General features: G+C 43.5%; 2 protein-coding genes and 1 long non-coding RNA gene across 3 annotated transcripts; all 3 read left to right on the plus strand.

The window, feature by feature from the left end:
• Positions 1–25,458: 25,458 nt before the first annotated feature.
• LOC123166341 (uncharacterized) lies at positions 25,459–30,271 on the plus strand. Its single transcript, XR_006483443.1, has 4 exons — positions 25,459–26,393; positions 26,480–26,533; positions 26,620–26,674; positions 29,820–30,271. It is a non-coding gene; the product is annotated as an uncharacterized lncRNA (long non-coding RNA).
• On the plus strand, positions 26,782–28,125 carry LOC123166340 (uncharacterized). Its single transcript, XM_044584127.1, has 2 exons — positions 26,782–27,204; positions 27,364–28,125. Exon 2 carries the CDS (start codon positions 27,372–27,374, stop codon positions 27,828–27,830), a length of 459 nt encoding a protein of 152 aa, XP_044440062.1. The 5' UTR covers positions 26,782–27,204; positions 27,364–27,371; the 3' UTR covers positions 27,831–28,125.
• Positions 30,272–54,224: 23,953 nt separating the features above from the next.
• Positions 54,225–58,457, plus strand: LOC123166287 (probable galacturonosyltransferase 4). Its single transcript, XM_044584061.1, has 8 exons — positions 54,225–54,608; positions 54,700–54,737; positions 54,831–54,875; positions 54,978–55,331; positions 56,114–56,379; positions 56,512–56,869; positions 57,007–57,582; positions 57,847–58,457. Exons 1-8 carry the CDS (start codon positions 54,476–54,478, stop codon positions 58,120–58,122), a joined length of 2,046 nt encoding a protein of 681 aa, XP_044439996.1. The 5' UTR covers positions 54,225–54,475; the 3' UTR covers positions 58,123–58,457.
• The last annotated feature ends 13,632 nt before the right edge of the window (positions 58,458–72,089 follow it).

A 72,089-nucleotide genomic window follows, 5' to 3' on the forward strand; every position in this document is an offset into this window, starting at 1 on the left:
GACCGTAAGAAAGACACGAAGTTGAGAGCACCCGCTAACGGGTCGTAGTGGAGAAAAATTGAGAGAAAGTATTTGGAGGAGTTTGCAGGTGACGCAAGGAATGTATGGTTTGGTTTAAGCGCGGATGGCATTAATCCTTTTGGAGAGCAGAGCAGCAATCATAGCACTTGGCCCGTGACTCTATGTATCTATAACCTTCCTCCTTGGCTGTGCATGAAGCGGAAGTTCATTATGATGCCAGTTCTCATCCAAGGCCCTAAGCAACCCGGCAACGACATTGATGTGTACCTAAGGCCATTAGTTGAAGAACTTTTACAGCTGTGGAATGGAAACGGTGTACGTGTGTGGGATGAGCACAAACATGAGGAATTTGACCTGCATGCGTTGCTGTTTGTAACCATCAATGATTGGCCTGCTCTCAGTAACCTTTCAGGACAGACAAACAAGGGATACCATGCATGCACGCACTGTTTAGATGACACCGAAAGTATACACCTGGACAAATATAGGAAGAATGTGTACCCGGGGCATCGTCGATTTCTTCCGACCAACCATCAATGTCGAAAGAAAGGCAAGCATTTCAAAGGCGAGGCAGATCACCGGAAGAATCCCACCATCCGTACCGGTGATCACGTACTTGCTATGGTCAATGATTTAGAAGTAATCTTTGGAAAGGTTCCCGACACACTATCTGTTCCGAATGACGCTGAGGGATGCGCACCCATGTGGAAGAAGAAATCTATATTTTGGGATCTACCCTACTGGAAAGACCTAGAGGTCCGCTCTTCAATCGACGTGATGCACGTGACGAAGAACCTTTGCGTGAACCTGCTAGGCTTCTTGGGCGTGTATTGGAAGACAAAAGATACACCGGAGGGACGGGAGGACCTGCAACGTTTGCATGAAAAATACGGCATGCCTCCAAAGCAGGATGAAGGTCCTGCCAGCTACGCTCTTACCAAAGAAGAGAAGGAAATCTTTTTTGAATGCCTGCTTAGTATGAAGGCCCCGTCTGGCTTCTCCTAGAATATAAAGGGAATAATAACTATGGCAGAGAAAAAGTTCCAGAACCTAAAGTCTCATGACTGCCACGTGATTATGACGCAACTGCTTCCGGTTGCATTGAGGGGGCTTCTACTGGAAAACATTTGATTTGCCATTGTGAAGCTATGTGCATTCTGATACGTCTCCAACGTATCTATAATTTTTGATTGCTTCATGCTATATTATATTCTGTTTTGGATGATTAATGGGTTTTTTATACACTTTTATATTATTTTTGGGACTAGCCTATTAACCGGAGGCCCAGCCGAAATTGTTGTTTTTTTGCCTATTTCAGAGTTTCGCAGAAAAAGAATATCAAACAGAGTCCAAACGGAATGAAACCTTTGGGAACGTGATTTCGGAACAAAAGTGATCCAGAGGACTTGGACCCTACGTCAAGAAAGCAACCAGTAGGGCACGAGGTAGGGGGGCGCGCCTACCCCCTGGGCACGCCCTCCACCCTCGTGGGGCCCATGTTGCTCCACCGACGTACTTCTTCCTCCTATATATACCTACGTACCCCCAAACCAACAGAGGCATCCACGAAAACCTAATTCCACCGCCGCAACCTTCTGTACCAGTGAGATCCCATCTTGGGGCCTTTTTCGGCGTCCTGCCGGAGGGGGCATTGATCACGGAGGGCTTCTACATCAACACCATAGCCTCTCCGATGATGTGTGAGTAGTTTACCTCAGACCTTCGGGTCCATAGTTATTAGCTAGATGGCTCTTCTCTCTCTTTGGATCTCAATACAAAGTTCTCCACGATTCTCGTGGAGATCTATTCGATGTAATCTTCTTTTGCGGTGTGTTTGTTGAGACCGATGAATTGTGGGTTTATGATCAAGTTTATCTATGAACAATATTTGAATCTCCTCTGAATTCTTTTATGTATGATTGGTTATCTTTGCAAGTCTCTTCGAATTATCTGTTTGGTTTGGCCTACTGGATTGATCTTTCTTGCAATGGGAGAAGTGCTTAGCTTTGGTTCAATCTTGCGGTGTCCTTTTCCAGTGACAGTAGGGGCAGCAAGGCACGTATTGTATTGTTGCCATCGAGGATAACAAGATGGGGTTTATATCATATTGCATGAGTTTATCCCTCTACATCATGTCATCTTACTTAAAGCGTTACTCTGTTCTTTTGAACTTAATACTCTAGATGCATGCTGGATAGCGGTCGATGTGTGGAGTAATAGTAGTAGATGCAGGCAGGAGTCGGTCTACTTGTCGCGGACGTGATGCCTATATACATGATCATACCTAGATATTCTCATAACTATGCTCAATTCTATCAATTGCTCAACAGTAATTTGTTCACCCACCATAATACTTATGCTCTTGGGAGAAGCCGCTAGTGAAACCTATGGACCCCGGGTCTATTTTCCATCATATTAATCTCCCGACAACAAGCTATTTATGGCACCATTTATTTTGCAATCTTTACTTTTAATCTTTATCATAAAAATACCAAAAATATTATCTTATCATATCTATCAAATCTCACTTTCGTAAGTGACCGTGAAGGGATTGATAACCCCTTTATTGCGTTGGTTGCGAGGTTTTTATTTGTTTGTGTAGGTGCGAGGGACTTGAGCATGGCCTCCTACTGGATTGATACCTTGGTTCTCAAAAACTGACGGAAATACTTACGCTACTTTACCGCACCACCCTTTCCTCTTCAAGGGAAAACAAACGCAGTGCTCAAGAGGTAGCAAGAAGGATTTCTGGCACCGTTGCCGGGGAGTCTACGCAAAAGTCAACATACCAAGTACCCATCACAAACTCTTATCTCCCACATTACATTATTTGCCATTTGCCTCTCATTTTCCTGTCCCCCACTTCACCCTTGCCGTTTTATTCGCCCTCTCTTTTCCGTTCGCCTCTTTTTCGCTTGCTTCTTGTTTGTTCGTGTGTTGGATTGCTTGCTTGTCACGATGGCTCAAGATAATACTAAATTGTGTGACTTTACCAATACCAACAACAATGATTTTCTTAGCACTCCGATTGCTCCTCTTACCGATACTGAATCTTGTGAAATTAATACTGCTTTGTTGAATCTTGTCATGGAAGATCAATTCGCCGGCCTTCCTAGTGAAGATGCCGCTACCCATCTAAATAGCTTCGTTGATTTGTGTGATATGCAAAAGAAGAAAGATGTGGACAATGATATTGTTAAATTGAAGCTATTTCCTTTTTCGCTTAGAGATCGTGCTAAAGCTTGGTTTTCATCTTTGCCTAAAAATAGTATTGATTCTTGGAATAAGTGCAAAGATGCTTTTATCTCTAAGTATTTTCCTCCCGCTAAGATCATCTCTCTTAGAAACGATATGATGAATTTTAAGCAACTTGATCATGAACATGTTGCACAAGCTTGGGAGAGGATGAAATTAATGATACGCAATTGCCCTACACATGGTTTAAATCTTTGGATGATTATAGAAATTTTTTATGCCGGATTGAATTTTGCTTCTAGAAATCTTTTAGATTCGGCCGCGGGAGGTACTTTTATGGAAATCACTTTAGGAGAAGCTACTAAACTCCTAGATAATATTATGGTTAATTATTCTCAATGGCACACTGAAAGATCTACTAATAAAAAGGTGCATGCGATAGAAGAAATTAATGTTTTGAGTGGAAAGATGGATGAGCTTATGAAATATTTGCTACTAGAAGTGTTTCTTCTGATCCTAATGATATGCCTTTGTCTACTTTGATTGAGAATAATAATGAATCTATGGATGTGAATTTTGTTGGTAGGAATAATTTTGGTAACAACGCGTATAGAGGAAACTTTAATCCTAGGCCGTATCCTAGTAATTCCTCTAATAATTATGGTAATTCCTACAACAATTCTTATGGAAATTTTAATAAGATGCCCTATGAATTTGAGACTAGTGTTAAGGAGTTTATGAATTCACAAAAGAATTTCAATGCTTTGCTTGAAGAAAAATTGCTTAAAGTTGATGAATTGGCTAGGAATGTTGATAGAATTTCTCTTGATGTTGATGCTTTGAAACTTAGATCTATTCCTCCTAAGCATGATATCAATGAGTCTCTCAAGGCCATGAGAATTTCCGTTGATGAGTGCAAAGAAAGAACCGCTAGGATGCGTGCTAAGAAAGATTGCTTTGTGAAAGCGTGTTCTTCTAGTTTCTATGAAAATAAAGATGAAGATCTAAAAGTTATTGATGTATCCCCTATTAAATCTTTGTTTTCTAATATGAATCTTGATAATGATGGGACTGAATATGAGCCACCTTTATCTAGAAGGCGTTCCAAAAATTCGGAGTTGTTAGATCTTGATGCAAAAATTGGTAAAAGTAAGATTGAAGAGATCAAAACCCTAGATATTAATGAACCCACTATTTTGGATTTCAAGGAATTTAATTATGATAATTGCTCTTTGATAGATTGTATTTCCTTGTTGCAATCCGTGCTAAATTCTCCTCATGCTTATAGCCAAAATAAAGCTTTTACTAAACATATTGTTGATGCTTTGATGCAATCTTATGAAGAAAAACTTGAGTTGGAAGTTTCTATCCCTAGAAAACTTTATGATGAGTTGGAACCTACTATTAAAATTAAAATAAAGATCATGAATGCTATGCTTTGTGTGATTTGGGTGCTAGTGTTTCCACGATTCCAAAAACTTTATGTGATTTGCTAGGTTTGCGTGATTTTGGTGATTGTTCTTTAAACTTGCACCTTGCGGATTCCACCATTAGGAAACCTATGGGAAGAATTAGCGATGTTCTTATTATTTCAAATAGGAACTATGTGCCCGTAGATTTTATTGTTCTTGACATATATGGCAATCCTTCATGCCCTATTATTCTTGGTAGACCTTTTCTTAGAACGATTCTTGCAATTATTGATATGAAGGAAGGGAATATTAGATTCCAATTTCCCTTAAAGAAAGGCATGGAACACTTTCCTAGAAAGAAAATAAAATTACCTTATGAATCTATTATGAGAGCCACTTATGGATTGCCTACCAAAGATGGCAATACCTAGATCTATCCTTGCTTTTATGCCTAGCTAGGGGCGTTAAACGATGGCGCTTGTTGGGAGGCAACCCAATTTTATTTTTAGTTTTTTGCTTTCTGCTTCTGTTTAGGAATAAATCTTTGATCTAGCCTCTAGTTAGACTTGTTTTTATGTTTTAATTAGTGTTTGTGCCAAGTTAAACCTATAGGATCTTCTTGGATGATAGTTATTTGATCTTGCTGAAAATTCCAGAAACTTTCTGTTCACGAAAATAATTGTTAAAAATCACCAGAACGTGATAAAATATTGATTCCAATTGCTGCTGATCAATAAACAAATTTTCTAGGTCGTCCTATTTTGGCTGAATTTTTGAGTTCCAGAAGTTTGCGTTAGTTACAGATTACTACAGACTGTTCTGTTTTTGACAGATTCTGTTTTTCGTGTGTTGTTTGCTTATTTTGATGAATCTATGGCTAGTAAAATAGTTTATAAACCATAGAGAAGTTGGAATACAGTAGGTTTAACACCAATATAAATAAAGAATGAGTTCATTACAGTACCTTGAAGTGGTGTTTTGTTTTCTTTCGCTAACGGAGCTCACGAGATTTTCTATTAAGTTTTGTGTTGTGAAGTTTTCAAGTTTTGGGTAAAAGATTTGATGGATTATGGAACAAGGAGTGGCAAGAGCCTAAGCTTGGGGATGCCCATGGCACCCCAAGATGATCTAAGGACACCAAAAAGCCAAAGCTTGGGGATGCCCCGGAAGGCATCCCCTCTTTCGTCTACTTCCATCGGTAACTTTACTTGGAGCTATATTTTTATTCACCACATGATAAGTGTTTTTCTTGGAGCATCTTGTATGATTTGAGTTTTTGCTTTTTAGTTTACCACAATCATCTTTGTTGTACGCACCTTTTGAGAGAGACACACATGATTCGGAATTTATTAGAATACTCTATGTGCTTCACTTATATCTTTTGAGCTATATTGTTTTTGCGCTAGTGCTTCACTTATATCTTTTAGAGCATGGCGATGGTTTTGTTTTATAGAAACTATTATTCTCTCATGCTTCACTTATATTATTTTGAGAGTCTTAAACATCATGGTAATTTGCTTAAATTGGAAAATTAATCCTAATATGCTAGGTATTCAAGACTAGTAAAAACTTTCTTATGAGTGTGCTGAATAATAAGAGAAGTTTGATGCTTGATGATTGTTTTGAGATATGGAGGTAGTGATATTAAAGTTGTGCTAGTTGAGTAGTTGTGAAATTGAGAAATACTTGTGTTGGAGTTTGCAAGTCCCGTAGCATGCACGTATGGTAAACGTTATGTAACAAATTTGAAACATGAGGTGTTCTTTGATTGTCTTCCTTATGAGTGGCTGTCGGGGACGAGCGATGGTCTTTTCCTACCAATCTATCCCCCTAGGAGCATGCGTGTAGTGCTTGGTTTTTGATGACTTGTAGATTTTTGCAATAAGTATGTGAGTTCTTTATGACTAATGTTGAGTCCATGGATTATACGCACTCTTACCCTTCCATCATTGCTAGCCTCTTCGCTACCGTGCATTGCCCTTTCTCACATTGAGAGTTGGTGCAAACTTAGCCAGTGCATCCAAACCCCGTGATATGATACACTTTTTCACACATAAACCTCCTTATATCTTCCTCAAAACAGCCACCATACCTACCTACTATGGCATTTCCATAGCCATTCCGAGATATATTGCCATGCAACTTTCCACCGTTCCGTTTATCATGACACATTTATCATTGTCATATTGCTTTGCATGATCATGTAGTTGACATCCTATTTGTGGCAAAGCCACCGTTCATAATTTTTCATACATGTCACTCTTGATTCATTGTTATCCCGGTATACCGCCGGAGGCACTCATATAGAGTCATACTTTGTTCTAGTATCGAGTTGTAATCATTGAGTTGTAAATAAATATAAGTGTGATAATCATCATTCATAGAGCATTGTCCCAAAAAAAAAGAAAGGCCAAATAAAAAAAAGGGGCCCAAAAAAAGAAAATAAAAAGGGACAATGCTACTATCCTTTTTTCCACACTTGTGCTTCAGAGTAGCACCATGATTTTCATGATAGAGTCTCTTGTTTCGTCACTTTCATATACTAGTGGGAATTTTTCATTATAGAACTTGGCTTGTATATTCCAACAATGGGCTTCCTCAAATGCCCTAGGTCTTCGTGAGCAAGCAAGTTGGATGCACACCCACTTAGTTTCTTTTGTTGAGCTTTCATGCATTTATAGCTCTAGTGCATCCGTTGCATGGCAATCCCTACTCCTTGCATTAACATCAATCGATGGGCATCTCCATAGCCCGTTGATTAGCCGCGTTGATGTGAGACTTTCTCCTTTTTTGTCTTCTCCACACAACCCCCATCATTATATGCTATTCCACCCATAGTGCTATATCCATGGCTCACGCTCATGTATTGCGTGAAGGTTGAAAAAGTTTGAGATTACTAAAGTATGAAACAATTGCTTGGCTTGTCATCGGGGTTGTGCATGATGAGTCATTCTTGTGTGACGAAAATGGAGCATGACTAAACTATATGATTTTGTAGGAATGAACTTTCTTTGGCCATGCTATTTTGAGAAGACATAATTGCTTAGTTAGTATGCTTGAAGTATTATTGCTTTTATGTCAACATTAAACTTTTATCTTGAATCTTTTGGATGTGAATATTCATACCACAATTAAGAGGGTTACATTAAAAAATTATGCCAAATCGCATTCCGCATCAAAAATTCAGTTTTATCATTTACCTACTCGAGGACAAGCAGGAATTAAGCTTGGGGATGCTTGATACGTCTCCAACGTATCTATAATTTTTGATTGCTTCATGCTATATTATGTTCTGTTTTGGATGATTAATGGGCTTTGTTGTACACTTTTATATTATTTTTGGGACTAACCTATTAACCGGAGGCCCAGCCCAAATTGCTGCTTTTTTGCCTATTTCAGAGTTTCGCAAAAAAAGAATATCAAACGGAGTCCAAACGGAATGAAACCTTCGGGAACGTGATTTTCGGAACAAACGTGATCCAAAGGACTTGGACCCTACGTCAAGAAAGCAACCAGGAGGGCACGAGGTAGGGGGCGCGCCTACCCCCTGGGCGCGCCCTCCACCCTCGTGGGGCCCACGTTGCTCCACCGACGTACTTCTTCCTCCTATATATACCTACGTACCCCCAAACCAACAAAGGCATCCACGAAAACCTAACTCCACCGCCGCAACCTTCTGTACCCGTGAGATCCCATCTTGGGGCCTTTTCCGGCGTCCTGTCGGAGGGGGCATTGATCACGGAGGGCTTCTACATCAACACCATAGCCTCTCCGATGATGTGTGAGTAGTTTACCTCAGACCTTCGGGTCCATAGTTATTAGCTAGATGGCTTCTTCTCTCTCTTTGGATCTCAATACAAAGTTCTCCACGATTCTCGTGGAGATCTATTTGATGTAATCTTCTTTTGCGGTGTGTTTGTTGAGACCGATGAATTGTGGGTTTATGATCAAGTTTATCTATGAACAATATTTGAGTCTCCTCTGAATTCTTTTATGTATGATTGGTTATCTTTGCAAGTCTCTTCGAATTATCAGTTTGGTTTGGCCTACTAGATTGATCTTTCTTGCAATGGGAGAAGTGCCTAGCTTTGGGTTCAATCTTGCGGTGTCCTTTCCCAGTGACAGTAGGGGCAGCAAGGCACGTATTGTATTGTTGCCATCGAGGATAACAAGATGGGGTTTATATCATATTGCATGAGTTTATCCCTATACATCATGTCATCTTACTTAAAGCGTTACTCTGTTCTTTTGAACTTAATACTCTAGATGCATGCTGGATAGCGGTCGATGTGTGGAGTAATAGTAGTAGATGCAGGCAGGAGTCGGTCTACTTGTCGCGGACGTGATGCCTATATACATGATCATACCTAGATATTCTCATAACTATGCTCAATTCTATCAATTGCTCAACAGTAATTTGTTCACCCACCGTAATACTTATGCTCTTGAGAGAAGCCACTAGTGAAACCTATGGCCCTCGGGTCTATTTTCCATCATATTAATCTCCCGACAAGATATTTATGGCACCGTTTATTTTGCAATCTTTACTTTTAATCTTTATCATAAAAATACCAAAAATATTATCTTATCATATCTATCAGATCTCACTTTCGTAAGTGACCGTGAAGGGATTGACAACCCCTTTATTGCGTTGGTTGCGAGGTTTTTTATTTGTTTGTGTAGGTGCGAGGGACTTGAGCGTGGCCTCCTACTGGATTGATACCTTGGTTCTCAAAAAATGAGGGAAATACTTACGCTACTTTACTGCATCACCATTTCCTCTTCAAGGGAAAACCAACGCAGTGCTCAAGAGGTAGCACATTCTTAATGCAATCTCTCAGAAGGTGATCGATCCAGAAATCCTACCTAGGTTAAGGAGTGATGTGGCGCAATGTCTTGTCAGTTTTGAGTTGGTGTTCCCACCATCCTTCTTCAATATCATGACGCACGTCTTAGTTCATCTAGTCGACGAGATTGTCATTCTAGGCCCTGTATTTCTACACAATATGTTCCCCTTTCATAGGTTCATGGGAGTTCTAAAGAAATATGACCGTAATCGCGCTAGGCCAGAAGGAAGCATCTCCATGGGCCATCAAACAGAGGATGTCATTGGGTTTTTTGTTGACTTCATTCTTGACCTTAAGAAGATTGGTCTCCCTCAGTCGCGGTATGAGGGGAGACTGACTGGAAAAGGCACGCTAGGAGGGGACTCAATAATATGTAGGGACGGGCATTCTTGGTCTCAAGCACACTACAGAGTTCTACAGAACTGTACCTTGGTGACCGTGTATGTCGATGAACACAAGAACATTCTACGCTTCAAACACCCGGAGCAGTGTGACGACTGGATTACATGTGAACACATCAGGACTTTCGGCAGTTAGTTGGAAACACGTCTCAGAGGTGACAACATTGTTTCTGATGAGCTGTACTCGTTGGCCAGGGGACCATCTTTGACTGTATTTACTTACAAAGGATACGAGATAAATGGGAATACATTTTACACGATCTCCCAAGATCAAAAGAGCACCAACCAAAACAGCGGTGTCCGCTTTGATGTAGCAACCAAGAGGGGAAATGACCCATATTATGGTTACATAGTGGACATATGGGAACTTGACTACGGACATGATTTTAAGGTCCCTTTGTTTCAGTGCAAATGGGTCAATCTGTCAGGAGGCGGGGTACAGGTAGACCCACAGTACGGAATGACAACAGTGGGTCTGAACAATCTTGGGTACACAGACGAACCATTCATCCTAGCCAATGATGTGGCGCAGGTTTTCTATGTGAAGGGCATGTCTACCAAACCGAGAAAAAGAAAAGATAAGGAAGCGAATACATCATACGATGAGCCAAAGCGCCACATAGTTCTTTCAGGAAAAGAGACATCGTGGGATTGGAGGGCAAGACAGACATGTCTGAAGATTATGAAAAGTTTCATGAAATTCCTCCCTTCAAAGTCAAGGCTGACCCAAGCACCCTGTTAAGCGATGAAGATTATCCATGGTTACGGCGCAATAAGCAAAGGACACAAGCGAAGAAAAAGTGAAGACTTTCTCTCCACAACTATTATGATGATGCCTTCGATCTAGAATATCACTACAGTTACATGTGAAGAAATGAAATATCTTTTATAACAGATGAGTTTTCGTTCGAAACCCTGATACTTCGACATACATTGTCCATTTTGTACACCAAGTGCATCCAGTTTTTGCCGTAACACTCTCAACTTTTTAGCACATGTATGTGGGTGAAATGATGATACCATGCCAACTTTCAACCTTTTCAAAGTTCATTTGTAGTGCTTTTCAATTTCAGGGTCATTTAGCTAAAAAATCAGTAAATGCATGAAAAATAACAAATCAATTCAGGAAGGGTTGAAAATTGATGATGTGGCTTTGAATGGTGCATTTTGAACACATAAAAAGTCTGGAGTTGAAATAAGTTCAAAAAATAAAATCCCTTTGTAATAGATGAGTTTTCGTCCGAAACCATGATACTTCGAAAGAGATTGTCCATTTTGTACACGAAGTGCATCCAGTTTTTGTCGTAACCCTCTCAACTTTTTAGCACATGCTATGTGGGTGAAATGATGATACCATGCCAACTTTCAACCTTTTCAGAGTTCATTTGTAGTGCTTTTCAATTTCAGGGTCATTTAGCTAAAAAAACAGTAAATGCATGAAAAATAACAAATAAAGTCAGAAAGGGTTCAAAATTGATGATGTGGCTTTGAATGGTGCATTTTGAACACACAAAAATTCTGGAGTTCAAATAAGTTCAAAAAAATAAAATCCCTTTGTAACAGACGAGTTTTCGTCTGAAACCCCGATACTTCGAAAGAGATTGTCCATTTTGTACACGAAGTGCATCCAGTTTTTGCCATAACCCTCTCAAATTTTTAGCACATGCTATGTGGGTGAAATTATGATACCATGCCAACTTTCAACCTTTTCAGAGTTCATTTGTAGTGCTTTTCAATTTCAGGGTCATTTAGCTAAAAAAATCAGTAAATGCATGAAAAATAACAAATAAAGTCAGAAAGGGTTCAAAATTGATGATGTGGCTTTGAATGGTGCAGTTTGAACACACAAAAATTCTGGAGTTCAAATAAGTTCAAAAAAATAAAATCCCTTTGTAACAGACGAGTTTTTGTCTGAAACCCCGATACTTCGAAAGAGATTGTCCATTTTGTACACGAAGTGCATCCAGTTTTTGCCATAACCCTCTCAAATTTTTAGCACATGCTATGTGGGTGAAATTATGATACCATGCCAACTTTCAACCTTTTCAGAGTTCATTTGTAGTGCTTTTCAATTTCAGGGTCATTTAGCTCAAAAAAAATCAGTAAATGCATGAAAAATAACAAATGAAGTCAGAAAGGGTTGAAAATTGATGATGTGGCTTTGAATGGTGCATTTTGAACACACAAAAAGTCTAAAGTTCAAATAAGTTCAAACAAATGAAATCCCTTTGTAACAGATGAGTTTTCGTCTGAAACACTGATACTTCGAAAGAGATTGTCCATTCTGTACACGAAGTGCATCCAGTTTTTGCCGTAACCCTCTCAACTTTTTAGCACATGCTATGTGGGTGAAATGATGATACCATGCCAACTTTCAACCTTTTCATAGTTCATTTGTAGTGCTTTTCAATTTCAGGGCCATTTAGCTCAAAAAATCAGTAGATGCATGAAAGATAACAAATGAAGTCAGAAAGGGTTGAAAATTGATGATGTGCTTTGAATGGTGCATTTTGAACACACAAAAAGTCTGAAGTTCAAAAAATGAAATCCCTTTTTAACAGATGAGTTTTTGTTCGAAACCGTGATACTTCGAAAGAGATTGTCCATTTTGTACACGAAGTGCATCCAGTTTTTGCCGTAACCCTGTCAACTTTTTAGCACATGCTATGTGGGTGAAATGATGATACCATGCCAATTTTCAACCTCTTCAGAGTTCATTTGAAGTGCTTTCCAGTTTCAGGGTCATTTAGCTCAAAGAATGAACTAATATAAAAAAGAATGAACTAGAAAACTTTTATGAAACTCTAATAGCAAAAATAATGAACTAAAAGAATGAACTCGAAAACTTTAATGAAACTCTAATAGCAAAACAATGAACTAGAAAACTTTAATGAAACTGTAATAGCAAAAGGAATCAACTAAAAAGATTTTATAAAACTCTAGTATTTTTGAAACTAAAATTATATAAAATTTATGCAACTAAAATTATCAAAGTATTTTTTGTTCAAAACATTAATAGCAAAAGGAATTTTCATAAATAAATTTTTTGTTTGAAACTTTAATAGCAAACTAAAATAACAAAATCTGCTTTTGTTTAAAACAGACAGTTGAAATAACCTTAAAATTACCAAATTGAATATAATGATAAAAACACAGTAATATTAAATAGCAGGAAAAAGAATCACTCAAAAATCTATTTTTATAGTAAAGTTATTCACAAACTAGTGATTCACACAAATTTCAAAAAATTCAAATTTAAACTATTCAAATTTGAAAACTAATGGCACTAACAGAAAGTTTATAATTTTGGTGACCTAAAAGCAAAAAGAATCACTGAAAAACTGTAAGTAGAAACAAAAGAAAATAAATAAAGCAAAAAACAAAACAAAAAAACTGGAAAAAATGCCACCTACTGGGCCACCACGGCTTGAATACGACTAGAAACTCAACCATGGGCCAGGATTCGGGCCCGCAGAAGGCCCAGTAGGCCCACAGGCATATAAAGTGACTTTAGGCCCGTAAGCCTGCATTTGAGAGGAGCTCGAAGTGGTTAGCGCAACCGCGTTTATAAACCACTATCGAAGCCTCTCGGCTAGCGAGGTGGGGCTAAACATCCCACCGCACCGCGCCAGTTCCAGCACAAGGCCTTCGGTCCCGGTTCATGGCTCGAACCGGGACGAAAGGGAAAAGGAGACCTTTGGTCCCGGTTGGTGCCACCAACCGGGACTAAAGGGCTGGCTATATAAGCCAACACTTAGGAAATTTTCAGCAAGTTCTCATTCTCCCCGACGCCAACGCCCTGCGCCTCGACGTCGATGCCCCGCTCCTCGTCACCGGCCATGCCTCCTCGTCGCCGTCGCCCCACCCTGCCCCGAGCCCATCCTTGTCATCGCCGCCCCGAGCCCACTCCTCGTCTCCGACGCGTCCTCGCTGTGAGCGCCGCCCTGATCCCCTCCTCCTCCTCCTATTCCTCCCTGTACTGGCCGCCGTCGCCGCGCCCTGCCGCCCACCCCGATGCCCTGCCATCGGTGGCGTGCCACTGGCCAAGGGCGACTCCGTGTGGGATAGAGGAAGATGAGGAGTGCATGGCATCGATTTCCCCCTCTCTCCAAATATTCTGAATTTACTAATTTTTTTGAAAGTGCTAAACAATGCACATCAAGTGCATGATGAAATGCCAAAGGGCTCTAGGAATTTTAGGAATTTTTGAGAATTTTTGTGGTGACGTGTTAATGCACAAAAGAGAGTCTCGCAAAGTTTGCGGATTTTTTATCCAATATAAATTGCGCTTTGACCATGGAGTTTGAATCTGGTCCAAATTTGAATTGAATGAAATTTGAAAATTTTGAACTATAGGACCAAATGTTTTTGGCGGAATGGGTTGTGGGTACTGTCAAAGAGATGGAGTAATTTTTGTGGGTGCAAAAGAATTAGGGAGACTATAGCTGAAAGAACATGCGGTGCCCCCATGTTTGGTTTTGGTAATTGATGACAATCTCTATGGACTAATGGTTGCCTTGAGTTATATTTGAAGGATTTGTCCATAGGCGTTTCTTGAAGTCCATGTGTTGGTTTCAAGGACTTTATGTGGTGACCAAGGTGTTATTAAGGAATTATCCAAAGATTGGTCATGTGAGAGTTGAGCTTATTGCAAGCATGTCTTGAAGAAGAAGATTGTGTGATCATTCATGTTTACCTTCAAGACATCATCCAAATGAAGAGAGTTGGAAAGATTCAAGGTTGATCAAGACTAAGTCAAGAGTGAATCAAGTTGATCAACACACAAAGCGCACAAGATGTACCGAGGGATCAAGTGATCCCATGGCATGGTAAGCATTGTCAATCACGCTTTGTGTACTAACCCAAGGTCTTCGTGAGAGTTCTTTGTGGGGTTAGGTTGCGGTGTGCAAGTTCAAGTGAAGCGGGCAAGTTCAAGTAAAGCATCACGAAGAGATCAAATGCTTGAAGCCATTGTGGTGACAATGGACTTGTGAAGATGTGCGGAAGGGTGGCTCACCCATAGTGGAGTATGGGGGAGCAATCAACTAGTCTTCATTGAGCCAACGCAATCAAGAAAGGTGGTCCATCTTGAGGGAGTCAAGATCGTCATCATCTAGCTCAAGTGGACCATGTGCAAGGCAAAGGTTTGCTCTTGATAGGTTTTCTATTTTACCGGTCTCATGATGGTAGTTTGGAGACCGGGTTATAGGATCGATTGCCGTACTATCAAGGGGGCTCTCGATGAGTAGCTTGATCGTATTGTTCATAGAGAGCTCAAACCATTGCATCCTTGCATCATCTTTATTGGTTCTTGTTTGGTTCTTCTCTTTGTGAGTTTTGGAGCTTATGGTCATCTTGATGACAAGCTCAAGTTCATCGAAAACGGAGTTCACTCGCATCTTCTATGATGTTTTCGATATTGGAGGTTATGCCGGTTCTTCTCGGTTGGAGGTTTCACTCCTCTATTTGTTGGCATACCTCCCCTGCCTCTTCTTACTGCCTCCCGCGTGACTATCAAGGGGGCTGTTTTGATGCTACTCGTCGTCTTGTATCCAACAAGCTTGAGTTTGCTCAATTCGGAGCTCATATGAAGAAGTTTTGGCAGTTCTGTTTTTCTCCCTGCGGTAGTACCGCGGTGGCAGCGGTAGTACCGCTTGTAGCGTCAAGCAGTAGTACCGCTCCAGTACCGCTCTACTACCGCCTCGATTTTGGGTCTGCTCTTTTCGTGTCGGGTTCAGCGGTAGTCGCGCGGCAGTAAGGCACGGTAGTTCTGCCTATAAGCGGTAGTACCGCTCCGGTCGAGCGGTAGTACCGCTACTGCACTACTGCCACCGTTCTCTGCTGTGTCCGGCCTCCTTTTGTCCCGTGTTCTGCTCCTCCAGCGGTAGTACCGCTGGGGTGAGCGGTAGTACCGCTTATCGGCGGTACTGCCGCCCCAAGGTTCTTGTTTTGTTGCTCCTTTTCATTGCTTCTTCCGCCCGAGCGGTAGTACCGCTCGTGGAGCGGTAGTACCGCTCGTGTGCGGGCTGAGCACTTAACGGTTGGATTTTCCCCCTCCTATAAAAGGGGGTCTTCTTCCCCAATGAACCTTATCCTTTGAGCTCGTGTTCTTCCCCCATTGTTGACCTTCTTCGAGCTTGCTAACTCTCAATCCCTCCATGGATTCTTGCTAGTTTTTGAGGGAAAAGAGAGAGGAGATCTAGATCCACATTTCCACCAATCACTTTCTCCTCTATGTGAGGGGAACCCCTTGGATCTAGATCTTGGAGTTCTTGGTGTTATCCTTCTTGTTCTTCCTCTCATGTTCCTCCCTAGCATTAGTTGCTTCGGTGGGATTTGAGAGAGAAGTACTTGGGCACTCCGTGTGCCCTTGCCATTGCATTTGGTGCATCGGTTTGAGTTCTCCACGGTGATACGTGGAAGTTACAAGTTGAGAAGCTTATTACTCTTGGGTGCTTGGTACCCTTGAGCTTGTTCCTCTTGGGTTCTTGGGCGCCCTAGACGGTTGGTGGTGTTCGGAGCTCAATCATTGTGGTGTAAAGCTCCGAGCAAGCGTCGGGGTCTCCAATTAGGTTGTGGAGATCGCCCCGAGCAATTTGACGGGTTCCGGTGACCGCCCCAAGGGTTGCCAAAGTGTACGGGTTCGGTGACCGCCCCCAAGGGTTGCCATTTGTACGGGTTCGGTGACCGCCCTCAAGGGTCCCTTAGTGGAATCACCGCATCTTGCATTGTGCGAGGGCGTGAGGAGATTACGGTGGCCCTAGTGGCTTCTTGGGGAGCATTGTGCCTCCACACCGCTCCAAACGGAGATTAGCATCCGCAAGGGTGTGAACTTCGGGATACATCGTCGTCTCCGCGTGCCTCGGTTATCTCTTACCCGAGCCCTTTACTTATGCACTTTACTTTGTGATAGCCATATTGTTTCTTGTCATATATCTTGCTATCACCTAAGTAGTTTTTCTTGCTTAGCATAAGTTGTTGGTGCACATAGGTGAGCCTAGTTGTTGCAGGTTTTGTGCTTGACAAATTAACCGCTAGGTTTATTCCGCATTTGGTCAAGCCTCAACCGTAATTATTTTAAAGCGCCTATTCACCCCCCCTCTAGGCGACATCCTCGATCTTTCAATAGCTCCTTTGCAAATCAAAGGAAATATGAATAATTGAAATTCAATTTATTAAATATAAGAAAAGTGTTACATAGTTAGAGATATTTGCACAGTTAGAGATATTCATGATCAAATTCATTTATGTATATGTTCATATGTATGATCCATGGATATGTATGCATTGATGTATTTTTTTTTGTTCATATAATTTTTTTTGTCAATTTATGTATATGTTCATATATATGTGCATATTTAGGAAAAAATTGTGTATGTATAGGAAAATTGTGTATGATCAAAGTCATTTATGTATATGTTCATATTTAGAAGAAAAAGAAGGAGAGGAAAAAGGAAAATAAGAAGAGGAAGAAGGATAAGTAGAAGGAGAAGAAGAGGAGAGGAAGAATAGGAGAAAAAATAAGAAGAGGAAGAAGAAGAAAAAAATAGGAGGAGAAGAAGAAGGAACAGAGGAGAAGAAGAAAAAATAGATTTTTCTATTTTTTCTTCTTCTCCTCTGTTCCTTCTTCTTCTCCTCTTTTTTTTGTTCTTCTGTTTTTTCTTCTTCTCCTCTATTCCTTCTTCTTCTCCTCCTATTTTTTTTCTTCTTCTTCCTTTTCTTATTTTTTATCGGAAACGAGGGTGTTGAGGATCGTCGAGCGGTCGAGGGTCGGGAACTAGGGTAGAGGGTCGAGGGTCACCGAGGGGTCGAGGGTCGAGGGTTGAGGATCGCCGAGGGGTCGAGAGGGGGACGTCGATCAACCCCCTCTCGCTCGACCAACTCTCGAGGACACCCAAACCCTAGAAAAAAAATGTTGTCGATCTCCTACCCCCTCCCGCCCCTACCTGACAAACTCTCTCGAGGTTTATAAGAGATTTATCAAGAATGCCCCCATTATGGATGTGCATAATTAAGTTGATCCATATTTTTCCTTATCTCATCTACCATTCTATATGTACACGTTATCTTGTGTCAAAGTATTTGAAGAAATCCATGGTTTCATAATTAGATGGAAGTAACAGGCGCACGATGGTATGAAGCTCTCCAAAATTATTTTGGAACGGAGTCCTGGTAGGATAATTCGCTTTTTGGTACGAAGTTCAGCAAAGGCCTTCCAAATAGCGATATTCGAAAGGCTCTTGCTAAACTTCGTACCAAAAAGCGAATTATCCTATCACGACTCTGTTCCAAAATAACTTTGGAGAGCTTCATACCATCATGCGCCTGTTACTTCCGGCTAATGATGAAGCCATGGTTTTCTTGAATCCTTTGACACTAGACAACGTGACATATAGAAGGGTAGATGAGATCGGGAAAAATAGGGACCATTTTTTGCACATCCAGAATGGCGCCATTTTGTTAAATCCCTTGTTGGTCCAGACGTCGGACATTCATGAGAGAGGAGGTCCGGCCCAAACCCAAGAAGCGTTGCCGAGGCCACCCCAAACCCTAGAAGCGTCGAGGCCACCCCAAACCCTAGAAGCGTCGAGGCCACCCCAAACCCTAAAAGTGTTGCCGAGGCCACCCAAATTTACCAAGTTAAAAGAGCGTTGTCGTCGAGGCCACCCCAAACCCTAGAAGCGTTGTCGTCGAGGCCACTAATTAATATTCCTTGTTGTGATTAGCTAGCTAGGTCTATGTTTTCCACTTATATATCCATCTCTCATGTTTGTATATTAATTTCCATGTTGTAATATTTGCAGAAACTATGGAGCACAGAGACTTGGAAACAGAACAGTTGTTGGGGGACATAATCCTCAGCGGAGGTGATATCTTGTCATATCTCAACGACACCAATGGTCTGGAAGGAGAGGGTGAAGCAGGCTCCGGTGATCGAACAATGGAGGAGGAAGTACATGACCACGATGGCTCCGGTGACCGAATGCCGGTGGAAGAAGGAGACCGTGATGATGGCCCGGTGACCGAACGGAGGAGGGAGCTGTTGCAAAGTCCGGCGAGGTATATATATTAATTAAGCCTGTGCTGACTAGCTAATTGATGCATTAATTGTTTTGGTATGTACATATATTAACTCTTCTTCCTTCTTTTATAGCCCTCCGGATCGATCCAAACTTCGGTAACGAGACGAGGCCCGAAGAAAAGGTTGCGCCAGGATGAAAGGTTCACGATCACAGAAATCTCGGGCGATGGCCAACCGATTGAACCCAGGCAGACCAAGGAAGCATTTTCTGCTCATTGCGGGGCTATTGTTAGGGACATGATCCCGATCAGCATCCATCAATGGAATAAGCCTAAGAACGAAGACCCTCAAGTTCCTTATGTCAACGATAGACAGAAAGATGATCTTTGGACCCACTGAAGGCAAATTTCACCCTACCGCGAGAGGAGGATCCGGATAAGCTAGTTATAGATCCATTAGTCAAGGCTCATGCTCTTAAGAAGATGAAGATCTATTCAGGAGGTGGAAGAATGAGTTGAAATCAACGTATGTCGACAAAGGGAAGACTCCAGAATTCACCGGCCGATTTGAGAAGATAAGAGACCACTAGCCCGCATTTGTGGCCTACAAGACATTGGATAGGAGTAAGAAGATGTCAGAGACAAACAAGAACAATGCTGCAAAGAAGCTGTATCACCATCGCACGGGGTCAGGTGGCTACCTCAAAGCCCAGCCGTTGTGGGACAAGGCTGAGAATGACCTGATTGCTAAAGGGGTCGAACCAGAGACATTGAACTGGCTAGACCGTTCAAGGACTTGGTTCTTCGGGGTTGGGGGAACCTTGGACCCTGAAACAGGGAAGTGCGTTTGGACGGACGAGCAACTTGCAACACCCGTCAAGAAGCTTCAGAAGTGTATCGCCGCAACGCAGAAAGGGACGTTCGTTCCCGACAGAGAGAATGACGAGCTCACCGAGGCCCTCGGGAATCCTGAGCACCCTGGAAGAACAGGAGGCACGTCAGGTTCTGTTGCGTGGAAGGTTGGGTTTCCCGGCGCAGGCGGTTACAAAACCCGGGAGAGGAAGAGGAAATTGGAGCAGAGCGAACTGCAGAAGCTGAATGCAAGAGTATGAAAGCTAGAGGAACAAGTTGAGAGCCAGTTAGGTGCCGGAGCTACCCCAGAAGCTACCCTGCCATCTCAGCGGAGAAGCAGCGTGGCTTCCACCGAGCTCGTTCAGCAACTTGACTTCACGGCTCCAAGCTACCCCGTGGATGCTATCACGGAGGCTCAACATTGCCAGCTTATGACGCAATGGCAGAACCTCAAAGTCAAGGCGGCTGTCGGCTCTATTGCACCTCCTCAACCCGACAGAACTTTTCACTGCCGTCCGATTCCACATGGCTATGCTGTTGTGATGGTGGATGAAATAACGGAGGGATTTGAGGAGCTCGAGCTTTACCACCCTACAGGTGAAGGGGAGACTCAGCTGGGTCTGGCTCTGAAGACTACATGTCTATGGCGGAAGGAGCACATCAAGCTTACGAACTGGACGCCTCCACCTCCTCCTCCTCCTTCGGCGAGTCAGGGCACTCCGCCTCCTCCTCCTCCGACGAGTGATCAGGGCACTCCACCTCCTTCTCTGGCTGCTCCGGCGCGTGAGGCCGGCACTCCGCCTCCTCCTTCGCCTGCTCCGACGCATCCGAGCAGTCCGCCTCCTCCTCCGCCTCGTCAGCAATGGCGGAAGACAGACGCCGCCGCTCCGGCTGCTCCGCCGCGTCGGAGCACTCCGCCTCCTTCTACTACTCGTCAGCAGCAACGGAAGAGAGACGCCGCCGCTTCGGCGCCTAGTAGTACAGCCAGAGGCGGGAGGCAATACAGATACGGTCCATCTCTCAAGCCTCTAGAGAGGTTACCATACGAGATGACCGTGGATAAAAACGCGAAGATCTGTGAAGCCCAAGTGAAGGACTTCTTTGAAACGCGAAGATCTATGAAACATCCACCTCCGAAGGAGAAGATAGATCCGGTGAAATTGAAGCACACTATCGATGCCCTGAAGCGGCCACCACCGCCTCCGCCGGATGACAACCATGTCCGCGCTCTTAAAAAGACACTACAAGAAGCGCGCCTGTCGGGAACTATTTCCAGTGACAAAAGGTTAGAAGAACGAAGAAGTGGGAAAAAAATTCCCCAGCTCGGCGAACAGGAGAACCAATCGTGCCCCCCCGCTCAAGGTGTCTAGCGATATCGTCGCAAATCTGCCGGGGATGGCCCGGTACCAATCCTGGTGATTACCTGGGCGACGATGTACAGTTTGATACAATGGAGGTGGACGAATTCAGATACCAGTATGGGAAGCCTCTCATCAAAGATGGAAGTCCTCCTCTAACAACGATGATGCGAAGATTCCATCAATGGTACATGAAAACCTGCAGCGAGTCTGGGAATGATGGTTTGACGATGAGAATTAAAGAGGACCACGACTTCATTGGACAAGAACTGTTAACTGTTGATTTTGACGAGTTTTTCCAGTTCTACAATCAAAAGGCCCTCGACAAATCACTCGTGGCTTGCTACTGTCTGTAAGTACTACTTTCTATAATTAAGTCTCTATAGCTCAGCTCTTTCATTGCATGTATATATAGTTATCCTCACTATATTATGCAGATTGAAGATCGTCCAATGGAGAAAAGCACAAATCTATGACATTGGGTTCATTAACCCAAATGTCATACATGAATGGACGGTTAAACACAATGTCTCAGAAACCGAGGACAACTTGCTACAATCGTTGCTCAAAAATCAAAGCAAAGATAAAATACTCTTTCCTTACAACTTCAAGTGAGTGTTACTGTCTTATGCACATTTGGTTTCCCTTATTACTCGAGGTTATAGTAATGTAACTGATGAGTTATGCATGCGTGCACAGTTTTCACTTTATTCTCCTAGAGATTAAGCTTGAGCGGGGAGAATTAACCGTCTTAGACTCCAGACGAAAATATCCCGAGGAGTATGCGAACGTGACTCGAATGCTCGAGAAGTAAGTTCAATCGATCATTATCGCACCATATCGGCAACTTTGTTCATTTCCTGATATCAAGTAATTATTTTCTTTGTCTGGCAGGATTTGGAAAGAGTTCACCACAATTTCTCCGGAACTGTCGATCAAGCTGCGATTTAAACACCTGAAAGTAAGTACTACTACCTAGTTCCGCGCATCTCCCATTGATCCTGTCTAGTTTCATCAATACCATTTAGCATGTTTACTTATCAGTTTGATTGACCTCTATTTCTCGTAAAGTGCTTGTGGCAGGAAGCAGGGAATGATTTCTGTGGATATTACGTTTGCGAGTTCATCTATAACACGACTGCCTCTAATAAGCGGGGTACTCTGAAAAAGAATATGAAGTGCGTAAACAAAAATATTCATAATTTTATTTTATTACCATCATTTGTGTTGATCAGTTTCATTCATACACATGTATTGACCCTCTTCTTCAATTTAGCTCCGGCAGATGCCGGATGAACTCCTACCATATGATCGCATAAAAGCAATTCAAGAGGAATTAGCGGGATTCTTTCTTGACCACGTCATCAATAAAGCCGGAGAATACCATGTGGCACTTGACTTCAGATGTTAGGGACTGTAAGAGATCTTATATTGTATATATGTAGCTAGTAGCGTCGGATAGATATACGAAAACTTATTGTTCGACCAATCTCTCGGAGAAGGAGGAGGTCGATCATTTCTCTTTGTATATGTTCATGACGATCTTGTATACTTAATGGTTTCCTTCATTTGCTTACTAGCTAGTGTGTAGCGAGTTCTCTCTATACGTATAGTACGCAACGTCGACCAAGCACGGAGATAAGATATGTCACTTCTCTCTATTAGCTAGCTAACACAATATATAAAATCCCTAAATTAACCCTTCAAAACCCTCAAACCCCCCTCCCCTTTAAAAAAAACTCCAGCTCCTGAGCTGCTGACGCGTGGATGCTTTCTGGTCCCGGTTGGTAGACCAAAGGCCCTCCTGTCTGGGCTCGCCGCAGCGGCCACGTGGAGCCCCACGTGCCCCGGTTCGTAAGCGAATCGGGACTAAAGGTCATGGGCTTTAGTCCCGGCCCTTTAGTCCCGGTTTCAGAATCGGGATAAATGGGCCTCTGAAACCGGAACAAATGGGACCTTTTCTACCAGCGATGCATTCCTCCACGACTCCGCCACCACCACCTAGCAACAGCCGGTGGACGGCTCACCTCTCACACTCTACTGCTAACTTCCAACGTAATTACTACGTTGACAGTTTACGCACTAGCGGACGGTGTCATCTTGCAGCACAACAGCACCACCCAACAAAAGCCGGCTCACTTTTCCCTGCCGTTTCCTTGCACTGACAGCTCACTGACTTAACCTCCAGCCGGAGATTACTGCGGGGCCGCGTGCGGCCGTTGCAGCCCGCTGGCCGGCCCCGTATGCCGCATGCCCCGCGCGCGCGCGCCCGGCCGATGCACCGGCGCCAGCTCGTACCGTGCCGTGCCGTTCCCGCGACCCCTCGTTTGTTCTCTTCCTAACCGGTAACCGCAGCCGCGTGCATGCCACGAGCACGAAAGGTGCCACCCGGCCGTGCCATGGGGCGGGTGGAGAGCCAGTGGACCTGCGGGCGCACGCCACGGCCCTGTGGCTGGAGATAGCAGTAGATGGATAGGATGGAGCCAGCGGTGCTCCTGTCATCGCCCCTCCCTGCGTACTCCTACGTGCCAATTTTGCTCCCGGGCTGCCCCGCCGCTTAAGGGAGTCTCTGCATGCATGCATGCACGCACGCACGCTGATCTGTAGGGCTGTGGGCGGGGAACCGACGATCGTACGCCAGAAACGGTTGCCCGCTGGTGTGACATCGTTCGTGTTGTGTGTGAGAGCCCGTCGGTCGTTCGTGTGCCGCCTGTTTTTGCTTCTTCGTCAAGGATCGGTGCTGCTAAGTGCCGAGGAACAATATCTTCAAAATTAGCGCAAAAAAGAAAACAATATCTGCAAAACCATCAATCTATGAACTGATCGGTGCGTGTATCCTTGCAAGTGTCCCTTGATGAATAGATCGTGACCAACACGATTTTTCTGGCGTGGCCAAGAATCCACCCTCGGCGCATGCTTTTTCAGACGTGTGTTGTATTTCTCTTTTTATGCAATGCATATTTTACACGCTATCATGTATTAACGTATGTATTTCGTATATTTATACATACAGCAAACCAGTGAAATATATCGATTTATATATGCAACCGGAATAGTTTTCTAACACCTTTGTTTTTTTTGAAAATTTGTAATTTGTAAAAATGCGCGAATTTTTTGGTTGTGGATCCCAGAACTGCAAATTTTAAATGTACTTAAATCATGATTGAAAGGCTGTCATATGCATTTTAAATGTACTTGAGGCTTTTCTTAAATGCATTGAAATGTTATGGGATCAAGACTTAAATTCATTAAAATGCATTTGAAGCTTACTAAATCTGAACTAAAATTAAGCAAACTGCATTTGAAATTTGACTAGATCATGATTAAAATGCATTTCAAACTTTTGTGAAATGTATACACATATTATCGAATCATGGCTGGCATGCATTTCGAATGCATTCAAAATGATGATATTTTTGGGAACTTTTGTGAAAGTGTCCTAAATATTATTGAATCAAGATCGAAATACAGTGTAATGCATTTCAAATTACTGAACCATTGCTAAAATTAAGTGAGATGCATTTCAAATTTAATGATATCTTTACTTCATGGAAAATTGAAATCAAGCACATAGTATGTGTTCTAACACATTTCAAATATAGAGTTTTTTGAAAATCTGAAACTTCAATGATTTTTCAAAATTGCGGATCCCATATTAAATACAAATCAGTACAATGAGGTATAGAAATGGAGTGTGAATCTGAAAACACCATGGAAGGCTCTAATGTGTGTGCCATGTCGCGTGCGCGTTATGGTAGAGCAGATTAACGCAAACTAAACGCCATATCATTACCATAATCAATGTCCTTTTTTGAACAATAATTGGAATTGACAATAAATAGTTAGTCTGGGTAGCTTTTTTGAACAAACCGATTATTGTCAATTTCAATTTAAGGACAAACTGATCATTTCCTTTATGACAATTTTTTAACAGCCAACAAGTATTTTTCACCAAACACACGCGAAAAAGGTACGATTTATAATAGGCTAAAGTTTTCAAAATGTTCTGTTGTTTATATTCCCGTGGCACCATCCCTCAACTATATAACGAATCATTTCATTCACCCTCCTTTCTTCCACTCCTACATTCCCGTGGCACTATATTCCCCTTCTTCCCCCTCCCCCCCCCCAAGTTCTATAAAGCGTCGTTCAGCTGACCCTCCTTTCTCCCCATTCCTACATTCCCTGTGGGGCTATGTTCCCCCTTCCGTGCAAAGCCCTCCCCCCCCCCCCCAATTTTTTCTATAAAGCGCCGTTCAGCTCACCCTCCTTTCTCCCCATTCCTACATTCCCCATGGGACTATGTTCCCCCTTCCGCGCAGAGCCCCCCCCCCCCCCCCCCCAATTTTTTTTCTATAAAGCATCGTTCCGCTCGCCCTCCTTTCTGCCAATTCCCCGTGGGACTATGTTCCCCCTTTCGCCCAGACTCCCCCCCCCTCATCGCCATGGCCCGTTCTACACCTATTATCACCTACGGACCTTGCTACCACAAAATTCACCATCTTCCCTACCTTTTCCATCCCTCGACCTCCTCCGGCATCTGGCCGGCCGCCGGCATCCCTCGGCTTCCTTAGGTGCTCTCTTGCATCGTCGCCTCCCGTAATAGATCCAGATACGAGCATCCTCATTTTAGGTAGTTGACACCTAAAGGTTCTATCATTCAATGAACCTCATCGCCATGCTCCAGTATCCCCTCCTCGTGCGATTCCACCTTCGCCATCTCCACCCTCAGTTCTAGCACCGAAATTATGAATCCAAGACCAGAATACCGCTCTCGAAGTGAGTCGACCTACATAGATCTTGATGTGAATTTGATGGCGAGAATAGGTAATCGAATTTCCTCTTCATGAATAGTTAAGCATCTACCATCCCTCGATCTCCTTTGGTTCTCTCTTGCATCGCCACCTTCCATCATAGATCCAGGTATAGCAACATACCACACTTAGCGTAGCTGACACCCATAAGTTTCTATTATTCGCTCATAGCACCTGTTGACCGCATGATACTATGTTTCTCACATCCACAACCTCGCTTCTAGCCACCGAGAACCTAGATCCCCTAGTTGCCATAACATTAGGAGTAGGCTGACCTATGCAGATCTGGATGTGGATCCGGTGAGAACTCATATCCGACATTCCCCTTCGGCAACATTTTTTTATCTCCCATTAATTCTTTACCATATCAAAAATTCCCTTGGTCGCTATAGCATTAGGAGTCGGCTGACCTACGCAGATCTGGATGTGGATCCGGTGAGAACTCATATCCGACTCCCCCCTTCGGCAATAGGTATTTTTTTCAATCTTTCGTAATTTTTTACCATATAAAATATTTCCTTGGTCGCCATAACATTAGGAGTCGACTGATCTATGCAGATTAAGATGTGGATCCGGTGAGAACTCATATCCGATTTTCCCCTTCGGTAACAGGTATTCTTTTGATATTTCGTTAATTCTTTACCATATCGAAAATTCCCTTGGTCGCCATAACATTAGTAGTCGGCTGACCTATGCAGATCTGGATGTGGATTCGGTGAGAACTCGTATTCCGACTTTCCCCTTCGGCACCAGGTATTTTTTCGATCTTTAGTTAATTCTTTACCATATCGATAATAATTTTAATTTTTTATTCTACTGCAACTGCCCACAAAAAGGAAAGAGCCCCAAACACATCCATAGCTACCCTTGAAATCAGCACATAAAGCTACTTCTACCTGCATCCAATTCAAGCGGCACCAGTACAAAACTACAATTCATACAAAATCAGTTCACTTTTCATATTTCTTTTATCAAAAAGGAGGACCACCCCCGGCTTTCCAGTGTCACATGGAATCCATGTTGATACAAAAGTAGTAGTCGGATGCCGTGCAAAACACCGTCCATCGCCCTCGGCCTCTCACCCTAACGTAGTTCCCTTTTCACAGCGTGTGTCTTCTATATATAGGCGCACACACCCTAACATAGTTTCCACACCACCGCATCGATCCCCCACTACACCAACCACCGCCGCCACCGCAAAAGAACGAGCACCTGAGGAGAGGGCCGGCGCCTCTCCCCAGTCCCGACATTATCCTTCCTTGCCTAGAAGGCTAGAAGAACAGGTAACTGAATGCACGCGCATGTGTTCTTGCGATGAACAAATGAACATCGATCAAACAATAGCTTCTGTGTTTCTTGTTGCATGCAAAGTGGAGTGAGATATATTTGTTGTCGGAGCTGAGATGTTGGTGTGCATGCGTGTGTGTGTTTGTGTTGTTTAGCGCGGCGCATGGATCAGCGGGAGGGCAGCAGGAAGCGTGCGCGGGGAGAGGAGGAGGAGGGGGACTCGCCGCCAGCGAAGATGTCGGCTCTGGCGGCGGCGGCGGCGGCTGATGCGCTGGCTGAAGCGGCATTCCATGAGGCGGCGCCGGCGGTGGTGGAGGGTGGGGATGGGGATGGGGATGCGTGGAAGCCGCCGCCGGGGGTGTTCGACTTCCCGTGGCTGAGTTGCCATGGCGGCCTGGACGCCCCCGTCACCAGCCCCCTGGTGGAGCTCCGGGAGGTGTTCTTCCGGTCGGCTGTGGACGGGCACGTGGCGGCGGTAGGCGTGCCCGGCGACCGCTTCATCGCGCCGCCGAGCAACATGCTGCTGTTCGTCGTCTTGGAGGAGTGGGTCGTCACCGCCGGCGACGACGAGGTGGACCCCATGTGGCGCGCCGTGCTCGAGGGGGCCAATCCCGCCGCATGACGCAACGTGGCGAGGTCAGCACGGAGCCTGGACCCCACCCGCCCGAGGTTCCGTCTGTGTCAGCGGCGATGCGCTGACGTCGCTGGATAGAGAGGTCGATGATACTAGGAAGGAAATCATGAATGCGTCTGACGAGAGGTCGTCTCTCGTTCTTGTTGCTTTGCTTCTTGCTCCTTGTTTTACTTTTCTGTATGTAAGATAAGATGTTTCAGTTGTCAGTTTTAAGTTCCTGCTTTGTAAGATAAGATGTTGCAGTCGCCGAAAATCAATAAAAACTTGAGCCAAGTTCGTGCTAGCAGTGGTTAACTGAATTGTTCTACTCCCTCTGATCCAAAATAAGCGTCACAGTTTTGAGCTAAGGTTGAAGGTGGTAATTAAGTGAGTTGTTCTATCCTGCTAGGTTAAGAACGAAGGCCTGATGAAAACAGAAACAAAAATCCTTGTATTTCATGCAAGAACATGACAGCTGCTAGAGTAGAAGAATCCGGCCTGGAGTAGAGCTGTCAGCGGTGGCCGTTTGCCGGAGTTTGTGGCTGGACGCGAAACGCTTTCGCGTGGTTGCGCCCAGAAGCATGTACTGTTTCGGCCGGACTAACTGGACGGGTGAGCGAGCATTCATCCAGAAGCTTTAGAAAAGCCGATCGAGTCGAGTAAGCGCCCAAAATTTGGGCTTTGCCCAGTTGCAGTAACTGCCGTTCTAAATTTGGACCGTCTTAACTTAACCCGGTAGTAGCACATTGATTGCAGATTTGTCGAGTTACTAATGACTGCAGTGATTTAATGGGGACGCCACTAGCTTGTTTCGCTAGACTAGATGATGAGGCGCCGGTGAGTAGCCGTTGCATTCAGCATGCCGGACCACGTAATATGTGCACGTCCACCGGCACCCTGAAACGAACTCGGATGGAACTCTGGAGAGCGCAGGCTGCATGCATGGGTGCAGAACGGATCGAGCGATCCGGGCGGTCGGGTGCTCCCGGGGACGGAAGGCCGGGGCCGAGGTGTAGTGGTACGAGGGAGGGAAACGCGAAAGGCATTGGCGTGGAGTGCTGCGCTGGGTCCGCCGCCCATGCACCAGGTGGGTTCCGTGGCCAGGAGGAGCCCGATCGGGACCATCCGTCCGTCCGTCCCCAGGCCAGGTGAACCCGTGGCGCCAGGGGCAGGGGTCCACGCGGTGCACGCCTGCCTCTGCCCGTGCGAGCGCAACCGTCTCCTTCCTTGGCCGAGACTCGAGGGAGATGCCTCCGCGCGCCTTGGCAGTTGCACCTGGATCTCCTGTCGCAGTCGCATCGTAGGGGTGGTTGCGTTGCCTTGCGTGTGGAGATTGCATGCAGCATGCTTCCTTCCCTGCGTATCGGCGGCCCCCGGGGCGCCGGGGGATGGCATAGTCGGTGTTGGGCGATGCCGCGCTCCACTGCGATGACGACTACGTACTACTACTAGTGTACTACAGATGGCAGGTGATCGAGTGGAGCACTGGGTTTTTCTTCGATGCGGCCGTGTCTGTCTGTCATCGTCTAATGGGGCGTGTTTGGTTCCAGGTTGCAACAGTAGCTGCATTGCATGTCCATCTTTAGCCAGACTGATTCTTGAAATACAGCTTCATATGCAGCAGATGCAACCTGTTTGGTTGCCTGCATCGCATGGAGGGGCATTTACTCCCTGCTGTTTGGTTGCCGTTTTTGTGCTTATGATGTGAGCAGATGCAAACTTCACCTGTTTGGTTGCAAACAACGTCTGTGTTCTGATCGCCCCATTCAAATGTGGTGGCCTTACCACCACATGATTAGCACAACAACAAGCACATATGAGATCAAACAAAGCAAGCAACCAAATGAAATCAAACAAAGCAAGCATCTTGGTGCATTTGCTTTTGGGCAAATGTCTCTGATCAGTGCCATTTTGCAAAGAGTTTGTGCACTAATACTTGTCATCTTATCTAACAAAATATTGAAGACTGACTGGAATGTGGTCGGTGGAGGAGCTCAGGTGGTGGCCGGAGCTGAGGGCGCCGAGGATTTCATCCCCATGAACAGGTGGCTCAGGATGGTGGACCTGCCTGGCAGGATCGCCTTCATGAGCCTGCCTCGTTCAAGGGGACGATCTCCGAGGCAGGGCCACGAGGAGGGGGCCCGGGAGCCGCTGCGCTTCTACCAGCAGATCAAAGACAACGAGGACCTCACCATGCTCGTCGTCCCTCACAAGTTCGTGGAGGTGATGAACACCTAGTTGGTCATCAAGCGGCTCCCGCGCGTGGTCAGGCCGTCGGCGAACAAGCGGTGCATGTTCTGGGACAAATCAAACAATTCAGCATCGATGCCTACCTCGCCCCCTATATTGTCTTCCACTGAGGGCGAGTCCATGGCCGTTGTCGTGGCCCCGGTGTTGAAGAGCATGCCTGAACTTAGGGAGCTTTGTATGAGTCTGTTAGTGAAGAATATGAAGATGGACTCGTCGGAGACCTCATGTGAGGAACATGACTTATCTTTGTCATGTGTGCATCTGAAGAATGTGGATGCGTGTGGTGTGTTGGCACCGGCTTTTGAGAGCCGCTTTGTGACTGATCGCTCGACATCTGGCAAGACAGATGGTTGCCTCGTGAAGGTGAAATCAAAGAGAAACAAACGCAAGAAGTGTGACGGCAAAGAGAAGGCATACGTGATTTCATGATGGATAGTGCTCACATTCTCGTGTCGTTGCTACCTCTTGAGCACTGCGTTGGTTTTTTCTTGAAGAGGAAAGGGTGATGCAGTAAAGCAGCGTAAGTATTTCCCTCAGTTTTTTAGAACCAATGTATCAATCCAGTAGGAGGCCACACACGAGTCCCTCGCACCTACACAAACAAATAAGATCCTCGCAACCAACGCAATAAAGGGGTTGTTAATCCCTTCACGATCACTTGCGAAAGTGAGATCTGATAGATATGATAAGATAATATTTTTGGTATTTTTATGATAAAGATGCAAAGTAAATAAAAGGCAATAAAAATAGCTAATTGTTGGAAGATTAATATGATGGAAAATAGACCCGGGGGCCATAGGTTTCACTAGTGGCTTCTCTCGAGAGCATAAGTATTACGGTGGGTGAACAAATTACTGTTGAGCAATTGACAGAATTGAGCATAGTTATGAGAATATCTAGGTATGATCATGTATATAGGCATCACGTCCGCGACAAGTAGACCGAGTCCTGCCTGCATCTACTACTATTACTCCACACATCGACCGCTATCCAGCATGCATCTAGAGTATTAAGTTCAAAAGAATATAGTAACGCTTTAAGTAAGATCACATGATGTAGAGGGATAAACTCATGCAATATGATATAAACCCCATCTTGTTATCCTCGATGGCAACAATACAATACGTGCCTTGCTGCCCGGCCCTGCTGTCACTGGGAAAGGACACCGCAAGATTGAACCCAAAGCTAAGCACTTCTCCCATTGCAAGAAAGATCAATCTAGTAGGCCAAACCAAATTGATAATTCGAAGAGACTAGCAAAGATAACCAATCATACATAAAAGAATTTAGAGGAGATTCAAATATTGTTCATATATAAACTTGATCATAAACCCACAATTCATCGGTCTCAACAAACACACCGCAAAAGAAGATTACATCGAATAGATCTCCACGAGAATCGTGGAGAACTTTGTATTGAGAACCAAAGAGAGAGAAGAAGCCATCTAGCTAATAACTATGGACCCGAAGGTCTGAGGTAAACTACTCACACATCATCGGAGAGGCTATGGTGTTGATGTAGAAGCCCTCCGTGATCAATGCCCCCTCCGGCGGAGCTCCGGAAAAGGCCCGAAGATGGGATCTCACGAGTACAGAAGGTTGCGGCGGTGGAATTAGGTTTTTGGCTCCGTATCTGATACTTTGGGGGTACGTAGGTATATATATAGGAGGAAGAAGTATGTCGGTGGAGCAACATGGGCCCCACGAGGGTGGAGGGTGCACCCAGGGGAGGTAGGCGCGCCCTCCTACCTCGTGCCCTCCTGATTGCTTTCTTGACGTAGGGTCCAAGTCCTCTGGATCACGTTTGTTCCAAAAATCACGTTCCCGAAGGTTTCATTCCGTTTGGACTCTGTTTGATATTCTTTTTCTGCGAAACTCTGAAATAGGCAAAAAACAGCAATTCTGGGCTGGGCCTCCGGTTAATAGGTTAGTCCTAAAAATAATACAAAAGTGTATAATAAAACCCATTAAACATCCAAAACAGAATATAATATAGCATGGAACAAAAAAAATTATAGATACGTTGGAGACGTATCAAGCATCGCCAAGCTTAATTCCTGCTCGTCCTCGAGTAGGAAATGATAAAAACATAATTTTTGATGTGGAATGCTACTTAGCATAATTTCAATGTAATTCTTCTTATTGTGGCACGAATGTTCAGATTTGATATGATTCAAGATAAAAGTTTAATGTTGACATAAAAATAATAATACTTCAAGCATGCTAACCAAGCAATTATGTCTTATCAAAATAACATTGCCAAAGCAAGTTATCCCTACAAAATCATATAGTCTGGCTATGCTCCATCTTCCCCACACAAAATATTCATATCATGTACAACCCCGGTTTTAGCCAAGCAATTGATTCATACTTTTTAACGCGCTTCAGCCTTTTAAACTCTTACGCAATACGAGCGCAAGCCATGGATATAGCACTATGGTGGAATAAGGTATAATGATAGGGGTTATGTGGGAAGACAAAAAAAGGAGAAAGTCTCACATCAACGAGGCTAATCAACAGGCTATGGAGATGCCCATCAATTGATGTCAATGCAAGGAGTAGGGATTGCCATGCAACAGATGCACTTAGAGTTATAAGTGTATGAAAGCTCAAACAAAAGAAACTAAGTGGGTGTGCATCCAACTTGCTTGCTCACGAAGACCTCGGGCATTTGAGGAAGCCCATCATTGGAATATACAAGCCAAGTTCTATAATGAAATTTCCCACTAGTATATGAAAGCGACAAAATGAGAGACTCTCTATCATGAAGATCACGGTGCTACTTTGAAGCACAAGTGTGGTAAAAGGATAGTAACATTGTCCCTTCTCTCTTTTTCTCTTTTTTTTATTTGGGCCTTTTTTTTTATGGCCTCTTTTTTTATTTAGTCCGGAGTCTCATCCCGACTTGTGGGGGAATTATAGTCTCCATCATCCTTTCCTCACTTGGGACAATGCTCTAATAATGATGATCATCACACTTTTATTTACTTACAACTCATGAATTACAACTCATAGAACAAAATATGACTCTATGTGGATGCCTCCGGCGGTGTACCGGGATATGCAATGAATCAAGAGCGACATGTATGAAAGAATTATGAATGGTGGCTTTGCCACAAATACAATGTCAACTACATGATCATGCAAAGTAATATGACAATGATGGAGCGTGTCATGATAAACGAAACGATGGAAAGTTGCATGGCAATATTTTGGAATGGCTATGGAAATGCCATAATAGGTAGGTATGGTGGCTATTTTGAGGAAGATATAAGGAGGTTTATGTGTGATAGAGCGTATCATATCACGGGGTTTGGATGCACCGGCGAAGTTTGCACCAACTCTCAAGGTGAGAAGGGGCAATGCACGGTACCGAAGAGGCTAGAAAATTGCGGAAAGGTAAGTGTGCGTATAATCCATGGACTCACATTAGTCATAAAGAACTCATATACTCATTGCAAAAATTTATTAGCCCTCGAAGCAAAGTACTACTACGCATGCTCCTATGGGAAGAATTGGTAGGAGTTAACCATCGCGCGATCCCGACCACCACACAAAGGATGACAATCAATAAATACCTCATGCTCCGACTTCATTACATAACGGTTCACCATACGTGCATGCTACGGGAATCACAAACTCCAACACAAGTATTTTTCAATTCTACAATTACTCAACTAGCACAACTATGATATTACCACCTTTATATCTCAAAACAATTATCAAGCGTCAAATTTCTCATGATATTATAATTAAAGCAAATTGCCATGCTATTTTAAGACTCTCAAAATAATATAAGTGAAGCATGAGAGATAAATAGTTTCTATAAAACAAATCCACCGCCGTGCTCTAAAAGATATAAGTGAAGCACTAGAGCAAAACTATATAGCTCAAAAAATATAAGTGAAACACATAGAGTATTCTAATAAGTTCCAATTTATGTGTGACTCTCTCAAAAGGTGTGTACAGCAAGGATGATTGTGGTAAACTAAATAAACAAAGATTCAAATAATACAAGACGCTCCAAGCAAAACACATACATGTGGTGAATAAAAATATAGCTCCAAGTAAAGTTACCGGTGGAAGTAGACGAAAGAGGGGATGCCTTCCGGGGCATCCCCAAGCTTTGGCTTTTTGGTGTCCTTAGATTATCTTGGGGTGCCATGGGCATCCCCAAGCTTAGGCTCTTGCCACTCCTTGTTCCATAATCCATCAAATCTTTCACCCAAAACTTGAAAACTTCACAACACAAAACTCAGCAGAAAATCTCGTGAGCTGCGTTAGCGAAAGAAAACAAAACACCACTTCAAGGTACTGTAATGAACTCATTCTTTATTTATATTGGTGTTAAACCTACTGTATTCCAAATTCTCTATGGTTTATAAACTATTTTACTAGTCATAGATTCATCAAAATAAGCAAACAACACACGAAAAACAGAATCTGTCAAAAACAGAACAATCTGTAACTAACGCAAACTTCTGGAACTCCAAAAAATCTACAAAATAGGACGACCTAGACAATTTGTTTATTGATCTTCTGCAATTGGAATCAATATTTATCACGTTCTGGTGATTTTTAACAATTGTTTTCGTGAACAGAAAGTTCTGGAATTTTCAGCAAGATCAAATAACTATCATCCAAGAAGATCCTATAGGTTAAACTTGGCACAAACAGTAATCAAAACATAAAAAAATCTAACCAGAGGCTAGATCAAATATTTATTCCTAAACAGAAGCAAAAAGCAAAAAACTGAAAATAAAATTGGGTTGCCTCCCAACAAGCGCTATCATTTAACGCCCCTAGCTAGGCATTGATAATTTTAATGATGCTCGCATAAAAGACAAGAATTGAAGCGCGAAGAAAGCATCATGAAACACGTGACAAACACATCTAAGTCTAACATATTTCCTATTCATAGGCATCTCATAGAAAAACAAATTATCATAGCAAGCAAAAACTAGCATATGCAAGAAAGCGGAAAGGAACGATAGCAATCTCAACATAACGAGAGGTAATTTAGTAACGTGAAAATTTCTATAACCATATTTTCCTCTCTCATAATAATTACATGTAGGATCATAAGAAAATTCAACAATATAGCTATCACAAAACATATTCTTAACACGATCCACATGTATGCAAAGTTTACACTCTTCCAAAATAGTGGGAATATCATTAACTAAAGTCATGACCTCTCCAAACCCACTTTTATCAAAAATTTCATAAGATTGAACATTCTCCAAATATGTGGGATCTAAAGTTGACACTCTTCCAAACCCACTTTCAATATTATTGCAAAAATTAATATCAATCTCATATTCATCACGGGGCTTAAATAAATTTTGAAGATCAAAAGAAGAATCACCCCCATCATGATCATTGCAACAAATAGTAGTCATAGCAAAACTAGCATCCCCAAGCTTGAGGTTTTGCATATCATTAACACAATTGACATTAAGAGAATTTATAACAACATCATTGCAATCATGCTTTTCATCGAAGGAACTATCAAGTATGGGTGCAATAGCAACGATCTCATGTTTAACATAAGGAACTATAGCAAATTCATCTTCATAAAGATTGGCATCATGGCCACAAGAATAGCAAGCATCATGTTCATCAAGGGATATTTCAATGAAATCATAAGAATCATCATTATCTATAGATTCATGCATATCATTATTTTCTTCCAAAGCAACGGTCATTCTCTCAATAAATTCTTTGACATAGACATTATGAGCATAGTTTTCATATCAATATTTAAGTATGTCAAAATTTTCAGATTCGTAGAGAGTAATATCATACTTTTCAATCAAAGAAGCAACTTCATAAGCACCCTTAAAAGCAAAATTCTTCAATTTGTTCGATATCGTAGTAACTATAAACACCCTTTGCATAAGAAGACAAGATTTCATTATCATTAAACTCACATAGGTAGGGAAGGTGTTTTTTAGGGTTCTTAGAGCAACAAGTAAAATCACAAATTTCACAAAGATTCCAAGCATAACACAGCAATCTGTTTATTTGATTCCATAAGAGTCTCCCTTTTTCAGACAAACGGTGACGCACAAAATGAGCATGCTCATCTAAAGATTTCCTATCAACTAGGCTAGTTGGGGTTTCAGCACGAGCGCATAAGGATCAAAGATGATCCAAGTAGAACACTTTAAGTGGATCCATATCAATAGATTTTTAGCAAGCAAAGATGCAAGCAAATATAAGGCACATGGAAACACAAACAAAAAGACATACAGGAAGAAGGCGAAGAAAAGGCAAATAAAACGGCAAGGGTGAAGTGGGGGAGAAGAAAACGAGAGGCAAATGGCAAATAATGTAATGTGGGAGATAAGGGTTTGTGATGGGTACTTAGTATGTTGACTTTTGCGTAGACTCCCCGGCAACGACGCCAGAAATCCTTCTTGCTACCTCTTGAGCACTGTGTTGGTTTTCCCTTGAAGAGGAAAGGGTGATGCAGTAAAGCAGCGTAAGTATTTCCCTCAGTTTTTGAGAACCAAGGTATCAATCCAGTAGGAGGCCACGCACGAGTCCCTCGCACCTACACAAACAAATAAGATCCTTGCAACCAATGCAATAAAGGGGTTGTCAATCCCTTCACGGTCACTTACGAAAGTGAGATCTGATAGATATGATAAGATAATATTTTTGGTATTTTTATGATAAAGATGCAAAGTAAAATAAAAGGCAATAAAAATAGCTAAGTGTTGGAAGATTAATATGATGGAAAATAGACCCGGGGGCTATAGGTTTCACTAGTGGCTTCTCTCGAGAGCATAAGTATTACGGTGGGTGAACAAATTACTTTTGAGCAATTGACAGAATTGAGCATAGTTATGAGAATATCTAGGTATGATCATGTATATAGGCATCACGTCCGCGACAAGTAGACCGACTCCTGCCTGCATGTACTACTATTACTCCACACATAGACCGCTATCCAGCATGCATCTAGAGTATTAAGTTCAAAAGAACAGAGTAACGCTTTAAGTAAGATGACATGATGTAGAGGGATAAACTCATGCAATATGATATAAACCCCATCTTGTTATCCTCGATGGCAACAATACAATACGTGCCTTGCTGCCCGGCCCTGCTGTCACTGGGAAAGGACACCGCAAGATTGAACCCAAAGCTAAGCACTTCTCCCATTGCAAGAAAGATCAATCTAGTAGGCCAAACCAAACTGATAATTCGAAGAGACTTGCAAAGATAACCAATCGTACATAAAAGAATTCAGAGGAGATTCAAATATTGTTCATAGATAAACTTGATCATAAACCCACAATTCATCGGTCTCAACAAACACACCGCAAAAGAAGATTACATCGAATAGATCTCCACGAGAATCGTGGAGAACTTTGTATTGAGATCCAAAGAGAGAGAAGAAGCCATCTAGCTAATAACTATGGACCCGAAGGTTTGAGGTAAACTACTCACACATCATCGGAGAGGCTATGGTGTTGATGTAGAAGCCCTCCGTGATCAATGCCCCCTCCGGCAGGATGCCGGAAAAGGCCCGAAGATGGGATCTCACGGGTACAGAAGGTTGCGGCGGTGGAATTAGGTTTTCGTGGATGCTTCTGTTGGTTTGGGGGTACGTAGGTATATATAGGAGGAAGAAGTACGTCGGTGGAGCAACGTGGGCCCCACGAGGGTGGAGGGCGCGCCCAGGGGAGGTAGGCGTGCCCCCTACCTCGTGCCCTCCTGATTGCTTTCTTGATGTAGGGTCCAAGTCCTCTGGATCACGTTTGTTCCAAAAATCACGTTCCCGAAGGTTTCATTCCGTTTGGATTCTGTTTGATATTCTTTTTCTGCGAAACTCTGAAATAGGCAAAAAAACAACAATTCTGGGCTGGGCCTCCGGTTAATAGGTTAGTCCCAAAATAATATAAAAGTGTATAATAAAGCCCATTAAACATCCAAAACAGAATATAACATAGCATGGAACAATAAAAAATTATAGATACGTTGGAGACGTATCAGTCGTCGTCGTGGCTTTGATCTTCTGAGTCATTGCATCGATGTTCTCACCAAGTGTTGAGGGTTGTGAGTGTTGTGTGTTAGGAGCATTGGGTGGGCAGTGTATGTGTCCGTGGTGCTTCGTGCTCTGTGAGTAGCCCTCTTCTGGGTTGTTTGTATCGGTTTTCGCCCAGTTTTCCGTAAATTAACTGGACAATTCTCTTCTTCTTAATTAATCGATGAGGCAATTCTTTTGCCTGCGTTTCGAAAAAAACAAATCAAGCAAGGAAATGACAGCAAACTACTTAACTACATAGCATAAGTCTAGATTAACAGCAGGTGCATCCTCCTTCCCTACTCCATGCGAGGTTGCTGCTCCTGGCCAAAATATGAACAAGTTCCGAGCATAAGTACCCATAAGTCTCGCCACACACCATAAAAGTTCAACACTAACACCTTACTTAACTTAAGTACATAGCATGCTCAATGTCACCAACGCAGTTGTGCCTGCTGCAACGAAACCTGAACATGACCGAGGAGACGTGGTTGTAGATCTGAACCTTCAGTCCGAGTCCTGAGATGCGCACAACGACAAAGATCGCCGGGGACGATCCGGTGGCCGCGGCAGAAGTAATTCCAGCCCCGGCCAAGCACCATGTGCCCCTCGAAGTTCTGGACCTGCACCCAGAACACGCACCGCTTGTTCGCCGACAGCCTGACCACACGCGGGAGCCGCTTGATGACCAACCAGGTGTTCATCACCTCCACGAACTTGCGAGGGACGACGAGCATGGCGAGGTCCTCGTTGTCCTTGATCTGCTAGTAGAAGCGCAGCGGCTCCCGGGCTCCCTCCTCGTGGCCCTGCCTCGGAGATCGTCCCCTTGAATGAGGCAGGCTCATGAAGGCGATCCTGCCAGGCAGGTCCACCGTCTTGAGCCACCTGTTCATGGGGATGAAATCCTCGGCGCCCTTAGCTCCGGCCACCACCTGAGCTCCTCCACCCGCCACATCCCAGTCAGTCTTCAATATCTTGCCAGATAAGATGACAAGTATTAGTGCACAAACTCTTTGCAAAATGGCACTGATCAGAGACATTTGCCCAAAGGCAAATGCCACTGATCAGTGCACAAACTCTTTGCCAAATGCCACTTATCAGTGGCACTTGCTTTTGGGAAAATGCCACTGATCAGTGGCACTGATCAGTGGACTTGCCCAACAACAAGTGCCACTGATTAGTGGTAGTCTCCCATGAACAAATGCCACTTATCAATGGCACTTGTTGTTGGGCAAATGCCATTGATCAGTGGACTTGCCCAACAACAAGTGCCACTGATCAGTGGTAGTTGCCATGAGCAAATGCCACTTATCAATGGCACTTGTTGTTGGGCAAATGCCACTGATCAGTGGCATTTGCTCATGGGCAACTACCACTAATCAGTGGCACTTGCTGTTGGGCAAGTCCACTGATCAGTGGCATCTGCTTTTCTGTAACTGCCACTCATCAGTGCACTATCCTAAGCATGGAAATATCTATAAATAGCAACAACAAGTGTTGGGGAACGTAGTAATTTCAAAAAAAATCCTACGCACACGCGGGATCATGGTGATGCATAGCAACGAGAGGGGATAGTTGTTGTCCACGTACCCTCATAGACCGAAAGCGGAAGCGTTAGCACAACGCGGTTGATGTAGTCGTACGTCTTCACGATCCGACCGATCCAAGTACCGAACGTACGGCACCTCCGAGTTCAGCTCGATGACGTCCCGCGAACTCCGATCCAGCAGAGCTTCACGGGAGAGTTCCGTCAGCACGACGGCATGATAACGGTGATGATGTTGCTACCAACGCAGGGCTTCGCCTAAGCACCGCTACGATATGACCGAGGTGCAATATGGTGGAGGGGGGCACCGCACACGGCTGGAATAGATCAACGGATCAACTTGTGTGTTCTAGGGTGCCCCCTGCCCCCGTATATAAAGGAGCAAGGGGGGAGGCGGCCGGCCAGGAGGAGGGCGTGCCAAGGGGGGAGTCCTACTCCCACCGGGAGTAGGACTCCTCCTTTTGCTTGTTGGAGTAGGAGAGGGAAGGAAGGGAGAGAGGAGAAGGAAAAGGGGGGCGGCGCCCCCCTCCTTGTCCAATTCGGACTAGAGGGGGAGGGGGCGCGGCTGCCCTGGCCGCCCCTCCTCTTCTCCCACTAAGGCCCATAAGGCCCAATTAACTCCCCCCGGGGGGGGTCCGGTAACCCCCCGGTACTCCGGTTTTCTCCGAAATCACTCGGAACACTTCCGGTGTCCGAATATAGTCGTCCAATATATCGATCTTTACGTCTCGACCATTTCGAGACTCCTCGTCATGTCTGTGATCATATCCGAGAGTCCGAACTACCTTCGGTACATCAAAACACAAAAACTCATAATACCGATCATCACCAAACTTTAAGCGTGCGGACCCTACGGGTTACAGAACTATGTAGACATGACCGAGACACGTCTCCAGTCAATAACCAATAACCTGGATGCTCATATTGGCTCCTACATATTCTACGAAGATCTTTATCGGTCAAACCGCATAACAACATACGTTGTTCCCTTTGTCATCGGTATGTTACTTGCCCGAGATTCGATCGTCAGTATCTCAATACCTAGTTCAATCTCGTTACTGCCAAGTCTCTTTACTCATTCCGTAATGCATCATCCCGCAACTAACTCATTAGTCACATTGCTTGCAAGGCTTATAGTGACGTGCATTACCGAGAGGGCCCAGAGATACCTCTCCGACAATCGGAGTGACAAATCCTAATCTCGAAATACGCCAACTCAACAAGTACCTTAGGAGACACCTGTAGAGCACCTTTATAATCACCCAGTTACGTTGTGACGTTTCATAGCACACAAAGTGTTCCTTCGGTAAACGGGAGTTGCATAATCTCATAGTCATAGGAACATGTATAAGTCATGAAGAAAGCAATAGCAACATACTAAACGATCAAGTGCTAAGCTAACGGAATGGGTCAAGTCAATCACATCATTCTCCTAATGATGTGATCCTGTTAAACAAATGACAACTCATGTCCATGGCTAGGAAACTCAACCATCTTCGATTAACGAGCTAGTCAAGTAGAGGCATACTAGTGACACTATGTTTGTCTATGTATTCACACATGTATTATGTTTCCGGTTAATACAATTCTAGCATGAATAATAAACATTTATCATGATATAAGGAAATAAATAATAACTTTATTATTGCCTCTAGGGCATATTTCCTTCAGTCTCCCACTTGCACTAGAGTCAATAATCTAGATTACACAGTAATGATTCTAACACCCATGGAGTTTTGGTGCTGATCATGTTTTGCTCGTGGAAGAGGCTTAGTCAACGGGTCTGCAACATTCAGATCCGTATGTATCTTGCAAATCTCTATGTCTCCCACCTGGACTTGGTCCCGGATGGAATTGAAGCGTCTCTTGATGTGCTTGGTCCTCTTGTGAAATCTGGATTCCTTTGCCAAGGCAATTGCACCAGTATTGTCACAAAAGATTTTCATTGGACCCGATGCACTAGGTATGACACCTAGATCGGATATGAACTCCTTCATCCAGACTCCTTCATTTGCTGCTTCTGAAGCAGCTATGTACTCCGCTTCACACGTAGATCCCGCCACGACGCTTTGTTTAGAACTGCACCAACTGACAGCTCCACCGTTCAATGTAAATACGTATCCGGTTTGCGATTTAGAATCGTCCGGATCAGTGTCAAAGCTTGCATCGACGTAACCATTTACGACTAGCTCTTTGTCACCTCCATAAACGAGAAACATATCCTTAGTCCTTTTCAGGTATTTCAGGATGTTCTTGACCGCTGTCCAGTGATCCACTCCTGGATTACTTTGGTACCTCCCTGCTAGGCTAATAGCAAGACACACATCAGGACTGGTACACAACATTGCATACATGACAGAGCCTATGGCTGAAGCATAGGGAACATCTTTCATTTTCTCTCTATCTTCTGAAGTGGTCAGGCATTGAGTCTGACTCAACTTCACACCTTGTAACACAGGCAAGAAACCTTTCTTTGCTTGATCCATTTTGAACTTCTTCAAAACTTTGTCAAGGTATGTGCTTTGTGAAAGTCCTATCAAGCGTCTTGATCTATCTCTATAGATCTTGATGCCTAATATGTAAGCAGCTTCACCGAGGTCTTTCATTGAAAAACTCTTATTCAAGTATCCTTTTATGTTATCCAGAAATTCTATATCATTTCCAATTAGCAATATGTCATCCACATATAATATCAGAAATGCTACAGAGCTCCCACTCACTTTCTTGTAAATACAGGCTTCTCCAAAAGTTTGTATAAAACCATATGCTTTGATCACACTATCAAAACGTTTATTCCAACTCCGAGAGGCTTGCACCAGTCCATAAATGGATCGCTGGAGCTTGCACACTTTGTTAGCTCCCTTTGGATCGACAAAACCTTCTGGTTGCATCATATACAACTCTTCTTCCAGAAATCCATTCAGGAATGCAGTTTTGACATCCATTTGCCAAATTTCATAATCATAAAATGCGGCAATTGCTAACATGATTCGGACAGACTTAAGCATCGCTACGGGTGAGAAAGTCTCATCGTAGTCAATCCCTTGAACTTGTCGAAAACCTTTCGCAACAAGTCGAGCTTTATAGACAGTAACATTACCGTCAGCGTCAGTCTTCTTCTTGAAGATCCATTTATTCTCAATGGCTTGCCGATCATCGGGCAAGTCAACCAAAGTCCACACTTTGTTCTCATACATGGATCCCATCTCAGATTTCATGGCCTCAAGCCATTTTGCGGAATCTGGGCTCACCATCGCTTCTTCATAGTTCGTAGGTTCGCCTTGGTCAAGTAACATGACCTCCAGAATAGGATTACCGTACCACTCTGGTGCGGATCTTACTCTGGTTGACCTACGAGGTTCAGTAGTAACTTGATCTGAAGTTTCATGATCAATATCATTAGCTTCCTCACTAATTGGTGTAGGTGTCACAGGAACCGGTTTCTGTGATGAACTACTTTCCAATAAGGGAGCAGGTACAGTTACCTCATCAAGTTCTACTTTCCTCCCACTCACTTCTTTTGAGAGAAACTCCTTCTCTAGAAAGGATCCATTCTTAGCAACGAATGTCTTGCCTTCGGATCTGTGATAGAAGGTGTACCCAACAGTTTCCTTTGGGTATCCTATGAAGACACATTTCTCCGATTTGGGTTCGAGCTTATCAGGTTGAAGCTTTTTCACATAAGCATCGCAGCCCCAAACTTTAAGAAACGACAACTTTGGTTTCTTGCCAAACCACAGTTCATAAGGCGTCGTCTCAACGGATTTCGATGGTGCCCTATTTAACGTGAATGCAGCCGTCTCTAAAGCATAACCCCAAAACGATAGCGGTAAATCAGTAAGAGACATCATAGATCGCACCATATCTAGTAAAGTACGATTACGACGTTCGGACACACCATTACGCTGTGGTGTTCCGGGTGGCGTGAGTTGCGAGACTATTCCGCATTGTTTCAAATGTAGACCAAACTCGTAACTCAAATATTCTCCTCCACGATCAGTCGTAGAAACTTTATTTTCTTGTTACGATGATTTTCCACTTCACTCTGAAATTCTTTGAACTTTTCAAATGTTTCAGACTTATGTTTCATTAAGTAGATATACCCATATTTGCTCAAATCATCTGTGAAGGTGAGAAAATAACGACACCCGCCGCGAGCCTCAACATTCATCGGACCAGATACATCAGTATGTATGATCTCTAACAAATCTGTTGCTCGCTCCATTGTTCCGGAGAATGGCGTTTTAGTCATCTTGCCCATAAGGCATGGTTCGCAAGTACCAAGTGATTCCAAAAGTCCATTAGTATGGAGTTTCTTCATGCGCTTTACACCAATATGACCCAAACGGCAGTGCCACAAATAAGTTGCACTATCATTATCAACTCTGCATCTTTTGGCTTCAACATTATGAATATGTGTATCACTACTATCGAGATTCAACAAAAATAGACCACTCTTCAAGGGTGCATGACCATAAAAGATATTACTCATATAAATAGAACAACCATTATTCTCAGATTTAAATGAATAACCGTCTCGCATCAAACAAGATCCAGATATAATGTTCATGCTTAACGCTGGCACCAAATAACAATTATTTAGGTCTAAAACTAATCCCGAAGGTAGATGTAGAGGTAGCGTGCCGACGGCGAGCACATCGACTTTGGAACCATATCCCACGCGCATCGTCACCTTGTCCTTAGCCAGTCTTCGCTTAATCCGTAGTCCCTGTTTCGAGTTGCAAATATTAGCAACAGAACCAGTATCAAATACCCAGGTGCTACTGCGAGCTCTAGTAAGGTACACATCAATAACATGTATATCACATATACCTTTGTTCACCTTGCCATCCTTCTTATCCGCCAAATACTTGGGGCAGTTCCGCTTCCAGTGTCCAGTCTGCTTGCAGTAGAAGCACTCAGTCTCAGGCTTAGGTCCAGACTTGGGTTTCTTCTCTTGAGCAGCAACTTGTTTGCTGTTCTTCTTGAAGTTCCCCTTCTTCTTCCCTTTGCCCTTTTTCTTGAAACTGGTGGTCTTGTTGACCATCAACACTTGATGCTCCTTCTTGATTTCTACCTCCGCAGCCTTTAGCATTGCGAAGAGCTCGGGAATTGTCTTATCCATCCCTTGCATATTGTAGTTCATCACGAAGCTCTTGTAGCTTGGTGGCAGTGATTGAAGAATTCTGTCAATGACACTATCATCCGGAAGATTAACTCCCAGTTGAATCAAGTGATTGTTATACCCAGACATTTTGAGTATATGTTCACTGACAGAACTATTCTCCTCCATCTTGCAGCTGTAGAACTTATTGGAGACTTCATATCTCTCAATCCGGGCATTTGCTTGAAATATTAACTTCAACTCCTGGAACATCTCATATGCTCCATGACGTTCAAAACGTCGTTGAAGCCCGGTTCTAAGCCGTAAAGCATGGCACACTGAACTATCGAGTAGTCATCAGCTTTGCTCTGCCAGACGTTCTTAACGTCGTCAGTTGCATCTGCAGCAGGCCTGGCACCCAGCGGTGCTTCCAGGACGTAATTCTTCTGTGCAGCAATGAGGATAATCCTCAAGTTACGGACCCAGTCCGTGTAATTGCTACCATCATCTTTCAACTTTGCTTTCTCAAGGAACGCATTAAAATTCAACGGAACAACAGCACGGGCCATCTATCTACAACAACATAGACAAGCAAAATACTATCAGGTACTAAGTTCATGATAAATTTAAGTTCAATTAATCATATTACTTAAGAACTCCCACTTAGATAGACATCCCTCTAATCATCTAAGTGATCACGTGATCCAAATCAACTAAACCATGTCCGATCATCACGTGAGATGGAGTAGTTTTCAATGGTGAACATCACTATGTTGATCATATCTACTATATGATTCACGCTCGACCTTTCGGTCTCAGTGTTCCGAGGCCATATCTGCATATGCTAGGCTCGTCAAGTTTAACCCGAGTATTCTGCGTGTGCAAAACTGGCTTGCACCCGTTGTAGATGAACGTAGAGCTTATCACACCCGATCATCACGTGGTGTCTCGGCACGACGAACTTTGGCAACGGTGCATACTCAGGGAGAACACTTTTATCTTGAAATTTAGTGAGAGATCATCTTATAATGCTACCGTCAATCAAAGCAAAATAAGATGCATAAAAGATAAACATCACATGCAATCAATATAAGTGATATGATATGGCCATCATCATCTTGTGCTTGTGATCTCCATCTCCGAAGCACCGTCATGATCACCATCGTCACCGGCGCGACACCTTGATCTCCATCATAGCATCGTTGTCGTCTCGCCAACTATTGCTTCTACGACTATCGCTACCGCTTAGTGATAAAGTAAAGCAATTACAGGGCGATTGCATTGCATACAATAAAGCGACAACCATATGGCTCCTGCCAGTTGCCGATAACTCGGTTACAAAACATGATCATCTCATACAATAAAATATAGCATCATGCCTTGACCATATCACATCACAACATGCCCTGCAAAAACAAGTTAGACGTCCTCTACTTTGTTGTTGCAAGTTTTACGTGGCTGCTACGGGCTGAGCAAGAACCGTTCTTACCTACGCATCAAAACCACAACGATAGTTCGTCAAGTTAGTGTTGTTTTAACCTTCTCAAGGACCGGGCGTAGCCACACTCAGTTCAACTAAAGTTGGAGAAACTGACACCCGCCAGCCACCTATGTGCAAAGCACGTCGGTAGAACCAGTCTCGCGTAAGCGTACGCGTAATGTCGGTCCGGGCCGCTTCATCCAACAATACCGCCGAACCAAAGTATGACATGCTGGTAAGCAGTATGACTTGTATCGCCCACAACTCACTTGTGTTCTACTCGTGCATATAACATCTACGCATAAAACCAGGATCGGATGTCACTGTTGGGGAACATAGTAATTTCAACAATTTTCCTACGCACATGCGGGATCATGGTGATGCATAGCAACGAGAGGGGAGAGTTGTTGTCCACGTACCCTCGTAGACCGAAAGTGGAAGCGTTAGCACAACGCAGTTGATGTAGTCGTACGTCTTCACGATCCGACCGATCCAAGTACCGAACGTACGGCACCTCCGAGTTCAGCACACGTTCAGCTCGATGACGTCCCGCGAACTCCGATCCAGCAGAGCTTCACGGGAGAGTTCCATCAGCACGACGGCGTGATGACGGTGATGATGTTGCTACCGATGCAGGGCTTCGCCTAAGCACCGCTACGATATGACCGAGGTGGAATATGGTGGAGGGGGGCACCGCACACGGCTGGAATAGATCAACAGATCAACTTGTGTGTTCTAGGGTGCCCCCCTGCCCCCGTATATAAAGGAGCAAGGGGGAAGGCGGCCGGCCAGGAGGAGGGCGCGCCAAGGGGGGGTCCTACTCCCACCGGGAGTAGGACTCCTCCTTTTCCTTGTTGGAGTAGGAGAGGGAAGGAAGGGAGAGAGGAGGAGAAGGAAAAAGGGGGGCGCCGGCCCCCTCCTTTTCCAATTCGGACTAGAGGGGGAGGGGGCGTGCGGCTGCCCTGGCCGCCCCTCCTCTTCTCCCACTAAGGCCCATAAGGCCCAATTAACTCTCCGGGGGGTTCCGGTAACCCCCCGGTACTCCGGTTTTCTCCGAAATCACTCGGAACACTTCCGGTGTCCGAATATAGTCGTCCAATATATCGATCTTTACGTCTCGACCATTTCAAGACTCCTCGTCATGTCCATGATCATATCCTGGACTCCGAACTACCTTCGGTATATCAAAACACAAAAACTCATAATACCGATCGTCACCAAACTTTAAGCGTGCGGACCCTACGGGTTCGAGAACTATGTAGACATGACCGAGACACGTCTCCGTTCAATAACCAATAGCGGAACCTGGATGCTCATATTGGCTCCTACATATTCTACGAAGATCTTTATCGGTCAAACCGCATAACAACATACGTTGTTCCCTTTGTCATCGGTATGTTACTTGCCCGAGATTCGATCGTCGGTATCTCAATACCTAGTTCAATCTCGTTACCGGCAAGTCTCTTTACTCGTTCCGTAATGCATCATCGCGCAACTAACTCATTAGTCACATTGCTTGCAAGGCTTATAGTGATGTGCATTACCGAGAGGGCCCAGAGATACCTCTCCGACAATCGGAGTGACAAATCCTAATCTCGAAATACGCCAACTCAACAAGTACCTTCGGAGACACCTGTAGAGCACCTTTATAATCACCCAGTTACGTTGTGACGTTTGGTAGCACACAAAGTGTTCCTCCGGTAAACGGGAGTTGCATAATCTCATAGTCATAGGAACATGTATAAGTCATGAAGAAAGCAATAGCAACATACTAAACGATCAAGTGCGAAGCTAACGGAATGGGTCAAGTCAATCACATCATTCTCCTAATGATGTGATCCCATTAATCAAATGACAACTCATGTCCATGGCTAGGAAACTCAACCATCTTTGATTAACGAGCTAGTCAAGTAGAGGCATACTAGTGACACTATGTTTGTCTATGTATTCACAAATGTATTATGTTTCCGGTTAATACAATTTTAGCATGAATAATAAACATTTATCATGATATAAGGAAATAAATAATAACTTTATTATTGCCTCTAGCGCATATTTCCTTCAACAAGTGCCAATAGCACCCATGTGCACCCATGCACATTTTGCAGCGTCCTAAAATGGTCCTTCTACATGCACGTATAACAATCAACACAAACCCTAGCTTGAACATGTATGTAGCAAGAGGAACAACAACATGAACATGATCCTAGCTTGAACATGAACATGCCATTTGCATGAACACAGATCCTAGCAAGACCCTACCATGAACACAGATTCTAGCAAAGCACACTACCATTGGGGATTCTAGCATGAACACAGCTACTAGTATGAACACAGATCATAGGACACACTAGCAGTAGCAGAAGAAAATTATCCTAGGACACACACTATACGAAACAAAAACAAATCGGTCCGATTGGATTCGATTGGGGTCGCATCCAATCGGGTCTACTCGAGTCCTATCTAATTCTATCGAATCCACTAAGTACTAGCACATGCCTAAGAAATAAACCCCTAATCTACATTTACGAGCAAGCATTGAGGGGGTTTGACTCACCGGAGCACGCGCAGTGGCAGCGAACCGAGGCCGGGGTGAAAACCCCGGCGGGAAGGAGAGAGGTGGCGGAGCAGAGGAGGAGCCGGCCCTGGCGACGGCCTGCGGCATCGGCCCCGTGCTCATCGCCACGCCGGAGGTCGAGGAGGACGGCCCGCCGACAGGAGAAAACCCTTGGACGGGGGTCAAGAAAACCCCCCTGCCCAATGGGGTCCCAAGAAGCGGCGGCTCCGTGGGCGGTGCCGGCGCCGAGCCCAGGACCACAAGGTCCGGAATCGGCGGAGCAGGAACGCCCGGCACCGCATTGGCCGGTGCTCGTGTTGGCCGGCAGCAGATGGGGGACGGCGCTCGTAGCGCCGACGCTAGGTCCTGGCCCGAGTTCTGGAGCCCGGCCAGCCAGCGCTCCTGGATGCTAGCGATGCGCTGGTCGACGGGGGTCAGAGGACGGCGCGATGGTGGGCGAGGCAGAGCCATCGGAGGAGAGGAGAGGGAGGGGCGGTGAGGGAGAGAGGGAGCGGTGGGAACAGTGCAACTGAGGCGGTGACAGGAGAGGGGAGGGGTTATGAGACGGCCCCTCCGTCTCCCGCGCTGCCCGAGGCGTGCAACTCCCTCGGACGCGTGGCCGCATCGAGCCAGGCTCGCGAGCTTCCGCCGGGCCAGGCTGCGGCCTGCTTTAAGGTCCATGCGGGCCACAAAACGCATACAACGCAGGCAACCAAACAGGCTGCGCACATCCCGCACTAGCTTGGTTGGGCTGCATGCGGGCAACCAAACACGCCCATGATGAATGAACGTTAGCGAACGCTGGCGCATCGATGGTTTCGCCTAAAGGAAATCGCAAGTCCCCGGCTGAGCTCAGTTCTTAGGTCGCCCAATTTTGTTGCCCTGGTTTTACCTATGATCAAAGAAAATGAACGTTAGCGAACGCTGGCACATCGATGGTTTCGCCTAAAGGAAATCGCAAGTCCCCGGCTGAGCTCAGTTCTTAGGTCGCCCAATTTTGTTGCCCTGGTTTTACCTATGATCAAAGAACAATACAAAATAGAACCATACAAGAAACACACTGCTTTACCAAAAACCAACTCAAAATACACGGTCGGTCCCCAAATATTGACACGAGCGGTTAGCTATCTCTTAAACAACCAACAACAAAATTATGGTCAAATTACCCAATCCAGTGAGGTAAGGTGTGTTTGACTAGTGACATATTCCATCTTACCGAAACAAGGTTTATCTTTATTTGTGGCAAACTTAACCAGCCAATTTATTTGGCAATAGTTGTCCATAGTTGCGCCAAGGATCGGCAGAAATAGCATGTGACCAGTATAGCAGCAAAAATTTACAGGTCATCCACATAAAGTGCATACCTTTGAAACATAAAGGTTGGTTAGAACACCGGCAGAAAGAAAAGGTCGGTTGGAGCAAACCATAAGTAAAGGACACCGATATGAGTCGAACATTAGGTTTCCTGGTTCTCCCGAGCGAACATTTGGTGAGGGAGGATCGATTCATCGAACGGTTTCGTTCGCTAGGATAGCTTCCTAGCGTGACCTCATAAGGCTGGCCAAGACTTTAATTGGGCCTCCCCTCAATCAACGTCATCATTGCGAAAAACATAAAAACGGACAAAAAAGGCCAATTTTCATGTTTTTTTGCGGGTGGCCAATTTTCATGTTGACTACTAACAAGCCTTAAACCTGGAATTTGGGCTTGATTTTCAATTAGTAATTTTTTTTACCATAATATGTATAATACACCGCCGTCATGTTTAAATGGATTAGAACTTAAAAACTTAACAATTATGTTTTAAAGCCAAGTCAGTACGAGCAGACCATACCAGTTATTTTTTGAAAACGGGCAAAAGATTTGCCACGTATATTAATTAAGACAGAATAAAGTTTGTGTTACAAACACCCCTTAACAATACACGGAAGAATCACTCTCCCGGTATGATGGACCCTAGTTTCTTAGCTCCGGCGGCGACCCAAAATGATGCCTCCCTTTTGATGTTGTCGAGAAGAACCGTAGGCGGAGCGGCCATGTTGCGGAATACACGGGCGTTTCGCTCGTTCCAGATCGTCCATGTAGTGAGCATGGTGAGCGAGGCCATGGCCTTCCGGTTGAGGACAGAAGCATCAGTCAACCCAAGCCACCAGTCTAAGGTGGAATGCCTCATGGGCCAAGTTGAGGTGTCAATGTGAATGAGTTGCAGCCATGCCTTGACCAAGCCCCATAGGCGAATGGTGAAACGACATTTGAAGAAGAGATGGTCAACCGATTCATTCTCACGCATGCATAAGGGGCATGAGCCACAGTTAGGACAACCGCGCTTGGCCAATCAATCCGCAGTCCAGACTCTATTTTGGATGGCCAGCCAAGCAAAGACTTGACCTTGGGTAGAGCCCAGATTTTCCACACTGCATGCTCCAAGGGAGAGCGAATGAGACCGAGAAATTGCGCTTTGTAGGCGGACTCCGCCGTGTAGAGGCCACTAGTAGAATGCTTCCAAACAATGTCGTCGTCAATATCCTCCTATAGGTGAAAATCCCGGATGGTGGCCCAAAGCTCGAGAAATTGTCTGAAGTGTTCTATAGAAAAATCGGACGTCATCTTGATCTTTTTAACCCAAGCGCCATCCTTTAGTGCTTCCCACACCTTCCAATTCTTCCTTGTTGATGCCGCGTAGATGAGAGGGGCCAAATCCATGGGTTTGCGGTTGTGCACCCACGGAGAGTCCCAAAAGGGGGTGCGCGCGCCATTTCCCACGATAATAGTTGAGGAGGCATAGAAGAAGTTGTAGTCTGCGTTATCACACGGCTTGCCCATGCCAACCCACATCTTAGTTGGCTCCTTCCACTCAAACCAAATCCAAGGAAGCCTCAGTGCCCTAGCAAATTTCTCCGTGTTTAGCACTCCAAGACCCCCATTGGCAATTGGGCGGCAAACAGTGTCCCAATTAACCTTGCATTTAGCCCCGGTGGTCTTGTCTGTTCCCTCCCAAAGGAACGCTCGCTCAAGCTTGTTGAGATTTTTGAGGGTGCTTGTGGGGACGACGAGCGTAGTGATGAAGTATATGGCTTGGGAGGCAAGCACCGACTTGACCAAGGCGGTGCGTCCCATAGACGTGATGTTTTGCCCGTCCCAAGGGACCAACTTTGCCGCCGCCTTATCCTCCAGGAACTGAAAGTCCACCTTCCTGAGCCGCCACACAGAGAGCGGGAGGCCTAAGTATTTCATGGGGAAGGATCCGCGCGCCGCCGGAAGGTTTTGAAGGATGTCCGACAAGTTGATGTGCCCACAACGGATTGGGATGACCGAGCTCTTGTGAAAGTTGGTGGCTAGACCGATGACATCGCCAAAAAGACAAAGGATGTTGGAGAGGTGGTTGTCGTGGTTCTAAGTCTGACAGTAGAATGGGGGGTAGGGATGTAGAGGCAAGATCCTAGCTATGGAGAAGCTGTACGCACGAGTTTTATGAGTTCAGGCCCTTCTCGGAGGAAGTAACAGCCCTACGTCTAGGAGCCCGGAGGCGGTCGACTGGATTATATGCGTGTGTGTTACAGGGGGTGCGAACCCTTGTGCATGTGGAGGGGGGTTGGCTTATATAGAGTGCGCCAGGACCCCGGCCAGCCCACGTTACAAGGGATTTAAGGTACATCAAGAGGGGGGCGTTACTGGTAACGTCCGTAATAAAGTGTTATAAATGGCTATTAAGTCTAGGAGTTAATGCTCGACCGTTGCTGTGTAGAGTGACTTTAGGTCTTCTGTCCGTCGAGTGTTTCTTGTTACGGTCGAGTGATCTTGATTCCTCCGAGTGGAAATGTTTCTGGTCGAGTGGGTGATGGTACCCCTCAAATGCTTCTGGCTTTAGAGTGATGTCCTTGGGGAGGGTATTTAGGTCATGCCTGCGACCCTACCCTAGGTACATGTCCTCAACAGTGGTCAATATCGCGCTTGATGGGTGCCATGAAGACCGCCGCGTCGTCCGCATAAAGGGAGGTTCGTAAAAGAACCCCACGGCCACGGATTTTATGAAATAGCCCTCTAGTTGCCGCCATCTCTGGAATTCTTTGGAGTGGGTCGATCGCGATCACAAATAGCAAGGGGGATATAGGGTCCCCCTGCTGGAGCCCCTGGCCATGGTTGATGGGGCTGCCAGCGACGCCGTTAAGAAGAATCCGCGAGGATGAGGAGCAAAGTAGGGTGGTGATCCAATCTCGAAAAATGCTCGGGAACCCCCTACGGCAGAGGAGGTCAATGATATACTCCCACTTGACTGAATCAAATGCCTTCCGAATGTCCAACTTGAAGAGAAGCAAAGGGGTTTTGCACTTGTGGAGGCTCCGCGCAAGATTCCTCACATACATGAAATTGTCATGGATGCTTATTGTCTTGATGAAAGCACTCTGCGCGTTGGAGACAAGGTGGAGCATGTGGTGGCTAAGACGGATGGCGAGGACCTTTGCAATGATCTTGGGAATAGCATGAATCAGACTAATTGGACGGTAGTTAGAGATTTCTTCAGCTCCATCCTTCTTTGGGAGCAGTACAATGTTGGAAGAGTTGACCCAATGAAGGTTGGCCGTGCGGAGGTTACCGAAGCAAAAGATGGCCTTCATAATATCATGCCTGATGATGGCCCAACAACTCTTGAAGAAAAGCCCGGTGAAGCCATCCAGGCCGGACGCCTTGTCACCAGGCATCTGGTTGATGGCCTCACGCACCTCCTCCTCGGAGAAAGGGTCCGCGAGGTTGCCCAAATCATCACGAGCCTCAATGTCCAACCCCTCCCAGTTGAAGTCTGTGGTCGCCGTGGAGCCTTTTCCCATGGTCGAGGAGAAATAGTCGTGGACAATTGCCTCCTTTTGAGAGTGCTCAGTGACCCATCCACCGTTGCGCTTGATACAGTGTATGTGGTTCTTGCGTCTTCTAGCGTTCACCCGGCGGTGGAAAAGATATTGCACCACAAGCTTCAACACACTGGCGCCAAACTCTTGAGATGGAGTAAGGGCCTATTCTCAAAGGCCAAGGTCATGCATCATGCTGCCTTACTAGTAATTCTTCACCTGGGCATGGCTCAAGACTCGAGGCACCTCTCTGTTGAGGAGCTGGAGCTCCGCTCTAGGCTTAAGCGGAGAGTCATTGCCTTGGCAGTTTTTGAGAGGGCGAGAAAAAAAGCAATGTGCTAGGATTTCCAACCTCAAAGAGGGGATGCAATCAACGATCATACCAGTTATGAAACTACAAAAATCCCAATACTTGAAAAACAGATAGAAGAAAAACTTAACAAATTTATGTGTCAACCTGAGTTGCCATTTGTTTCACATAGAAGAAGATGGCACAAAAAATATTGATTCTTTTACATGTGATGTTCATGTAATTTGCCATGGTATACAAACAGAATTTACCATGCTTTGTTCAACACTTTTTCTATGTTTCAAAAATAATTTACGAAACAGAATTTATTATGGTGTACTATATGCGATAAAAGTTTCCTTGGTGTGTACAAAACTAATTTGCCATTCGGGCGAGAATTAGCAAAATCCCGCCCCAAACAGAACCACCGGAACGTGGCAAGCCTGATCTTGACGGCCTGGCCTGAACCCAAATGCGCACTGACCCGCGGAGGTCTCTCGGAAGCGGCGGCTCTAATCACCACGTCGCCGGAGACGATCGACTGCGGCCATGGCCGCGGCGCGGCGGTGGCGGCGAAAATGTAGGACGCGGAACGCGGTGCTGGCGCTGCTCATCGCCTCGGTGCTCGCGCCCCTCGCGCTCTACAGCGGCGCACCCATCTCCCCCTTCTCCGGCCCCGCCCGTACGCCTCTTGCCCTCCCCCCTTCGTTCTTAACAGAGTGCCCATCTGAACTCGTCCCTGACGCGTGTGTTGATCTTGGTGCTCTTCGCAGTGACTAGGGGCGCCTTGGGTCGCGATCCCTCCACTTTGGTATGGCCGCGTTTGGGAATTTCTGCATGTTTCAGAAAGGCTTTCGGAGGTCGACTGAAGCTTTGCGGTCCTGACGTGTTTCCCTTTTCGTAGATTTCCCGGAATGAGGCGGGGAAGCGCCTGAACGCTCTGCCGCAGGTGAATTTCTTCTTAGATATGCGTCCATTTCTTCTTCTTCTTCTTCTGAAATGAATGTGAAAGGTTGTCATCTGAAGTTTGTAGCGCTGAATATATTCCTAGGACACATTTGATCCTGTGCCGAAGGCTGCATCGGATACAAGAGCGAACAATGTGGGCGATCAGGGCACTCAACTGGGACAGAATGGTGGAGTTCAGCAAGTTGTCATGGGAAGCAATATAGAGATGTCAGGTGAATCCAGTGGTAGCAAGGACGGCAGAGTGCGCAATGTAGAAGAGGCGAAGGTGTCGTCACATGATACGAGTAAGAGAAAGCGTGCTGATGGCATGGTTATTACTTCGGAGGAGGGTGCTCAGCTCACCAAACAGAGTGGCCTGACCAATGTTGGTGCAGCAGGGGATAACGAAGTTCGTGCAATGCACAATGCTGGAGATCTAAATGCCCATTTGGACAAGGTAATGATTGTTTTGTTTTTCAGAGAGTAGAGCTGTGCATATATTCCTGCTCATCAAGTAAAATTTATAGGTGTTACATTTGTACATAAATAACTCTGAATTATGTGAACAGACAAAATCCTTATTACTGGATTAAGTCTAGGCTTATTGAGGCATGGTTTATTACATTCTGTCACTAACAGAGTCATCCTAGGTCAATATTCAGTTTGCAGTTCCTGCTATGCTGCCGGGCTGGTGGCCTGATGGAATATCAAATTTTCGTCATGACTAATCTCAAAGTACTCTCTCCAAATTTGAACTAAAACCACGACAAGTATTTTGGAACGGAGGGAGCACTAATTGTTTCACTTCTTTGCGGTTCTTATGTTTGTTAGCTTTCCTTCTTGTAACTAATTGTAGGTTTATCTCCTTTCCATTCATTGAGGCAACGAATCCTTTTGGTTTTGTTCTTACAAATGCTTTCTTTGTAGAAACACTAATTGAAGAGAACCTGCTGTTTACTCCCTGTTGTGGACTTGCCTATCATTTAGGCGATGTTGTTGCTCTGCAGTCTTTTTTCTTCAACATATTAATAGATAATAAACCAGCGGTGGTGTATTTTAGGGAAAAAAAGAATCTGGAAAATATTATTATGAGTCACTTTTTGAGAGAAGCTTTCTATACCGATATTTTCGTGTAATTTATTAGAATTAATCTGCAGCTTTTAGTTTTCACAGGCTGACAGTATACTTTTTCTTTCGGCATTAGGTAATGATTTAACCGATAGTGATTTGATTTTCCAGAATGATGAAAAATCATCTCAGCAAATTACAGACTCTACGTCAAAAGAGTCTGGTGCAATGATAACTAGTAGTAATACTAGTTATTCCCCAACTTCTTCAGATAAGACGATACTTGTTCTCAAGGACCAGTTGAGAAGAGCGAAAATATATATTGGATTTTTACCTTCTAGAGGCAATCATGGGTTTGTGAAGGATCTCCGAAGAAGGATGAGGGATATCCAGCAAGCACTGAGTGGTACAACCATTGATAGGCAGTTACCAAAGAAGTACTTCTCTTTCTTTGTATTACAAAGTTCTGCACTCTTGGTGTTGAGTGATGATGCGTACCTGCTGTTTGGTTACTCTTTTATAGCAAGTGACTGGCTCTTAACTATTTAACCCAATTTTATTGTTTACAGTGTCCATAAAAAAATTAGAGCGATGGAATCGATATTAACAAAGATCAAACAAGTCCATGATAACTGTGCAGCTGCTATTGATAAGCTACAAACAAACCTTCACTGGACAGAGAACCAGCTCGAGGCTAACAAGCAAGAGGCTACCTACGCAGCACAGGTAGCAGCTAAAGCTCTGCCAAAGAGGCTTCATTGTCTTGCACTGCGGCTTACAAATGAGTACTATACATCCAGTTCCAACAATAAGCATTTTCCATATCAAGACAAGTTGGAAGATCCGAAACTACATCACTATGCATTATTCTCTGACAATGTACTTGCTGCCGCTGTGGTTGTGAACTCAACTCTTATACATGCTAAGGTATAGTGCTTGGTGCATAAGGGAGCACGTATAACTCTGAATCACTGCAAGTAAAACTTATGGTGCAGTGACCATTTTCAGAAAATTCAAATTCGTTTTACATGTACCAAGTACTAATATCTTAACCTAAAATGCAGAAACCAGCAGACCATGTCTTCCATATTGTGACTGATAAGCTTAATTATGCTGCAATGAGGATGTGGTTTTTGGCGAATCCCCCGGTTAAAGCTGCTATTCAGGTTCAGAAAATCGAAGAGTTTACATGGCTAAATTCGAGCTACAGTCCAGTTTTGAAGCAACTGGCGTCCCAATTCATGATCAATTACTACTTCCGTACTCCACAGAATAAACCTGATAGAAATCCCAAGTTCCGGAACCCCAAGTACCTGTCTATTCTCAATCATCTGAGGTTTTATCTTCCTGAGATCTTCCCAAAACTTAACAAGGTGTTATTTGTCGATGATGACATTGTAGTCCAGCAGGACTTAAGTCCACTTTGGTCGGTAGATCTCAAAGGCAGGGTTAATGCTGCTGTCAAAACCTGTGGTGAAGTTTTCCATAGGTTTGATAGGTACCTCAACTTCTCAAACCCTCTTATAGCCAAGAAGTTTGACCGACATGCATGTGGGTGGGCATATGGCATGAACATGTTTGACTTGTCTGAGTGGAGAAGGCAGAATATCACTGCTGTGTATCACTACTGGCAGGAACAGGTGAGTATTCGTGAGCTTTTCAACAATGTTTAAAGTTAAATTGCCCTCGCCCTTATGTTTCGCATGAGCTCCGACAACAACTAAAAGAAAATTGCGTTTCATTCTATCTGTATGAGCATTATATATTTGCTATTGATCCTTTTTTTTTTCAAGTATTGAACTATGTTGAAGCTGTGGTATCATACTCAACATTAAGTTTGTTTTCACTATTCTGTTCTGCTGTTACCATATAGTTCACCCAAGGACATGTATCTCATTCTGCAGAATGAACATAGACTGTTATGGAAGTTAGGAACACTCCCTGCTGGCCTGGTGACATTCTGGAACAACACCTTCCCTCTCGATCGCTCATGGCATCTCTTGGGCTTAGGATACAAGCGGAATGTCAACCCAATGGATATCGAGCAGGCTGCAGTCATACACTACAACGGGAATCTGAAACCTTGGCTTGAGGTTGGGTTGCCAAAATACCGCAGTTACTGGTCCAAGTATGTCAATTTCGATCACGCGTTCATAAGGGAGTGCCACATACATCCATGAGTTGCTGCTGCGGAATCCTGTGCATAGGCTGCTGAGATGGCTTCAGTTTTTTTGTAGCTCCGTAGGTTTTCTCTTCCTTGGTATCTACATTATCTAGAGCGTTGGTTTGGTGACTAAATCACAGTGCAAGTAAGTCGTAGCAGGCCTTGGAATAAAATGTGCAGTAGAGGCTAGAGCCAGCAGTGCTGTAGAGTATATATATATATATATATGTGTGTGTGTGTGTGTGTGTGTGTGTGTGTGTGTATAGGACAAATGTTTCCTACACGCAGTGGTAGTTACCACCACTTGCGTTTTCTATGTTGTATGTAGTATCTGTCAAAATCGAGAGTATGTACGTGTAGTATGTAGTATATATCAATGATTAGGTAGTATATATACTAATTTTTAGATAGTATGTACCATATTTTGAGTATGCTCTTTTTTACGTACAAATATGTACGAATTTCATAAATATAACAAAAACTATGGACTCATACGCAATTTTTTCATGTAACTTGCTTTGAAATATCTTAGATATAGTTTATGAACATATTTAAAATAATAAAATAGTATATATAGTATCATATGGTAGTATATAAGATATGTGGGATAACTACTACTGGGTGGTAGGATGGATTAAGCGATATTAGTATTGTCATGCTCTGTCTAACAGATCTTGTAACAGACATAAACATTCATAGTCTCCACCATGGCCATCAATGGCCGTAAAGATAGCTTCAATACGGGTAACGGAGTCCTGGGAGTAATCGACAGCGTTACGGCGGCCGGTTTATAATCTGCAAGCGAGACACAGACACCTTGCTCTACAAATACTGCACTGTGTGCTACTGCCACAGCACAGCAGCATTGCAGAGTTGCGTCCGTACGGTACAACCTGCCTCCTCGTGGTACAACAACAATGGCGGTCCTCCGCCTTTGCCTCCCGATCCTCCTCGTCTTTGTCATCTTCGTCGGGCACGCCGTGTCGACGACGGTCGCCGCGGCGGCAGAGGCCCCTGGGCACCGCGGCCGCCCGGTCGCCCCCGACTGCTGGAAGACCGTGATGGAGACTCCGGTGCCGTGCGCGCGCGACATCATCCGGACGCTGGTCCGGGGCGCGCCGCACCTCAGCAAGGAGTGCTGCGTGGTGCTGGGGCAGGTCGGCGAGAAGTGCGTCGTCGACGTGTTCTCCCGCCTCCACTTGGGCGCCGCCTACCTACCCGTCGTCAACCGCATCTGTGGCTTGCTCCCCGGCGTTGTTGCCTAGGGCCTATGCTAGCTCCTTCTGCTTTCGAGTGGCACACAGGACGTACTGACCAATTGCATGCACGCAGCAGCAACAACAACAACAAAATGCTGTGTCTTTTTCTTTTCGATTGGAGAATGAATAACGGAATTATCTGTCCTTTCCCCTAACGGGTTATGGTTCCTCTCGGAAATTCCTATTGGACGCTCGTTGCGTCAAAATGTCGAGCGAACGCATAGGGGAGCGATCAGCTGGGCCGGCCCATCTCCTACTGTAGGCAGTTTCAGTTTTGGCAACTTTCAAGAAGTTTCCCAGCCTGTTTTTATCGGTTTTAGGAACCCTCTAGAAGGTTCCTTCAGCTGGTTTTCTATTTTCCTTTTTATTTCTTCTTTTTCTGTTTTCTTTTCTTTTTTTCTTTTTTCTTTTTCCTTTTTTCATGTTTTTTTCTTCTTCTCCTTTTTTTCCTTTTCCTTTTTCTTTTTCTTTTTTACCTTTTTCCATTTTCGTTTTAATTTTCTTTTTTTCAAAAAAATGTTTGTATTTTGGAAAAGTGTTCGTAAATTTCAAAAAATGTTTGCATTTATCATAAATTGTTTAAAATTTCAAAAAATGTTTCCTCTTTCGAATTTTGTTCAGAAATTCAAAAAATGTTCGCTTTTTTATTTAAAATGTTTGTGCTTTTTCAAAAATTGTGCAGAAGTTTGAAAAATGTTCATGTTTTCAATTTTGGTTCAGAAATTAAAAAAATGTTCGTGCTTTTACAAAAAATGTTCCTGTTTTCAAATTTTGTTCAGAAATTCAAAAAATGTTCTTGCTATTCAAAAATTGTTCAGAAGTTCGAATTTTTTTCCTGTTTTCAATTTTGCTTCACAATTTATAAAAATGTTCGTGCTTTTACGATAAATATTCCCGTTTTCAAATTTTGTTCAAAAATTCAAAAAATGTTCTTGCTATTCAAAATCTGTTCAGAAGTTCAAAAAATGTTCCTGTTTCAATTTTTGTTCATAAATTCCAAAATTTTTCACAAATTTGAAAAATTGTTCAGAATAAAAAAGGCAACTACAGTAAAAAATGTTCGCATTTAGAATTTTCAAAAAATGTTTCAGAATCTGGCGCTGATGTTAGTTCTTGAATATTTCGGGCTATGTATATGACAACAATTGTTGTCATCTCCCGTGGCTAGCTACATGCACTCATGTGCGGGAGGGCTGGAGTTCGATCCCTAGCTAGTGCACTTTATTTTTTGCGAGATTTTCAGTTTGCGCCGTTTGCTACCGCACCCGTAAATGGGCCGGCCCAACATAACGTCATCTCTGCCGAGGGTGCCACCGTATCCCCTGCTCCGGGCCGGACTTCTCACCGACTCTGAGTGGGATTCTTTGTCTGATCTACATAAAGAGGTGCGGGCTTCTTTCCTTGGCCATTGTACATCGGTTTGGCTGTAAGGAAGCGGGATGGCATCAAAACATCATCTCAGACTTTACCCTCTGGACTCATAGATTTAGGGATACCGCTCAAAAGGCGGCCGCCATGTCATGGCGGCACTACTTCGCCTCTCGCTTCTCTATGTAAACCTGGGATTTGCCCCCTTTGAGTAATGCATTCAGGTGGGGACCCCCCCGGTGATTGTTCAAAAAAAATGGGCATCCACGTCAAAGACGATGGGATGCTAGAGGTAGGATTTTGGAGGAGGGGTCGGAGGCAAGGAGTAGTGTGAAGTCAGACCAAGGGGAAAGGTGCCGATTGAGGTTCTATTGTTGATTATGCAAGGGAGGATGAAGAGGAGGGCGTAGTGCTGGACTAGTATCTGGAGGAACTCGAAGCTGACGTCCAATGGCTAGCCCTAGCGCAGGTGTTCATGACGAGGAACTTCAGTCATGGCGCGATGTATGGTGATATGAGGGTGGCACTTGGCAAAGGACGTGGACTTCCGAGTGATGGAGGACAATCCCTTCTTTGTCCAGCTCCAGTGTCTTGCTGATTGGGAGAGGGTAATGGGAGGCGGTCCATGGATCTTCAAGGGTCACCCGATGTTAATGCCGGAGTATGATGGATGGGCGGATCCGAATACTATCAAACTAGTCAGGTTTCCGGCTTGGGTGCACATGCTTGATCTTAAAGAAAAACTCATAACAGGGAACATTGCAAAGCAGTTGGCGAGGAAGGCTTGGGAGGTGATCAGGTTGGATGCGTTTTCGGTGAAGGGGGCCAGGAAATGGGGTGAGGGTTGGTGTTCCTATTGACATATGCAAGCCCTTAACCCGGTAGCAAGCATCACTCTGATGACATTGCAGTATGAGAATATGTCAAATTTATGTGGTGCATGTGGTCTTGTGGGACATGTTTCAAAAGAATGTGGGTATGGAGTTTGGCAGTGGAAAAGATTATTTTACCCACCAGAGTTCATTGTTCTGGCGTTTCACATGGACAATAGTTGGTTCCAAGTAGGAGGAGGTAGAAGGGGTATGGATGGAAGAGAAGGAAGGGGTGGATACGGAGGAAGGGACCGTGGAAGGTGGAGGACGTGGAGATCCTTCGGTAAGCACGAAGGGAAATTAAACAATGTATGAGTTAAAGAGTTACTCTCATTAGAAGGTGGGCACGGGTAGCTAATCCGCTCTTCCTCCTTTTGTTCTTTGCTCTCCTCCTCATCTTTTTCATCTAATGAGCTCACAGTTTCAACAATTTCTTCTTCCATAGATTGCTGCAAAATATTAGTCTCTTCTTGGACAGCGGAGACCTTCTCGATAAATTCATCAATAGCTGCATTGTATTTATAATTCTCATAGCAATATTTAAGTATAGCAAAATTTTCAGATCTGTAAAGAGCATCATCATAATGTTCATACTCTTCAAACAAACATTTAATTTCACAAGCACCCTTAAAAGCAACAAATTCTTCTATTCGTTCCACATCATATTAATCATATATACCATTAGCATAAGAAGCCAAGGTTTTATCATTAAATTCACATGAAAAGAGAAGGTGTGGAGCCTTCATCCTAGAGCAACAAGTATAATCATATCTTAAGCATAAATCCCAAGCATACCATTGCAAACAATCAATTTGATCCCATAAGAGTTTCCCTTTTGAGTCAAGCGATAATCCCTATAGTATTCACGTTGATCTAACATGTCCCCCATTATCAAGTTGAATGGGGTTTTCTCAGGATTACCAAAGTAGTGTTTAATATTTTCCACATAACGAGCATCGAGGGTTTTAGGAGGTTCCCCATCTCCATGAGTAGCAAGTACAACTAATTTTTTTGTATTTCATGTTCCATATCCATAACTAAAGATATAAAACAACTTACAACAGAAAATGAAACTACTTGGTGATAAAGAAAACAAGCACACACGAGAATATTCACCCCACGTTATTGCTCCCCGGCAACGGCGCCAGAAAAAGGTCTTGATAACCCACAAGTACAGGGGATCAATTTTAGCTTTTTCGATAAATAAGAGTGTCAAACCCAACGAGGAGCTAAAGGTAGGATTTATATTCCCTTCAAGTTCTATCGACCACCGATAGAACTCTACGCACACTTAACGTTCGCTTTACCTAGAACAAGTATGAAACTATTTTGTAGTTGTAAGGATAAGTTTGCAAGAATAAAATAGATATACTTAGTGAGAATAAAACTACAAGTAATTTGCAAGATAGTAAAAGTTAGTTTTTTAGTAGAAAGCTTTTGTAACACAAGAGAAAGATTTTTCCCTAGGCAATCGATAACTAGACCGGTAATCATTATTGCCATTTATATGAGGGAGAGGCATGAGCTAGCATACTTTTTGTACTTGGATCATATGCACTTATGATTGGAACTCTAGCAAGCATCCACAACTACCAAAGATCATCAAGGTAAATGTCAACCATAGCACTAAGTATCAAGTCCTCTTTACTCCCATACGCAACAACCCCCCTTACTCGGGTATAAGCTTCTGTCACTCTCGCCACCCATTATAAGCGAATTATAAATGTATTGCAATACCCTACAAGGGTAATCCACACGCTTGCACGACACGGAGGACACCATAGGACAGCACCAAAATAAAACATACAACTCAAACCAATCACGATCATCAATCAACCCATAGGACAAAATGAATCTACTCAAACATCACATGATGGCCATACATCATTGATAAATAATATATAGCATGAAGAACCATGTTTATATAGAGAATTACAATGGGAATAGAGAGATTACACCGCTGCATAGAGGGGAAGAGAGTTGGTGTTGACGGCGGTGAAGTTGTTGGTGTAGATCACCGTCATGATGATTGCCCCGGCGGCGTTCCGGCGCCACCGGGAGAGAGGGGGAGAGAGCCACCCTCCTTCTTATTCTTCTTCCTTGCCCCTAGATGGGATGAGAGTTTCCCCTCTAGTCCATGGTCTCCATGGCTCCCGGGGGCAGGAGCCCCTCCGAGATTGGATCTCTCTCTCTCTCTCTCTCTCTCTCTCCCTCTCTCTATTCTCTTCTGTTTCGCATTCCTGTTTTCTGGCCGAAAACTGTTTCTTAAATTCCTGGAGATCCGTAACTCTCATTGGGCAAAAATTTTAACATGATTTTTCCGGATATTATCTTTCTTGCGACGAAAGAAGGGGGTCAACCGATTTACGAGGTTCTCACAAGCCACCACAGCGCGCCCACCCCCTGGGTGCGCCATGGTGGCTTATGGCCACCTCGGACACCGTCTTGCGTTGATTCTTCTTCCCAAGAATCACATATATTCCAAAATAAATCCCTGTCAATTTTTATCATGTTTGGAATTCGTTTGATATGGATATTCCGTGAAACAAGAAAACATCCAAAGAAATAGGAACTGGCACTGGATCAATATGTTAGTCCTAAAAATAATATAAAATGTTGCCAAAAGTATATGAACATTGTAAAATATTGGCATGAAACAATCAAAAATATAGATACGGCGGAGACGTATCAACATGATGTAGACAAATTAAACCCAATCAATATGAATAAACCCCATCGTTTTATCCTTAACAGCAATAATACAATACGTGCCTCACTACCCTTTCTGTCACTGGGTGAGGACACCGCAAGATTGAACTCATCATAAAGCACCTCTCCCACCGAAGATAAATCAATCTAGTTGGCCAAATCAAACGGATACATCAGAGAGAAATACAAAGCTATCATAATCATGCATAATAAAGTTCAAAAAAGACTCAATTACTTTCAATGAATAAACTGATCATAAACCCGCAATTCATCGGATCCCAACAAACACACCACAAAAGAAGATTAAATCAGTTAGAACTCCAAGAAGATCGAGGAGAACATTGTATTAAAGATCAAAGAGAGAGAAGAAGCCATCTAGCTACTAGCTATAGACCCGTAGTGTAACATCCAAAAATCCTAAATTTTGGAATGTTATATTAAATAAATAGTTTTGATTGTTGTTTGTTTGTTGTGTGATTGATTGTGTGAAATTTGAAACTTTTTGAAAGTTGAATGAGAGGGAATGAAATGACTTTCCCAAAATTTCATCCTTGCATTTTGATCTCGATGAATTCAAATTCATTTCATCACTAAACCCTAGAGTGAGGATAAAGTGACTTCTTCCATTTAAATAAGCGAAAAGGGTTTTGAAAAGATTTGAATTCCATTTGGAAATATTTCAAATTCAGAAGCTTTATCCAACTAAATGATTTTCATGAGAGAAGATAAAATGACTTCTTCAAATTATGTGAAATATGAGTTAGAAGTTTAAAAATAAATCAAATTGAAAGTCATTTGGAAGTATTTTGAAACCCACTTTCAATTTGGAGTTATTTGAATTTTTATTCAAATTATTTTCCTCCTACAAATAAATAAATTTAAATAAGGGTAAAATTATTCCCTTAAATGGAAAATTAGGAGAAAATAAATTTGAAATCATTTTGGTATTTTAAAAATGATTTTTATTGGGTTTATTTCAACAGCAGCACTGTTTGACTTTTGTGATTTTTTTTGTATTTTATTTGTCTCTGAAAAATAGTTCATCTTTTAGGACTTGTTCTTGTGAACATTTGGATATATTATAATATTTGTATTTTGTTTGGTTATGTTTTTTCCTACTGTGTGTTATTAAAAAAAACCAAACGGCCGTAGCCAACGGACCGAGGCCCACCTCCCCTTCTCTCTCATCCTCGGCCCGCTCGAGCGCTCGAGTCGCTACGCGTCGATCGCCCGACCCTTTCCCCTCTCTCCCGTGGTCACTAACGCCGGGCCCCACTCCTCATCTTCTTGCTTGGGACGCCAAGCCGAACCCAGTGGCCGTTTGTCGCGCCGCTGTATCCCGGATCTCCTTCGCCCAACCCCTCCTCCAAGGCTTCCCCCTATAAAACCCCTTGCCCCTCGTCCGATCCCCACTAAAGCCCCCTGGCCATCTCCAAGCCTCTCCACCACCACCATTGCAACCGCCGTCGCCGTGCGCACCTTCCCGTGCACTCGCCGGAGCTCTAGGACCACCGGAGCGCCGCCACCACCGATGCCCGAACGCCAACGCCGTCTCGACCTCGCCGCCGACCTCCTCCGTCCACCTATGCTACCACTTCGACCACCGCTGGACTTGTCGTCGAACGCCGCGTCCGCCTGTGCCCTCGCCGGAGATCGCCGACGACCGGAGTGTCGCCGCCGCCGACGTCCGAGCCGCATCACCGGTGACCACCACCGCTGTAAGCTCCGACGACCCCCCTCCGTTGGATCTTCAACGCACGGCCTAGATTAGATCTAAACGAATCAGTTAGGTTTTTTCTTTATTTAAGTAGATCGGTTTTTTATACGGTTTAGTGTGGTTTAGGTCGAACCGGGTGCCGGTTTCATTTTTAAACGCATGTGCACGTTCCTGTTAAGTCACGGCCGAGCGCCGTTTAGCTTCGCATCACTCACCTCCCTGGCCCAATAGCAGTAGGCCACGTAGCTAGCGCCTGTTTTTCTTTCTTTCTTTTCTTTTCTGTTTTTGTTTTATTTACAGAAATAGTTTCTGTTTTAGATTGTTAATATCTTTTATGTTTTAAATCCAAATTGAGTGATTCTTTTTTGCATTGGATTCAAAATTTCTTGAAGTTTCTGTTAGTGCAATTGGATTTCAAATTTTAGTAGTTTAAAGTTGAGTCTGCATGAATTTGTTCAAATCACTATTTTGGCCATACTTTGAGTTTTATAAAATATTGTTTGATTGATTCTTTTTGCTACTGTTTTGTTATTGTTTTGTCTATCCAGTAGCATATAGTTATTTATTTTTAGTTTATTTTAAATTAGGTTTATTGCGAAAACAGTATTGTTTTGCTTATGTAGTTGTTTTAGTCATATAATTAGTGTTTTTAATTATTTTTAGTTAATTCTTTTTGTAGATTTTTACATGTTGTCATATGTTTCTGTTAGACTACACTAGATAATTTTTTGTAGTTATTTATTAGTGTTTAGCTACAGTTTTAGTATTTGTTTTTTTAGTTCATAGTGATAGTTGATAAAAGTAGTTTTATTAGTTTTAAAGTATTTCTTTTTGCCACTTCAATATATGTTGTTATTGATTCTATATTTAGAAGTAAATTAGTTTTCATAATTATTTTAGTATTGTTTATTATTATCTTACTGTTTTGCTAGTTATTAATTTAGTAAATTATTTTTTGTTGTTGCATTAGAATTTTATTTTCTTTGCTATAGAAAATTATTAGAGTAATTTAGTGTTGCTACGAGAGTATTGACTGGTATTGTGTGAGTTGGTTTCTCCCTTGTTTTCGTGAAGTTTTTCTTTGGAATTCTATTTGGTTTTCTTTGACTTCATTATTGTTTTATTTATTGCTTTTTGATTGTTATTTTGATTGCTAGTATTGTTTGCTAGGATTATTGCTTATGTGAGTACAATGTTTGACTATATAGATTTTCTCGGAGTGACGAATAGTTTATCAAAGATTCTGAGAGCGTTATTATCTGCATCAAGTAATACCAGGCAAGTTCACTTTGACCATGCTTTTTCATACCTATGTTTTTATTGCATTTAGTGCCACCATCCATAATCCCTCCAGTAGATATTTTGACTTGTAATTGAGTAGAATGCATGAGGTAGGAATCCATCACCCTGTTATCAAGCCTGGGACGGTATATAGTTTTAATGCTACGCTATAGTAGACGGGGCTGGTATGAGTGCTCGGGAGTGGTGTGATTATGAAGAACTCTACGTCAATGAAGACAACTCCATGATGGCATGTGCAAGGACTGCATCTTGAAGGCCAAGACTTCAAAGACTCAAGACAAGAATTCAGTATACCTCTGGGTGGAGAATGGTTAAGAAGGGTACATTGGTGCGTCTAGTACTTGGTGATTCCGGAGAAGCGCCGTGATATCATGCGGAAAGCTCCACCCAGGCTCAAAGAGACGGAAGAATACTTCATGCCCGAAAGCTTACCTGTGCAACCGCAAGTCACTATGGGCTCTGGCTTGGTTGACCTTAGTGGTGACTTTGGCTGGGACGGTGCTAGCAGATGTAGAACTACGGTAGGATTGGATGAGCACCAGACAGTGGTCAGAGGAACTCTTCGGAAGACCATGTTTCAGTCATCTTGTTCTCAAACACCCTGAAGTGCGAGAACATAAAAAGAGGGATCGAATCTTGCAGGTAAAGTGTACAAACCTCTGCAGAGGGTTAAAACCTAATCGATTAGCCATGTCCCCGGTTACGGACAATTTGAGCATCTGGACTTGGATCTATCTCGAAACTCTCAACACCGGACTGATAACTTAATTGTGGGCAACTTATGATTGTTCCGGGCTATGAGACATCGGTTGGCGGAACCATGTCATGTTAGAAAACTCCGTAGTACAGACTCCTGATATTCCTTTGATGTGTGAAAAATAAAACCAGCTTTTACGCAAACAAAACTCAGATACAGAGCCACAAAGCCATATTGCATACAATATAGTTTTATCATCTGTTTTTCTTACAGTGATCTTGCCGGTACATTCAATGTACTGACCTACATGGCTGGAACGTATCATGTTGCAGGATTTTCTTCGACGAGCAAGAGTTACGATACATGATTATGGTCTACACTCAACCCGCCGATGGCGTTGATGGGACTCCACACCCGTTTGATTGTATCCGCTGAGATTTATGAGGTATATATCAATTTTACGTTATTTATACATGTGATTGCACTTTGATATATACATTGATGTACTGTGTGTGCCAGCATACTGATCCAGGGATGGCACAGATACACAAAGGCTTGACCGTCTGAGGTTGGGTCGCTACAGAGATGGTATCAGAGCACATGTTGACTGTAGGACGTGACCCTAGAAATCGGAAAGCCCTAGGATAGAATATCTCCAAAACTTTATTTTCAAAAAGACTCTTACTTCTCGTCTTTTCTGATTTTATCATGTAGTCCCTCTTACCTCCAATAGCCGGAGTATACCCTTTTCCCTTTTGACCACACGGAGGATCAACTGAAGTCACTCCAAGAAGTACAACATATCGGACAACTGATGGCCATTTCAGAGTAAAGAGGATTTCACCATGTGTTGGAAGAATTGCAGCTGCAACAACAGAAGACTCCGAAGACTTGAAGAATTGGAAAACTCTGAAGATTTATTTGACCTTTAGAAGACCAAACCCCTGTTATATACGTACATTAGATACGACGATTTGTGAGCTGTCGTTTGTTTGATGTTTTCCGACAGACACAAAATAAAACCTGTTCCTTCAAAACTATTGTTTGTATTGTGTGTATATCCCTCCATTCTCCCCTCGTATCTCATCCCAAACCTTTGGACCCCATAGATAATGAATGAAGTTGGACTGGTATTCTCTGGACCGACGACACAGTTGGAGGCAGAGCTATGGATTAAGAACATGGCAGATCACTTCGGAAAAAAATTGATTGCAAGGAAGTATGAGGTTCAATACGCACTTCAGTACTTTACAGAAAGTGCTGCAATCTGGTGGAAAATGCATCAAGCCATACAAGGATGTAATGGAGCAAGAACTTGGGAGGAATTCAAGAAGACTCTGATGAGATCACGTCTCATCCGGAAGCACCGTGATAACTCGATGAAGCAAACTTGTGCATGCAAGATATGTGGAGAAATAGGACACACCCATGAGGAACACAAGGATGGATGCCCTCATTGTGAGGAGAATCACCCAGCCGAAGAGTGCCCGACTGGGCAAGTTACTTGTTTCCTGTGTGAAGGAACTACACACTACCCTGATCAATGTCACATTTACCCCAAGGTATAAGAAATTACCAAGCAGCAGAAAGAAGCCGTGAAAGAAACCCTCAGGGAAAATTCAGAAGAACGTGCGATGAAGGAAGTTATTGAAGGCCCTGATGGTGAAGGCCTAAACAACTTTTTCGCCCAAGCATGTTATTCATGTGGAGAAGAAGGATATTTTTCAAAGTATTGCACGAAGGAAAGCCAAGAGTATCCCGGAGACACCCCGATAGCAGAGGTGAATTTTGACCCCCAGGAAATAGAAGTTCTAATCATTGCGAAGGGATACAGGAAGAGAAAATGAAGGCATCCCCAGAACAACCCAATTTCTGCAGAGAAGGACCTGAGTCATATCACTTGTTACAGGTGCAAGGATTTAGGTTATTACGCTAATAAATGTCCAGAGAGGAAGCCAAGAACCCATGGAGCATACATAATCACCAAGAAGCCTCGAGACTTGACGGAAGTCATCTGTTTTCACTACAAGGAAGCCGGGCATTATGCTGATGAATGTCCCTACAAGAAGGAAGCTGGAGTTGAGTAATTGAGATTTTGATATGGATAATAAGAGTAGTAGAAAGCAATTGTATTTTCATAAGTTCGATGAGTTGAATTATGTAATGGAAGCCTCGGTTAATGAATTCATGAATCAATAAAGTTAATGTGTTATGACTTCATATGTTGTATTATATGAGTTTTTACTCTATGAACAAAGATTTTGGACCAGTTTCGAGGATATGAGAAATATGGTCTATGGATGGATTTGTGAATTTCATTTAAGGGCGGTAGTACCTTCTGAAGAACACTAGACCAATGGAAAGGAAAATGTGTTCCACAGATTGGAGTTTGGACAAAATGAGTTGGAGTTTTATCTTTAATATGATTTTATGAAGGAATGAAGTAATATTGGATTTAAAGGAGGTGTAATGTTGAAATATGGAGCGATTGTAATTCCAAGGATGAGTGAAAACTGTATAAGAATTGAAGTAGGTCCATAACCCATAGGCCCAGGAAATTAATAAGGATCAAGAACTCCCTGGAAGAAGAAATATTGGAAGAAGCTATGATTTGATGAGCAGACGTTCCCTAGGGGATTACGCAAAAACTCGAGAGTTGTGAAGAACGATAGATGTTTTGTTCAGCTTGCAGAAATAATGGAATTACTCGAACCCAGTTCGAGGACAAGAGAAATTATGCAATGCTTGTGAGATTGCCCGAGCGTTAGAACTGTGAGATCCGCTAAACCTTATATAGGGTAATGATCTGGGTGTGGAATGTATTGATCACCATACCGACTTACTCTTATCATTCACTCTTGCTATTTGGGATGGTAAATATAGAGTGACTTACCCATAGTTGAGAGACGACGATATCGAGACCTTGTTTAAACCTTAGAATGGTAGGACGATTGATCCAAGTACAGGCAACCGTTACCAACCCCGAGTTTTATAAAATATTGTTTGATTGATTCTTTTTGCTACTATTTTGTTATTATTTTTTCTATCCAGTAGCATATAGTTATTTATTTTTATTTTATTTTAAATTAGGTTTATTGTGAAAACAGTATTGTTTTGCTTATGTAGTTGTTTTAGTCATATAATTAGTGTTTTTAATTATTTTTAGTTAATTCTTTTTGTAGATTTTTACATGTTGTCATATGTTTCTGTTAGACTACAGTAGATAAATTTTTGTAGTTATTTATTAGTGTTTAGCTACTATTTTAGTATTTGTTTGCTTAGTTCATAGTGATAGTTCATGAAATATTTTTATTAGTTTTAAAGTAATTCTTTTTGCCACTTGAATATATGTTGTTATTGATTCTATATTTAGAAGTAAATTAGTTTTCATAATTATTTTAGTATTGTTTATTATTGTCTTAGTGTTTTGCTAGTTATTAATTTAGTAAATTATTTTCTGTTGTTGCATTAGAATTTTATTTTCTTTGCTGTAGAAAATTATTAGAGTAATTTAGTGTTTCTACGAGAGTATTGACTGGTATTGTGTGAGTTGGTTTCTCCCTTGTTTTCGTGAAGTTTTTCTTTGGAATTCTATTTGGTTTTCTTTGACTTCATTATTGTTTCATTTATTGCTTTTTGATTGTCATTTTGATTGCTAGTATTGTTTGCTAGGATTATTGCTTATGTGAGTACAATGTTTGACCATATAGATTTTCTCGGAGTGACGAATAGTTTATCAAAGATTACGAGAGCGTTATTATCTTCATCAAGTAATACCAGGGAAATTCACTTTGACCATGCATTTCATACCTATGTTTTTATTGCATTTAGTGTCACCATTCATAATCCTTCCAGTAGTTATATTGACTTCTTGTAGTTGAGTAGAATGCATGAGGTAGGAACCCATCACCCTGTTATCAAGCCCGTGACGCTATATAGTTTTAATGCTACACTATAGTAGACGGGGCTGGTATGAATGCTCGGGAGTGGTGTGAGTATGAAGAACTCTACGTCAATGAAGAAACTGAAGGAAATATGCCCTAGAGGCAATAATAAAGT

This window comes from Triticum aestivum, chromosome 7D (genome assembly GCF_018294505.1).
Source record: "Triticum aestivum cultivar Chinese Spring chromosome 7D, IWGSC CS RefSeq v2.1, whole genome shotgun sequence".
In the NCBI taxonomy this organism is placed as follows: Eukaryota; Viridiplantae; Streptophyta; class Magnoliopsida; order Poales; family Poaceae; genus Triticum; species Triticum aestivum.

Excerpts from the sequence above, each read along its gene's own strand:
- LOC123166340 (XM_044584127.1), top strand. The coding sequence starts at position 27,372 with ATGGATCAGCGGGAGGGCAGCAGGAAGCGTGCGCGGGGAGAGGAGGAG.
- LOC123166287 (XM_044584061.1), top strand. The coding sequence starts at position 54,476 with ATGGCCGCGGCGCGGCGGTGGCGGCGAAAATGTAGGACGCGGAACGCG. Across the intron at positions 54,738-54,830 it reads GTCGCGATCCCTCCACTTTG|ATTTCCCGGAATGAGGCGGG; the intron begins GTATGGCCGCGT and ends CCCTTTTCGTAG. Across the intron at positions 57,583-57,846 it reads ATCACTACTGGCAGGAACAG|AATGAACATAGACTGTTATG; the intron begins GTGAGTATTCGT and ends CTCATTCTGCAG.